The 72,089-nt window shown below is 34.9% G+C and overlaps 2 protein-coding genes and 1 long non-coding RNA gene across 3 annotated transcripts; 2 read left to right on the forward strand and 1 right to left on the reverse strand.

Annotated features, from left to right (window-relative positions):
* Positions 1–25,363: 25,363 nt before the first annotated feature.
* On the forward strand, positions 25,364–28,220 carry MBAC1 (Mitochondrial substrate carrier family protein). Its single transcript, XM_039039064.2, has 8 exons — positions 25,364–25,708; positions 26,285–26,374; positions 26,748–26,849; positions 27,034–27,138; positions 27,222–27,320; positions 27,392–27,586; positions 27,679–27,777; positions 27,910–28,220. The coding sequence occupies exons 1-8, from the start codon at positions 25,616–25,618 to the stop codon at positions 28,042–28,044; spliced, it is 918 nt and encodes a 305-aa protein (XP_038894992.1). The 5' UTR covers positions 25,364–25,615; the 3' UTR covers positions 28,045–28,220.
* Positions 28,221–28,282: 62 nt separating this feature from the next.
* Positions 28,283–33,215, reverse strand: LOC120083344 (squamosa promoter-binding protein 1-like). The gene is made up of 2 exons (XM_039039066.2): positions 32,515–33,215; positions 28,283–28,727 (listed from the first exon to the last, which is right to left on the reverse strand). Exons 1-2 carry the CDS (start codon positions 32,889–32,891, stop codon positions 28,610–28,612), a joined length of 495 nt encoding a protein of 164 aa, XP_038894994.2. The 5' UTR covers positions 32,892–33,215; the 3' UTR covers positions 28,283–28,609.
* A 2,174-nt stretch (positions 33,216–35,389) lies between these two features.
* Positions 35,390–36,181, forward strand: LOC150034817 (uncharacterized). The gene is made up of 2 exons (XR_016531591.1): positions 35,390–35,779; positions 35,888–36,181. It is a non-coding gene; the product is annotated as an uncharacterized LOC150034817 (long non-coding RNA).
* Positions 36,182–72,089: the final 35,908 nt, after the last annotated feature.

The raw sequence follows: 72,089 nt of genomic DNA on the forward strand, positions 1-72,089 counted from the left end.
CTACCCTCTTACCCCTTTGACTTTACTCGGAATCACACTATTTGAACTCCCATAGCGTCTCCAACTCCCGTTTTTCTCACCCCCTTACTTCGCCTCGAAAATATGATGAATGTATCGCTGAACCGGGCGTTGCACTTTCATTAGTTAGCCCGACCTCAGAAGACAAAACGGAATTGGATTTCCACTTATAAGGAAGGAAGGTTAGATTATAACTTGTAGAAATACAAGTTATTTATACTACCTTATCTAGATATTGTGGCCAAAAGATAGTGAATATGCGTCAATTGTATGAAAATTAGCTCAAAAATACAATGATTATAAATTATCGCAATTACACCCACTAACGTCTTTAAGATGGAAGCAAAGGAGATTTTACTCTATTTTGCAGGAAACCGAGTCATCGCTTGCACTCAAGGCTCAAGAAGAACTGATCAATGCATCTTTGTCACATTGCGCCTGTCAATCAACAATGATGAGACGATTAACGCAATGACGGCACAATGCGACAGTCGATCCAGAGCTGACTTTCAACCGCATGCGGGAATAAAAACAACACCGCATGCAAACTCACGATCGAAAGATGCAGCTGAGCAACGCAAAAGAGGAGGATTGAGACACGTGTACAACTAACGATTGTGTAGAATTGACGATCTAATTGCATAACAGAAGGAATAATATCCCTCCATCTTCGGAATTTTCATAACAACAAGTTGGGACCACAAGGCCGGAGTCAAAGATCCTCACCTATAAATACCCCATAGATTTCAAAGAAAACTTATGCTATTAGATACGGGGCTGATTGCTACTAAAGTGTTGAGAGAAAAGGCTGAGCTGAGTGCTTAACTGAAGAAATCTGGGAAGAAGATGAGACAAGGCCAAGAGGTGAGTCTCAGTTTCATTCTGCCAAATACCTGCCAAGAAGCTTTGTGCTGAGAACCCTGCTACTGGTTCAGTAAGCCTGAGAAGGAAGCTCATCCATCCATTTGATCCATCTAATCCGGCAAACAGATCTCCACCCTAATCGGTGCCAAGACATTGGCGCTTGTTTGTATCTGTTCTATCTCTTTTCATCATTGTATTTCACTTTCTTTATCCTTTCATTCACAAACCATGTATCAAACGCTTAATAGACATATTAAACGTTTCGATTGCTTTCATATTCCATTTTCTATCTACTTCCGTTCCTCCGCTAATCACTTTCTCCATGATGTCTTCTTAATCCCCTAGTAGTTAATATGAATTAAACAAGTACTTAACTTGTGTTAAAGAGATAATTGCGTTTAGCTAAAGCATACTAGATAGCATCTTCACCTGTGAGAGCAGAAGTGAAGATGTCATTCTGATCTGTCGAGAGAAGGTTAGAAGAATGTGTTAACTAAAGCGAGTAATACTTCCAGACATGGAAGCAACCTTGTGTTCATTACGTTCGTCTCTGATTCACCACAGACATGTGGGAGCGCGGTCGATCAATGAGAGGTGTACACCAAGAGAAAAGCGGAACCGTACTTATAATTTCAATGCAATTAAGAACTTGCGCTGTTTATATTAGTTATCTTTCTCTTTCTGTTTGTACATAAGACTTTTCGCCGCATTTCATGTTCTTTACATAACCTTCACAGCTAGCCTGGACCCCAACATCTTGTATCATGAAGATTGTATCTTGTATCATCTAGCTTAGGTTTACTGTACTTATTTTATTATCGCATTTTACTACTTTCCTTTACTTTACCATAAATTTTATATACTTGTACAAACACTCTTTAAAGATTGAAAAACCTGGTTGCATATACCACGAGATATAGACCGGAAGATGCATTTCTTTAAGGCAGGAATTCAATAAGACAGGAATTTAAAGAAAGCATTAAACATAGATGTGAGATATGGACTGGAAGATGCATTTCTTTGAATGAGCACAATCCACATCTCTGCAGGCGGTCCAGCTTACTTGCCTAATGTTCTAGGGACATTGCTCCTTTCCATTGGATCCCAGGGCTTCTGAGTTGCTGGGCAATGTTCTTGGTGCTCTATTTCTCAGCTCAGATGCCAGTTGGCCCACTTGAATCTCCAAGTTTCGAATTGAAGATGTCTGCGCTTGCATTACTACGTCATTTTTGTCCATATATTGTTTCAGCAAGGCCTCCAATGAGCTTCCAGAGGTGTTTGAAGATGAGGGTTGCTGGTTATGCGATTGCCTTGGTTGCCCCTTGTTCAAGTTATGGTGAAAAGAAGGATTTCCTCGACTGCCACTCTGATGGTTGATTGGCCCCCCTGGTTAGAATTTCCTCCCCAACCAAAGTTAGGATGGCTCCTCCAGCCAGGATTGTAGGTTTTACTAAAGGGGTTATTTTGGATGGCGCATACTTGTTGAAGATTTAATGGGCACGTTTTTGCTACATGAGCTCCTCTATAATTAACATAACTTATTGCGGCCACTTGAGCTGGCCTAGCAGGTTTAGCTGATTGTTGGGAGATGGCTCCTTGATTGATTGCCATCGATTGAAGGATCGAGGTCACCATGGCCATCTGAGCAGCCGGTGTAGTCATTATCTCCGTAGGGACAATGGTAGTTTCGTTCTTTCTTCGTTCGGTGCCTCGGCCTCCATAGCCATCATCAATCCAGTCATCCATGTTCTGCGATATGCGATCAAGGATGACTTTAGCCTCAATATACGTTTTGTCCATAAAACCTCCTGCTGCAGAGGCGTCAGCAACAACATGCATCGATCTATTCAGGCCATTATAAAAGGTCTCCATCAAAATGCAATCGGGTATCCCGATATGTGAACATTTTTTCACCAATCTTCTAAATCGCACCCAGGTAGTGCTCAGGGTCTCATTCTTCATTTGTTCAAAGTTCAGCACATTCTTTTGTTGCCATGCGTTGACGGCCGACGGGAAGAACTTCTTCATGAATCGCCCCACCAGTTAATCCCATGATGTGATCTCGTTTGGCTTTAGTGAGTGAGCCCACATCTTGGCTTCATCCCTTAAGGTGTAAGGGAACTAATACAGTCTAATACTCTCTGGGGTAACGACAGGTAGTGAGAAGTTGCCGCACATTTTGACAAAGCTGGTCAAGTGGGCATGCGGGTCTTTACCTTGCAAATCCTCAAATTGCCCTGCATTTTAGATCATTTGTAGCATGACCGACTTTATTTCGAACCTTGCATTCTTCTCAACAGTAGGCCTCGAAATCCCAGGCGAAAAATCATACATGTTGGGTACCGCATAATTCCTCATGGGGATGTTGCGATCAGCATCCAGGAAAACAGGATCCTGCACTGGCCTAACAGCCTCTTGATTTACTACGGGAACCGCATTGTCGTTATTATCTGTCATACTCGCTGCTTTCTTTTGCCTTATCTGATTCTGACGTGCCCATGCGCGAAAAGTACGCTCGATCTCAGGGTCAGCTTCGAATTCTGGTTCAGCACCAGTACTCATAAACCGTCAAGCTGCTCTCCGCATTGAACAGCCAGTACAACGAGATCTGTCCTGCAAAAGACCACAAACACACTCAAACAATAAACCGTTAACCAATCCCCGACAATGGCACCATAAACTTGTAACACAAATTTAGTATTATAATGCAAGTCCATGCCATAAACTTGATGACAGATTTTATATGATGATATGTGATACTACTTCTAGATATGTGTTATTAACGCATGTTCTTGTAGTATGTTGTGCATTGAAACCAAGTATAATTTTACTGCAAGTTTCTCGGTGTGATCCGAGGTCGAACACAGGGACTATTTGAGGTTATTGCATTATGTTTGTGATATATGCGACCAAGGGTTTTTCAATTTATAAAAGAGTTTTGTGTACAAGTAATTAAACATGCGATAAAGTAAAGTAAAGCGGTAAAAATGCGATAATAAAATAAATTGCGTTAAAGTAAATTGCGATAAAGTAAATCTAAACTAAGATGATACAAGATACAGGTTTCATGATACAAGATACTGAGGTCAAGGCTAGCTGTGAAGATTATGCAAAGATTTTGTAATGCGGTGACAAGTCTTATGTGCGAATCAAAAAGAGAAAAGATAACTAATATAAACAACGCAAGTTCCTTAATTGCGTTAAAGATATAAATACTGTTCCGCTTTTCCCTTCGTGTACACCTCTCGGTGATCGGCCGCATTCCCACATCTCTATGGTGAAATAGGGACGAATGTAATGAACGCAAGGTTTCTTCCATCTCTGGAAGTACTACTTACTTTAGTTAACGCATTCTTTTAACCTTCTCTCGATAGATCAAAATGACATCTTCACTTCTGCTCTCACAGGTAAATATGCCGTCTAGCATGCCTTAGCTAAACGCATTTATCTCTTTAACACAGATTAAGTTACTTGTTTAATCCATATTAATTACCAAGGTATTAAGAAAACTTCATGGAGAAAACGATTAATGGAGGAACGGAAATAGACAGAAAAGTGGAAATGAAAGTGATCAAGACATTCAATAAAACTATTTAACGTCTGATACATGATTGGTGAATGAAGAGATTAAGAGAATGAAATACAATTGATGAATAGAGTTAGAAACAAATACAAATAAATGCCAACGTCTTATCGCCGATCTGGATGGAGATTTGCTTGTCGGCCTGGATGGATCATGTGGAAGGATGAGCTTCCCTCTCAGGCTTGCTCAACTGATAATAGGGATCTAAGCACAGAGCTTCACGGCGGGGATCTGGCAAAATCGCACTGAGACTCACCTCTCGGCCTTGTCTCTTCTCTTCCTAGATTTCTTCCGATCAATACTCAGGTCAGCCTTTCTCTCCATAATCTAGCATCAATTAGCCCTCGTATCAATTATCCCCGTATCAAGTATATCTTCTCTGAATTCTATGGGGGTATTTATAGGTGAAAAGCTTTGACTCTTAGCTTATAGACCCCACTTCTTGTTATGGAAATTCCGAAGATGGAGGAATAAATATTCCTTCTATTATGCAATCAGACCATCAAATCTGTACAACAGTTAGTTGTACACGTGTAACAATCCTCCGCGTTTGCGTTGCTCAGCTGCATCTTTCGATCGGTTGCTCGAATGCGGTGTTGTTTTTATTACCGCATGTGGTTGACATTTAGCTTGGGATTGACTGTCGCATTGCACCATCATTGCATTAATCGTCTCTTCATTGTTGATTGACGGGTGCAATGTGATAGAGATGGGTTGTTCAGTTTCTCGCTGAGCCTTGATCGCAAGTGGTGACTTGGTTTCATGCAAAACATAATAGAAATATCCTCTTCTACTATCTTGATGATGTTAGTGGGTGTAATTGCAATAATTTATATTTATTGTATTTCTGAGCTAATTTTCATACAATCGACGCATATTCCTTCACTTTTGGCCGCAATATCTTAATAAGGCAGCATAAATAACTTGTATTTCTACAAGTTATCACATGCGGTGACTAATTTCTTGCAAAATAGAAATTGAAACATCTATTCTATCATTGCAATGGTGTTAGTGGGTGTATTGACGACAATTTATAATTCTCGCATTTCTTAGCCAATTTCTATACTATCGACACAGCCCTTCTTTCTTTTTGCCACAATATCTAAATAAAACAGTATAAAAAACTTGTATTTCTACAAGTTATCACCCAGCAGCCTAGATCATCTGCAACATTACCGGCTTCATTTCAAACCTCGATCCATCAAGCATCGGCCTCATGATTCCTGGAGAGAAATCGTAGAGATTAGGTGATGCATAGTCCCGGATGGGTCTATTGCGGTCATTCGCCAGAAGGATGGGGTTGGGCATGATATTATTTGCGTTAGCGACCCTTGCGTCCCGTTGTTCGGCCATTCTTGGTGTTTCTTCTTGTTGTTGTTGGCGGTTTCTTAATCTTCTTCTAAAAGTCCTCTCAATCTCCGGGTCGTAATTCACTAGAGATTGAGAGTTCTGCAAAGAAATCACAAAAAAAATTACTGTTAGCAAACTATCTTGCCGAAGTCCCCGACAACGACGCCAAAAACTTGATGCAGTATTTTATGTAGTGGAAATCTGGATGATATTCACTGATGGAATTGCGTTGTGCACTCAAGTTTCCCCAGCGGAATTCAAGTGTAAATTCCTCTGAGTTTCTTGGTAAGTCTAGGGTCGAACACAGGGACTTGTGAAAATAGATTGCGTTGGTAATTTTGATGAAAACTTTACGGTAACCGGGTAAATAAATAAAGTGTTGGTTTGTTGTTTGCATTGATGAAAAATAAATAACAAATGTGGCGAAGTTTGAAAAGAGTTGGTAAACGGGAAATGCGATGAATATGCAGTGAACGGGTTGAGAAGGGTTTCGGCTAACACTCTCTAGAATGCATTCATGCTTGCGATCATGCAACATGCATACAACAGTAAACCACCTCTCAATGTGAATACCACGGCTTCTAAGACTAGAACGCATGCGATATATATGCGATAAGTCTACAGGGTTTACACATAAACCTCTATTGCTATTTATGCGATGACGAAATGACATTCACACAAATATGGGACCACATAATATCATACCTATTCCTAGGGTGCATGCGATGCAGTGTTGACAAATAGAGCTTATCTCTAAGTCCCTATCTCTTGTTTATGCAAGCCTAATCTTGCTCTTTCGAGCCCAGATTCTAACCTAGCTCTCTCAAGATATTAGGTTCTTTCTTTAGACTTTCTCTCGAGTAACTCTAAAGGGTATTTTGCACAACATAAAACAAGACAATCGCAAGCAATGAACTTCTTAGGTCAGGTTAGCTTAATTCTTCTCAACCCATTCAACTAGTTTAGCTACTCATGCGTATTAAGAGAGTGAGTAGATGTAGAAATAGAACTTCCATTGAATAGATATGAAGATGAAGTACAAATAACAATGCAAGTATAATAAAGAGCCTGGTAGCAATTTCTTGCTGCCAGGTGTTTACACTATTTCTACTCGTGCTTTAAAGATATTCTCACTCTCGCGAGAGTCGGCCCGCTCTCTACTCTTATGCCCAAGGTTCTTTCTCGAGTTTCCCTGAGCAATCTCTGGCGCCACCACTCTTCTCTTGCTCCGCCTTAAAATGGAAAGGAAATTATGAACAGAAGCAACTGGTTGTAAAAATGGTGACCCCCCTTTCTGAAGAATGCACTTGGTATTTATAGAGCATCCATGGTGAAAGGCGGCCCCTCTCTCCCGGTTGTACAGATGGGACAACTTTAATTCCTGATTGACGCGTCGAATGATTGTTACCGATAAAGTTGAATGTACTTTGTGACCATTATCGGCTGTCAACTTAATTTGGATTCGACTGTCATCAGCTTTCTGTCCCATTGCTCTTAATTGGGCTTTCACCCAGATGCGCTCACCATGTTGCGTTGACCAAGTTGCGGCGATCTTTCTTGGGTGAATGTTTGCAAGCACGATCAACACAAAGCCTTGCGGTGAAGTTGCGCTCGACTAATGAATTCCTATGATCACAATTTTTCCATTGCGTTAATGCATAATTCTGCACAAAAATACAAAAATCAACTGTTCTAATGCGCTGAACACATGCGACCGCAATATTACAAAATTGATGCTTAATGGACACAAAGTAATATATTTCATCAACGCAATCCAACATTGTTTAAGAACTTAGCACTATGATAACGTGCATTTCTGCCCGTTATCAGCTACACTTACGGAAGGTTGTTAAGTAAGTTAATGATCTCTTGACCAAATCAATGATGGCTAGTCGTTATAGAAGCAAGAGTTGTACTAGTATTAATGAGTGGTTAAGAACTTCTCAATTCAAAGGAGGGATAATTGACCTCCCTTCAGCGACTTTTGTCCTAAACCTTTGAAGTGTCATTGCGAAACTAGATGTCACACGAGGTTCATGTTGTTGGGGTTAATGCCCTAAAGTCTCGTGTTCTATAGTTTGTAAACAGTATATACGAACACCTGTGATTGTTAATATATGATATTTACTTCACCTCTTTTTTTTTTTGCTCGGTTATTTGTTTTATTTGCTTTACCACAAACCAATAAACATAAAATCCCTGGTCATTTGTATGTGACTCAAGCATGTATGTGGTGACATACAAGGGGATCATGTCTTGAGTGATAACCAAAATGGTCTATAGTATATGGATATAGGAGGGAAACCTTATCCTGGTAATGCTACGGATGCGGCCCGCTTTGTGGAATGGCCCCAAGTGTTGTGACTTGCCACAGATGATCTGATCCTGATCATTCCTGTTGGGGACATGCGAGCGGGGCGTCCTATACAAAGAGTTTGTATAAGACCTGACCACGAAGTGTTAATGTCTCGTTATATAACATCGTTCATGACAAAGACTTCACTTCACTAGGATGACCATAGATAACATGACCTCAATCCTGAGTGAGTTGGGAACTCCTGCCATTGAGGGTGGTCCTTTGATTTGTATGGAAGCGAATGGCCAATTCGCCGAATCAAACCTACCAAATTGGGGATTCGTCCAATTTGGGAGTTGAGAACTCAACTACACAAGATGGAATTCACTTCTTCCCCGAGGCAGGAGTAAGTAGATAGATGGCTCCCTTGAGGGCTGATTCCGGGACTTGAACGATGTGGCGCCACATACCTTCTCTTGGCTCGAGAGGTGTTCACACATAGTTAGACTATATTGTATTGTTCATTAAAGAAATCAGTGGTACTTAAGGAGTGAGATGCAACTACAAGGGCAAAACGATAAATTGGCCCAGCTATACTTATGAGCAATTGTGAAGGGTCATCGTACTCATGATTGGTTATATCCAATGGACACAGAAATATATCAGTGGTAAGAAGAGTTCAGTTATTGCTCTTTAGTGGAATCACTGACAGTTAACGGATGGTGAATCTCGTGGCTAAAGAGTTTAGTCAACTATTCACGTACCGTTGGAGCTTCAAGCCACGGGTCCATTAGGTCACCTGGGTAGCTTGGATAAAGTCAAGAACCAGTGTTTGGGTTAATTTGAAATGTTCAAATTGACAAGAGGAAGTTCATTATATATGATATAATTGGACTGGTTATTATATATGATATAATTGGCTAAATATATGAGATACATTATTTTGGAGGAAATTAGATATAAATATGATTTATATCAAGTAGAGGAAAAATACTATAATAGATATATGATATTAAACTATAGGATATAAATATAATATGATTATATTTATTAATTAAATTAATTATTTAATAATTAACCAATTAATCCACGTTCGGACATGGGAAGATGGGGCCACGAAGGTTATGGTAACCGGCGGGTTAAAGTTTTGAAAATCGTTTTCATTTGAAGAATTAATTCAATCGTACATTCTCATTGCCTGCGCCCAAAAAGAATCCGTGAAAGAGCGATCGTGAGAGCCTATATAATAGAAGCTCATTCATCTAAACGATTGTCTAGTTCACGCGTTCTCCAAACGATCGTATACCTCTTTCCTAAATGATCGTTCAGTTTTTCCTAAATGATCGTGTAGCTCTAGTATACGATAAGCGTCTCCGTTATACGATAGTAGAGTTCTTCTCGCGCGCGCTTATTGTCTACACGATGTCTTCTCCTCCGTCCTCTACCAACTCACTAGAGCCCACTCTTTGGGTTTTTTACGCCGAGGATACCCAGGTTTCCTTTGTGGTGGTGTTGTCCCTGTGGCCTTCTTTGTGTACGTTCGGATCGTGCAATAACAGTCGACAGACTCACCAGGTGCTGGTAGATCGGTGGGAAGTTTTTCGTTGCTTTGGGTTCACACATACGAAGACAGTCTTCCTTTGGTATGAACCTCTTTTCCCTATGTTTTATTGTATTCTGAGCATGCCGTTGATGAGTTTAATATGATAACTGTTAGTATGGAATGTATATTGTTTATGTTTCGGTCACTATGAAATCAGAGCGATCTAAGCCCGCTCATGGAACTCTCAGAATGAGATCCTTCAATTGGTATCAGAGCCAGGTTTCTGATACTCTGATTTCATTTGTTACAACGAAATAAAATTTACATTCATGATGGGTGCATTTCTACGCTATTTTAAGTGTTAATACTGTTGTGGATGTGCTGGATTAATGGATGTTTTCGGGATGAATTGCCTCAGTCTGTATAATTCCTTTTACATTTGCGGTTGTATGTAAAGGCCCCTGCGCTTTTGGGCATATATAATTGTAATCGAGTCTGTATTCAAAGTGTTTGAAGTCTTGAGTCATTTGTCGAAGTTCTAGGCAAAGGTTGCGGCTCTTTGAGGAAAGAGATGATCTAGGGTTGATCGCATTGTGCAGAAAAAGGTTTTATGCGATCGCTATCCATCGCATCGTGAAGATGAAGGACTATGTGATCGTGGTTGAATGCATCGGTTGAACGATGGGTATGCGATCAAGAGTTGGTCGTATTGGGTTGACGATCGGGCACACGATCGCTGAGTATCATTTAATGCGCGCGCGAGCTAGATGATTGTTTAGGTCAGCAAGCTTCATCGCTTAGTAACTGACTAAACGATTGCTTAGCATCGCAAGGTAAATCATTTACCAAGTTGCACGCATCAATTAGACGATCAGACACTCGCGTATTATTTAAAGCGTGCTAGATGATCGTTTAGGTCAGCAAGCTTCATCGCTTAGTAACTAACTAAAAGATCGCTTAGTAACTCAAGGTAAATTGTTTACCTATCGTCGCGCTACGATTTCGAGGCTTTCACCCTGAAAACGAAACTAGACCTCGTTCCCTCTATGTCCATTCAATCTGAATCTTGCTGCATGAATGCAGGAAGGAAGAAAGAAATAACCCCGCTTACTTACTTTTTTCTCTCCATCTCCAGTCTTCATGAAATGACATTGGTAGACGGGTTGGGACCAGCCTTTTATCCCGGGTTTTTGCAATTTAACACATTCTGAAACTATCTTGATTTCATTTGACTTGGAATGTGAAATTTCTTCATCAATGCTTCAAATAACTTTCGAAGTCCCTCGTTTTAGAGGAGATGTAATATATGATATTATAGAATCTGTTTCGGAAGAAAGGTAACAGATGGATAAGGGGAAGACTTCCAGAGAGAATGAGAATGAGTGAAGGAGAAGAAAGAGAAAGAGTTCCGGAGCGATTTTCCATGTTTTTATCTTTTCTATGAGAAAGAAGTCATTCAATTCCCGAAGAAGAAATGGAAAGTCACGATTGCATGGACGATCAGGCTTCACAGCCTCGTCATCACCTACGTGATCGTTTGCTAATATTCCTATTGTCTAGTGTGCACTGAATGATCGTCTACGTGCTAAAGATTGCTACACGATGGAGACCTCCTTGTGGTTCAAGACTAGGTTCGCATGTGAACCGGTTTGCTTGATGAAAAATGTAATAGATAGGGTTATTCATTCCGGTTATTTTTTGTTTTAAAGGCTCATCCCGGTCCATTAATCTATTTGTTTAATATATGCGATGTATGTTTCATATGTCATATGGTATGCACATATAGTAAATCCCATCTTAGGTTATGCATTGATCATGCATCATCTCTTTATTGTAATTGTTATAATTTAGAGAAGCATGATTTTAATTATGTAAGAGCATACTCATGCATCATATAATATAAGAGTTATATTTATGCATGCATAACAAGCATTGACATGCATCAACTTTATATTATAATTGTTATAGTATAAGGGTGAATGATATCATGTTTGCTTGGTTATTACGCGTTATATAAAAGTTATATAGTAATGACCGGACATTGCATGAAGCATGGCACATAGGTTACTTTATAATTGTTATAAACGTCTCGTTATGCGCAAATTTTTTTTAGTTGTGTCCTTTTAAGAGTTAAAAAGAAATTAGAACTAAAAGAAATGAGAAATACATGCATGCTCACTTAGGTTTAATTCATGGTTTTAAAATGTTTAAAACTTGGATCACATAGACCTAAGATCACGGTTCTAATATGATTAGCAACCCTAAGGCTTTAATCTTTTAATCAGTTTAATAGGATTAAATTGGCTAATAAAAGGTTAAAGTGTAGCAAATCTATCTATAAGGGACCTTTTGTCTAAGGCGAGTTTTGTCTAGGTTGTGGTATTTAAGTTGACGGAAACGTAACACCCTTACCTGGGAATTTACTTGGAAAGGTGAATTAGACAGATTTGATGCATGCATGCAAGTTAAGGACGGTCCATTAAAGTGTTTAAATGTTGAACTTGTTTATATTTCATAAACAAACGTTGTTTATGAGCAGGCTTTAAAAAGACCACTTAGACTAAAATTAGTAGCCGAATTGTCTAGATTAATGAATCCCTAGGTAGAACATTCAGTGGGAGGTACTTGGGGCATAAGATGCTTCACTTAAACCTTTCACTTTTCTTCTAAAGTCCACACCGTGAGATCTATCCTTGGCCTCGCAGCACCTTTGGAGTGTCCCCATAACGGATGGTGTTTGGGTAGGTCAATATCAAGGTAGATGGAGAGAATGTTCATAGTAAGTGGAAGCGGGAAGTGCGACAGCATATCCCTCGGTCTCCCTCATTAGGTTGAATAATGTTACTGCACATCGCCTCGAGGCACCCTGGTAGCGTCCCCCTAAAGGATGGCAGTTTTGCACGTTTCTTTATTTGATTTCCTGTAAGAGGATAAGGTAACTTAGTCTCTTATCCTAATCTGACTTTTCCTTACAGTAAATGCATTAGGGTGGGACTCTGGCACTGAAAACGAGGGGTTGCACTTTTACACGGAATAGTTAAATGTTAACAATTCTGGACCAAAAAAAATGGTGGCTGTTAGATTCAGTTCCAAGAGTTGGTTATGCCTAATGCTTGAGAATGTCTCATCCTAGTGAAGGGGCAACTGATCACCCTACCGGTGGCGTTTGTTCTGACTCACTGGGGCATCATTGCAAAATAGAAGTCTATAACTTAGGGTACTTGAAACTGTTTTGCAAAACTAATTGGTTTAAAAGTGGTTTAGCGAAAACTAATCAAGATTTGTTCGTATTTTCAGCAACTTTTTTCAAATGGCTACAGCCACCTTATCATTGTTAAGCGCCGAAAAATTAATTGGCGACTTTTTTTCAACATGAAAACTATGATCACGATGATCCTAATCATCGAGGATCTCATGTTCGCTCTCACGGAGGCTTGTCCTCCTATTCCAGCTCCAAATGCCACTCGAAATGTTCGGGAGACATACGAGCAATGAACAAGGGCGAATGAGAAGGCCCGAGCCTATATCTTGGCAAGTCTTTCTGACGTCTTGGCCAAGAAGCATGAGCTTATGGTCTCAGCCCGTGAGATCATGGAGTCCCTGCGGGGAATGTTTGGACAACTATCTGAACAGCTTATGCATGAGGCTCTTAAATATATATATTCAACTCCAAAATACAAAAAGGCACCTCTATTTGTGAACATGTGCTAAACATGATGGTCCACTTCAATGTGGCGGAGTTGAATGGGTCTACCATCGATGAGGGCAGTCAAGTTAGCATAATCCTGCATTCTTTATTGGAGAGTTTCTTGCACTTTGTTAGCAATGTGATTCTTAACAAATTGAAATATAACCTTACAACTCTCCTCAACGAGTTGCAGACATACCAATCTTTACTAAAAAGTAAGGAGAGGCAGAAGGGTGAGGCAAATGTTGCTTCTTCCTCAAGGACGTTCCATAGAGGTTTGACCTCAGGAACAAAGTCTGCACCTTCTACTTCTAACTCTGCAAAGGGCAAGAAGAAGAAGGGTGGTAAGGGAAAAGGAAAGGCACCTACTAACCCACCGCCTGTAGCCCCAAGGAGGCATCCACTAGTTGCTAAGGGAAAGTGTTTCCATTGCAACCAAGATGGACATTGGAAGAGGAACTGTCCTCGGTATCTGAAGGAGAAGAAAGCAGCCAAGGCTAAGGCTAAGGCGGATAAAGGAAAATATGATTTACTTGTGCTTGAAACTTGTTTAGTGGAGAAAGCAGCCAACTTTTTTTTAGTTGTCTAGTTGACTTTACAGAATATGTTTCTAATTTTAAATGATGTATATATTGTTCCTGAACTAAAAAGAAACCTTATTTCTGTAAAGTGTTTATTGCAATGTAAATACACTGTTTCTTTCAATTTGAGTAAAGCGTTTATTCATAAAGATGGTGTTTTTACTTGCACAGCAAATCTGGAATCAAATTTATATGTGCTAAAGTCATTAGCCATTAATTCCTTTCATAATACTGAAATGTTCAAAACTGTCATAACTCAATCAAAACGTCAACGAATTTCTCCAAAAGAAAATGCCCAACTTTGGCATCTACGTTTAGGGCACATCAATCTCAATAGGATTGAGAGATTGGTGAAGAATGGACTTCTAAGTGAGTTAGAAGAAAATTCTTTACCTGTGTGAGAATATTGCCTTGAGGGTAAGATGACTAAACGACCTTTTACTGGAAAATGTTTTAAAGACAAAGAGCCTTTTGAGTTAGTACATTCTGACCTTTGTGGTCCTATGAATGTGCGGCCCGAGGTGGCTATGAGTATTTTATCAGTTTTACTGATGATTACTTCAGGTACGGGTATATTTATCTTTTGTAACGGAAGTCTGAATCCTTTGAAAAGTTCAAAGAGTTCAAGGCTGAAGTTGAAAACACATTGGATAGATGGATTAAAACACTTCGATAAGATCGAGGTGGAGAGTTTTTGGACTCTGCATTCTAGGACTATTTGATAGAACATGGAATCGTTTCTCAACTCTCAGCGTCGGGTACACCTCAACAGAATGGTGTAACAGAGAGGAGTAATAGGACCTTGTTAGACATGCTTCGTTCGATGATGAGTTATGCTTTCTTACCAGACTTGTTTTGGGGTTTCGCAGTGGAGACTACGGTGTACATACTCAACTATGTTCCCTCCAAGAGTGTTGTAAGAATACCTCTGGAGTTGTGGAATGGGCGTAAATCTAGTTTACGTCATTTTCGCATTTGAGGTTGCCCTGCACATGTGCTTGAGATAACCCCAAGAAGTTGGAACCACAGTCGAGGTTGTGCCTTTTTGTAGGCTACCCCAAAGGTACACGAGGGGGTTATTTTTATGATCCGACAGAAAATAGGGTGTTTTTTTCAATAAACGCTACTTTCCTGGAGGAGGATCATATAAGGGAGCACAGTCCACGAAGTAAAGTCGTGTTACGTGAGTTTTCCAATGAAACTACTAAAACTTCAACAAGAGTTGTTGAAGAGCCTGCTACATCAATAAGAGTTGTTGATGGGAGTTCATCCAGTAGGTTGGTTCCACCTTAAGAGTTGAAGGAACCTCGACGTAGTGGGAGGGTTGCGAACCCACCCGTTCGCTATTTGGGTTTCACGAAAATCCTTGTTATGATAGCAGATGGCGACGTTGAGGATCCGTTATCTTATAAGAAGGCAATGGAGGATGTTGACCAGAATGAATGGGTCAAAGCCATGGATCTCGAGATGGAGTCGATGTACTTCAACTCAGTATGGGATCTTATAGATCAGCCTGATGGGGTTCGCCCTATAGGTTGTAAATGGATCTACAAGCACAAACGGAGTGCTGATGGGAAGGTACAGACCTTCAAGGCTCGACTTGTGGCAAAGGGTTATACCCAGGTAGAGGGAGTCGACTATGAGAAGACTTTCTCGCCTATTGCCATGTTAAAGTCAATCTGCACCCTTCTGTCCATTGCAGCTTATTATAATTATGAGATCTGGCAAATGAACGTCAAGACGACCTTTCTATATGGCAATCTTGAGGAGACCATTTATATGGTGCAGCCCGAGGGATTCATAGCCCAAGGTTAAGAGCAAAAGGTTTGCAAACTGAATCGGTCCATTTATGGACTGAAACAGGCATCTCGATCTTGGAACATACGATGTGATGTTGCGATCAAGTCGTATGGCTTTGACCAAAACGTTGATGAACCTTGTGTCTACAAGAAGATCATCAAAACTTCAGTAGTCTTCTTAGTGTTTTATGTAGACAATATCCTACTCATTGGGAGTGATGTAGGTCTACTGACTGCAGTTAAGAACAGGCTAGCGACCTAATTCCAAATGAAAGATTTGGGAGAGGCTCGGTTTGTTCTAAGAATCCAGATCTTTTGAGATCGTAAGAACAAAGTGCTAGCACTGTTTCAGGCATCGTACATTGACAAGATGCTGCTCAAGTATTCGATGCAGGACTCCAAGAGGGGCCTACTGACGTTCAGGCATGGAGTCACTTTGTCTAAGGAAATGTATCCTAAGATGCCTCAAGAGGTTGAGGAGATGAGACGGATCCCATATGCATCTGCCGTTGACAGTTTGATGTACATGATGCTCTGTACTCGTTCAGACATCTGCTACGGTGTGGGCATAGTCAGTCGGTACTGGTGAGGTTGTTTCAGTTGTTGTTGTAGATAGGCTGAAGTTATTTTTGGACAAGAAAATTACTAGATAATGTTTTCATAGTTCCTCATATCAAGAGGAACTTAATCTCGATTTCTTGTCTCATTGAACAAGGGTATACCGTCTTCTTTTCTGAGAATAAAGTGTTTATTTTCAAGAATGAAATGGAGATTGGTTTTGGTTCGATGGAAAGTAACTTATATGTACTAAGGTCGTTAGTCATAAAAGCCTTGTTTAACACTGAAATGTTCAATACGACAACAACAGCTAAAAGACCAAAGGTTTCTTCTAAGGAAAACATCCATCTTTGGCATCTAAGGTTAGGTCACATCAACCTCAATAGGATTGAGTAGTTGGTGAAAAGTGGACTTCTAAAGAGTTTAGAAGAAAACTCCTTGCCGGTATGTGAATCATGCCTCGAAGGCAAGATGACCAAAGGACCTTTTACTGGAAAAGGTTACAAAGCCAAGGAAGCCTTGGAGCTTGTACATTTTGACCTCTATGGTCCGATGAGTGTTAAGGTTCGAGGTGGGTATGAATATTTTATCTCTTTCATAGATGATTATTCAAGGTATGGGTATCTCTACCTAATACAAAGTAAGTCTAAAGCCCTTGACAAGTTCAAGGAGTATAAAGCTGAAGTTGAAAACTTGTTGGGTAAGAAGATTTACCCATATCCAATAAACAAAGCTCTATGGTTATTGTATGTAAACTTAAGCATGTATATGAGATACAAGTGGATCATGCCTTAAGTGCTAACCTAAATAGGTTTGTAATATAAGGATTAAGGTGGGATACTTTATCCTAGGTCACACTACAGATACGACCTTAATCCTGAGTGTTTTGGTAACTCCTGCCTTTGAGGGTGGTCCTTTGATTAGTATGGGTGAGAGTAGCCAGATTGTCAACTCAACATGCCTACCTTTTTGGGGACTTGTCTAATTTGGGAGCTGGGAACTCAATTACATAAGATGGAATTCACTCCTTCCCAGAAGTAGGGGTAAGTAGATAGATTGCTTCCTTAAGGGCTGATTCTGGGGCTTGAATATAGTAGCCATAGTTTCTCTTTGGAAGAGAGGACTTAGTCATAACAGGACTATGATTTATGTTTATTAGAGGGATCAGTGGTACTTAAGGAGTTAGATGTAACTACAAGGGCATAATTGTTATTGGCCGAGTTGTACTTACGAGAGATCTGTGAAGGGTTATCACATTATTGCTTGGTTAAGATGGACACATAATATATCTATAGTAAGGAGAGTTTAGCTGTCGGTCTTTAGCTGAGTGCCTGGCAGTTAACAGATGGTGGATCCCGTGACTAAAGAGTTTAACAAGTTATTCACGTACCATTGGAGATTCGAGCTACAGGTTCATAAGTTCCCCTTGGTAGCTCAATGGATTCAAGTTCATAATCAATTCTTCGTGTTGATTTGAAATGTTCAACTTAACAAGAGGTAATTCGATTATATATGATATGATCAGTGTGGTGTATGAGATACACCAAGTGAAGGATTAATGTAAATGAGATTTACATTAAGTGTCATGAAATAGAAAAAGAGCTATGGTTTATATGTTTCATGAGATGAAATATTAAAACTATAGGTTATAAATATAGTATGGTAAGTTAGTTATCATTTATATTTATGATAATATTAATTATTGGATAATTATCTCTTTTTCTCTAATAACCAATTGAGTGGGAGGTTATTGGTGGTTTCATGGTAAAAGAAAAAAATGTTTTCCTAAATTTAGAAGGTTAATGAAAGAGTTTCCATTCTCGAAAATTACTCACGAAAAGGTTGTCAAGTAAATACGATTTATTAAATGACAGCTTGGAGAGACTAGACGATCGTGGAGTGTTTCTATACTATAGACACTCATCTGGTCGATGAGCTAAACAATTGCATGGCTTTTTCTAGATGATCGCATAGCTTTTGTTAAACGATTGGGCATCGTCTATACGATAGACCTTTGCCATCTACCACTTGCTCAATCATTTACACGATTGTTTTCCTTCGGTCTTTGCCTCTTACCCAATCCACATAGAGCCCACACGCTGCATTCTCACACCGAGAATACCAAGATAGCCATTGTGGTGGTGTCATACTCAGCTCGACACTTTCGAGGTTCTGTGGAGGCTGTTCGTTGCGTTCACTGTGTTCGTGATTCGGGTGATCGTTGTGTTCGAGATTGCTGTGGATCGTGCAGTGTAGCGGTCAAAGTGTTTGAGCATTCGTGGTTGTCGTCTTTCTGTGAACGAACGTTCGTGATCGAGGGATCTTGAAGATGAGTCTTCAAAGTTATGTTAATTCTATCCCTTGATCTGTAGAAAAGCAAGCTGTAATTTCGGTTTTGCACATAGCATTTTGTTTCCGTTTGTGACTGTAATTATGTATGTTCGAATACGATTGAAATTTGGAACGATCCTTCCGTTGCTTTCATGGAAACCTCATATTCAATTTCCTTCAATAACATATAATATAATTGTATTAAAGTTGGTTTAGTATAATTATATTAAGGTTGGATAGTTATATGTTAAATTTGGAATTTTGAATTTCAAAATTAAAAAAAGGGAGTTATTTTGATAACTCCCCTCTCTCTCCTTTAATCTCTTAAGAAGAACATGTAAGTGGTTACACGATGTAATAGATCACAGAGAGATCTTCATTGAGGCACTCCTGTGTTTTCTCTCCATTTTTGACTTTATGTGTTTTTCTCTCAAGAAAACCAAAAACTTTCTCTTCTCCCAAAATTAATCTACATTGAAGCCCACAACTCTCAATCGATTCTCGACCTTGATAATATCGAGAACTCGCTTGTGGTGGTGTTTAATTTTTGGGGTATGTCTTATCGTGTTCATGAATTTTGACGTTTAGGGGAGAAGAAAATTGTTCAAGTATTAGATTGGAGAGGATTCGCGACGAAATCGGTCTTCACAGGTAAGCTCATTAGTACATTAACTGTTGATCACTCTACTAAAGACCAACAATTGCACTTTTTGTACTACAAATATATTTATGTATCCATTGGATATAACCAGTCAATAATGTGATGACCTTTCACAAAATGCTCGTAAGTATAGTTGCGCCAAAATTATTGTTTTGCCCTTATAGTTACATCTAACTCCTTAAGTACCATTGATCCCTCTATTGAACAATAAGTCATAGTCCAACTATGACCAAATCCCTCTCGGACCAAGAAAGGGTGTGGTACCACATTGTTCAAGCCCTGAATCAGCCCTTAAGGGAGTAATTTATCTACTTACCCTAACATTAGGAGTGAATTCTGTCTTGTGTAGTTGTGTTCTCAACTCCCTAATCAGACGAATCCCCAAAATGGCAGGCTTATTGAGTCAGTAATCTAGGCACTCTCACCTATGAAAATCAAAGGACCGCCTTCATAGGCAGGAGTTCACAACTCACTCAAGATTCAGATCATGTCACCTTGGTATCAGAGCCAATTTTTGCAATTTTTTTTTTGTTTTTAGAAACAAAAAAAAAAGAACATGGTGGGTGCTTTTGTGCGCTGTTTTCATGAGATGAGTGTTGGAGTTGATTCCCTAAATCTCGTGGGTCCTGTAATTTTTAATTATAAAGTACAAATAATTTATTTATTTAATAAAATATGAGGTATTTTATTCAATATTTAGTAGCATTAACTCACAAAACCAATAAACTAACATCCAAGGTTATCTTCTGTAACTTAAACATGTATGTAGAGACATACAGGTGGATCATGTTTAAGTGATAATGTAAATGGTTTGTAGTCAATGGATAAAGCTAGGTACCTTATCCTGGTGACACTATGAATATAACCCACATTGTAGATGTTACAATTGTTGTAAAGTTCTATAAATGATCTGATCCTAATCATTCATGTAAAGACATGTGAGCGGGGGTGTTCTATATAAAAGGGTTTGTATAAGAACTGGACCATGAAATGAATAGTCTCATTATATAAAGTCGTTAATAATAAAGACTTACATTTCACTAGGATGACCACCTTCTTCCTCTCCACTTTTCTTTGAAAGCATGCTTAATTAGAGTACTAGTTCCTGTCTTTTTTGTGATTATTGTTCAGTAAAATTAAATATTGGGACACAATCTTTCTGCTGTGGGTATTCACATACTTCTTCACAAAGTAGTTGCTAAGGTAAAAGATAAAATCTCCAGCTTGGCAGCCGGTTTGAGGGAATGAGTCAAACCATTTGGAGAATTTGTCTTCTTTAAGAATAGGTGTTCAGAATTGAGAAGATATTAGTTGATACCACTTAGCTAAAGTGGGAGTACATGATTGTCCTTTATGTCTGTGGGGACAGTTTTACATAGCTTACTCATACCTTAGGGCAAGCACAGATGAGCTACAGTTATTTTTTGATGGTTTCTTGTTTTGTTACTTTATTGATTTTACAAGTTTTATGTTGAATATTGGAGTTTGCCAAGAAGATGAGAGATAACAGTTGTAGTAAGAGTTGAGTCTTGGAGTTTGTCAAGATACTATGTTTTGTTGTAGTGAAAGACAAGATCGTTGTTTTGTCTCCAAATAAAAAAACTTTAAGATTGTGGAGACAAAACTCCTATTGAAATCAACCCACCAAGATGCACTTGTGTGTAAAGATGAATGCCCAATTATCTTATTGATTGGCCAACAAGGAAACTTTTTTATTGGTTAATTTGGAGGATATTTTTAGAAAAGAATAAAACATGGGTGGTGGGCTTCATTTATTAAAAAGAAAGTGGACGGTGGAACATTTTATGGCCAATGGTCTTGCCCATTTTACTCATTTAGGTTTGCAACACATAATATATACGTGTGAAATTGCTGAAAAATGGCAAGTAGTTTTTTACCGAAAGAAGAAGACGGCAGACGGCAAAATTGTGAGAACTTGCGGCAGCATCAATTTGAAGTCCTACTTTCGTCCGTGCGCAATTCGTGTTGGCAGTGAGAAGAAAAATTATAGAGTAATATTCATTACGGTTTCCCCTAGTTATAAGAAGATTTATTATTTCAATTCCTATGATATAGAAAAGCCTTCATGAAATAAATATTAGTAGCCTGAAAACCCTCAGAAACTGTTGATTTTAAGATACCAAGTTGTGGTATAAGGAATCAAATAGTCCGTGTTAGGCTATCTGGGAGAGATTTGCAGCGTAAGTTTTGGTACCTTTTACAATCTTCATCATAGTAGAACTTGCAATTGCAGAATACTGAATGTAGTCCAGGCGAACCTGTATATATTTTTATTGTCATTCTCTTTTATCCTACTCTTTAATTATTTAGAAAATGTTATAATTGTTAATCTTCTTGGCTCTAACCGGTAGAAGTGAGAATTTTAGATATAATTTAGTTTCCACATTTATATATAAATATAAACTCCCAACAATCTTTAATTGTCTAGAAAATGATGAATTTTGAAACCCTAACGAATAAGCTCCAATACCAATTTGTTACGAAATCGAAAATTAAAGAATCTAAAAGAATGTAAAAAACTAGAAAATCGACACACAGATTTATGTGATCCACAAACAATATGTTATTTACATCCACGGGGTAAAAAGATAACAATTTTATTACAGAGAATGTTATAGAAAATATAGAATCTTATTCCAACGGTTGTTTTAAGGCTCTTGTCAAGGTAAGAACATTTCCTTTGAGCATGATGAATGTTTTATATTATATATTATGAGTGTTATATTTTGACTATGTGACATGAATGAGACTTTTGTTGGGTTGTTAGAAGATGAAAATGTAATGACATCAATATTTCGAACATTAAAGTTTTTTTTTTTTTTTTTTATGTTTAGTAAGTTGGGATGATTGTGAACATTAAAAGGGTATAACTTATGAATATTGTTATAATTGTTAACATTGAGTTGAGTTCTAAAATGAATTTTGTTTCTTTTTTACTAGGGATTGGACAAACACATTGAAGCAAGGAAACCACCAAACAAGTTTTTTTATATGTGTTTTTTGGTTGGAATAGTGCTGACACTTAATTGTATTTAATTTCTTTGTAAACAACTTAACCAAAGTTTGGTTACTAGTTTTGTCTTAAATAGTTTCCTTGTATTAACGTTATAAACTACATTATTATATATGAAAGTTCAAATTTATGTTTATGTACAATTTTTGTGTCAAAATTGGAGGAAACATAAGTGTAATAATATGTATGAAACAAATAGCTATCCATCATTAAAAGCATTTTTTGACATTCATAAATGTCACGAGATGTAATTATGACATTAAATAAGTGTCAATGTACAAAGTTCAATAATGTTTAGAAAGTGTCACAATTAAAGTATTATTGACATTGTAAACATGATATTATTAATGTTTTTTTGACAAATATTTAATGCAAGATAAATGTTTAATCACAGAAAAAATCAACTTTTTAATTATTTGTTGATTGAATTGAAAAGTCATTAATGACTGATTTTTCAGGAGTTATCTATATACTATCCTACATGTTATATCTGACTGTGTGCTTTGACTTGTTCATATTATTATTTAACTTGAATCAAGCTTCTCCGCCCAGCTATACGCTTGTTCTGGGTGTAAGTTTACAGGCTCATCACTACTCAAGACTCTTGAAATGTCTCTTAAGATTTTTTAGGCTTAACTTGAATAAATGACTTCATTTTCTTTGTGAGTTTAAGAGGTTATGAAAGGTTTTTCAGCAAAGAAACAAGGTTCTTTTATGCTATGAATTACCTTTATTTTATGCTATGTTTATATAAAATACCCATGATCTTTAATGTGAGTTTTAATAATGTTTTTAAACTTTCAAAAATTTCATTTTTATCCACTAACTTTGAATTTGTTTAAAAAAAGTCTCCCATCAAATTGAAAGTCCAAGAAAATTAGATACTACATTGGAAATTTAGAAAAAAAAAATATTTAGATACGTTCCGGAGAGCACTTATCTTTATGCATCCCATTGAATTATCTTATCATAATTTGACATGTGGTAAATCATTCTTATTTATTATTTGAAATATTTTAGTTATTTTTTTTATTTGAGTGATAAAAGTGGGAAGCATAAAGATAAGTACATCTTGAATGCACCCAAGTATTACCCAACTTAAAAATTTATGAGAAAATGTTTAAAGTTTGGAGATCCCTATTAGACACAAGATTCAAAAGTTTTGAAACTAAACTAGACCTATATTTAGCACAAATTAATTATTTAAAAGATAATTACAAACATTTATCCCCAATTTCACTACCATTTAATTTAGATTTAATTACAAGTTTAGTCCTTAAACTTATTAAGTTTGCGTCTATTCGATACTCAAATTTTAAAAGGTGTTTAGTATGTCTTGAAGCTTTAAATTTTGTGTCAAATAGATCTCTAACTTTAAAAAATATCTAATAAATTCTTGAACTTTAAATTTTGTGTTGAATAAACTCCTAATTTTTTAATTTAGGTTTGATAAGTTATTGACTATTCAACATTTTTTAAGACAATTGTGGGCATACAAGGCACACTAAAATGAAAGAGTCTCATTAAACATAAAATTCAATTTATTTGAGTTTTAAATTTTTTTTGAATACATCACATAACAAATTTACTTATGAGCTAGTTGAGATGTCCATGTGCGTCTATTGATCCACAATGTATCTTTCTATAAAAAAATAAATTTACTTATGAGAAAAATTTGGATGTTTGCTTATATGCAACTATCTTTATGTATTTCAAAATAAGATTTTTGCCATGTGGAACTTTTATAAATTAAATTGTTTTTTTTTTTAATTTTTTCTTTGTATCTAAAGAAAGGATGCATGTGGGTTAGTTGTAGCCTAGGCTGCATCTAATAATTAATCTTTACTTATATAAAATTGAAAGTTCAATGATATTAACTCCTTTTTCCCATGAGGCCTGTTTTAAATAAAGTTGAAATTGATAGACATGAACTTGAGAGTAAAGAAATTATGTTGACATACTATTTTGGTCCTTATACTTTAAGACTCGTTTAATTTTAGTCTTTGTTACTTTCAAATGTTTAATTTTAGTTCTTATCATACTTTTGATAAATCTTAAATTTAGTCCTTACTACAACCTTATTGTTATTTTTTTTAAAGAAAATTATTATCTATTAGCATTTTAACTCTAAAATTTGGAAACATATTCACATTTCTTTCTTTTTTTTTTTTTGCATGAAATTTTTTTTATTATCTTTATATTTAACAAATTTCAATAAAAATTAATTTCAGTGGACTGAATTTAAAATTTACTATAACTAACGTCACATGGACTAAAATTTTACATTTCTAAGTATAAGGGCTAAAATTAAAAAAAAAAAAATACTAGGGACAAATATCAATTTATACCCTTGAACTTTGGGGCTAGTATCAATTTAAGCACTAAAATAATAATTGTATAAATTTAAACCCTGAACTTTGGAATATGTGTCAATTTAAATCAAAACTAGTAATTGTTTCAATTTAAATCCTGAACTTTTTTAAGTGTATCAATTTAAACCCTGAACTTTAATAAATATATCAATTTAAATCTTGAACTTTATAGGTGTATCCAAATAAAACATAATTGAGAGTTTAAATTGATACAATAAGGAAAGTTCAGGGTTTAATTGATACACTTATTAGTTTGGGATTTAAATTGATACAATCCACAAAATTTATGGTTTAAATTGATATATTATGGTCATGTTTAGTAATCATTTTATTTTTTTAAAATTAAGTTTTAGACACTACTTTCACCTTCAAATTTATTCTTTTGTTATCTATTTTTTACCAATAGTTTAAAAAATCAAGCAAATATTTGATAATTTAGCTTTCAAAAATTGTTTTAATTTTTGAAATTTGGTTAAGAAATCAACTATTATACTTAAGAAAAATGCAAATCATTGTAAAAAAATGTGAATGAAATAGACTTAATTTTTAAAAACAAAAACAAAAAATCAATGTCACCGAGTAGGATGTATAAGTTTCGGGTTTAAATTATACAACTCCCAAATATATTTACCCATTTTAAAAAAAAAAATGACTTACAAAACACACACGTGTGACTGAACTAAGTAATTTAACCCTTCATTTGTAAAAAGGAAAATAAAGCAAGAAAGAGAGAAGAAGAAGGTAATGGATCCAGGCAAATACGCGGCGGCTGCGGCTGCTGCTGTAAAATGATCATCAATCATCATCCCCCAAAATGACACACCATTCGATGCTCTCATAGGTGGAGCCACATATTATCGACCTTCTTTATTAGGTTCCAATGGAGATTCGATGATACTCCCTGTTTTCCATTGACATCCTTTACACAGAGACACCAATGGGGGATAGTTCCAGTTACAAAGATTACGTCGCCGGTCTGATTGCCGGCGTTGCCACTGTCATTACCGGCCACCCTTTTGACACCGTTAAGGTAAGCTGAATCCTCTACTCGAACTGCAATTCCTTCGACCTTCCCTATGCTTCTAGCTTAATCTTATGGACTGGACTGGAATTTTTCTTCTTCGGTGTACTGTTTGTTTTTGGGGCTTTATGAAGTTAGGGGAAAATGGAATAGATAGCAAAGGCAATGGAGTTTACATTTTGGAATTTGACCTGGATGCTGTGTTTTGTGTTTCATTCACCTGTGGCGTTATAACTGATGTGAGGCTGAGATTTATCTGATATGTAAAGTAGATGCAAAACAATGATTCTTCTTGTACATTATTTAGATTAAGTTGTTGCAGAGTAATACTTATCATTTTGATTGTGTGTTAAGATACCTTTTCCATTACTGTTTTGTAGAGCAACAATTACCATGCATTATGCTGCCTTGTTTTTTTTAGCACATTCAGACTAGTTGATCATTTGTGCAAATAGGGTACTATACTCTCCAAATGACTTACATTTGAACTTAACTGCAGTTTAAGCTAGTTCTGCTAGTAAATAATTAGCGGCTGCCTGCTGGTGGGATAATTTCTCATATGCATTTTATCTGTTTACTTACCAGGTAAAGCTTCAAAAGCATAATACCGAGTCGCGGGGGATTACTTACCGAGGTGGTCTGCATTGCACTGCTAGGATACTGAAGACTGATGGTGTAAGGTTTCTGAACTCTTTAGAAACAAATATAGGAGGCTGTTGAATATGCTAAGATCAGATTGGTTGATTGGATGTGGATGTGAATTGAGTGTCTATCTTCTTCATCATCCAATGATGTATACCCTGCTTATCTTGGAAATCTGGTTTCTATTGGCTACTTGTTGCAATGTTGTTTGCTTCCTCATTTGTTGCAAGCATTGCTTCAAGAGTGCAAGTTGCTCAATATTGCTCTTACCGCCCTTTTTCTGCCTAAATTGTTATGTCTCAGCATTGATGCTCTCCAGAGAATCTCTGATATGTAAACTTTTCTATTTGCCGTCCTTTGCTTAATGATCATATTTTGAAGAATTGAGAAATGATGATTTTGACAGGTGAGAGGACTTTACCGAGGGGCGACATCATCTTTCGTTGGAGTGTCTTTTGAGAGTTCCCTTCTTTTTGGAATTTATTCCCGGACTAAACAGTCATTGCAGGTCTGTACTGATGAAATTGAAGCTTTCCTTTTGCTTAGGATTTTTGGCCCATTTGCAGGCTTCCTCAATATTGCCAAAAGCTCTTCACTTTATGCTCAATAGTCTTAAAATTTTTGGCCCATGTGCATTATGTGCACAATCGTGATATCGCCTTACTGGTCTCTCTCTTTCTCTGATTGTGAAGGGAGGCGACCAAAATGGTAGGCCACGACCACAAGTAGTAATTCCTTCTGCAGTTTATGGTGGAGCTATTATCAGCTTCATATTATGTCCTTCCGAGTTAGTGAAGGTAGGTAAATCATGATGTATGAGTTGCTTGTTTTCTTTTTTTTTTTGTTCCCATGTTAGGCTCATGACTCTAAGTTTTTCCAGTGTAGGATGCAAGTTCAAGGCACTGATTCTCTTGTTCCAGTGTCCAGTAGATACAGTGGTCCAGTCGATTGTGCCCTTAAAACTATAAAGACAGAAGGGGTAAGACAATCCTCTCGACTTTGGTATCTGCCATTTGTGATCTGGTTTTCAAATGACACTCTGTTTTGCAGGCTACTGGTCTTTTCCGTGGAGGTTTTACGACGTTTTTAAGGGAATCAATTGGAAATGCTGTATTCTTTAGCACCTACGAGAATGTTCGCTATTACATGCATTCACAAGTACATTCTACTTCAAATTTAAATGTCCATGGCAACTTAATGGATATGGGCATTGGGATTTTGACTGGTGGCCTTGGTGGTGTGGCTGTAAGTTGATTCTAATCTTTCTAGTTATTGTATATAAAAACTTTATTAAACTAATTGTTGTAAAGCTGAATAATGTTTCTAAATTTAACCAGTTCTGGTTAGCTGTTTTGCCACTGGATGTTGCAAAAACTATAATCCAGACTTCCCCAGATAAAAATGCCACTAGAAATCCGTTTCTAATTTTGAGCTCGGTAAGACGTTCTCCTTGCCATTGTTTCATTCAAGTTCTCTTTCCACTTTGCTATGATCTCTACATATATCATATATTTCTTGTTTACCATCAAAACTACAGAAGATGCTGACATGAAATATCATTCTTCTAGATATATCGAAATGCTGGAATTAGAGGATGCTATACAGGATTAGGTCCAACCATACTTCGTGCATTTCCTGCCAATGCAGCAGCAATTGTCTGCTGGGAGCTAGCAATGAAAGTTCTTGGTATCCCCCGAGATTAACACGACTATTTCGGTTTATCCCTCGACTCTTCAAATTTCACGTTATCTCTTTAGTACATTTAGTACATTTTGAGATCCTGCTATTGTTTCAGAAGAGGTTTATTGATTATAGACGCTCATTCATTTTGTTTAGTTCAATTAGAGTGAAAGGAAATCAAATGATGATATGTTCCAAATGTTTGAGTTGCATCTATTACAGATTCATTGATCTTATGAACCATGAATAATGAATGAAGAATTAATAAAAATCAGGTGCAACCCATAATCTTATTTGACATTGCAAAAGGATTAATCATATCCATAACTATAACAAATGGTTATGGATGCAAATGTTGGAGATACACGACCCTTCCTAATAAAAGCGCAACTAAATGGTCTCTAGTACAAAGCAAAGGCAAAAGCAAAAGCAAATGATGGGATTGACAGAAGAGAGAGAGCAAGCAAATCTGGTGGTAATAATGGAAGAGCATGACCAACAGTAAAAAAAAAAAATATTATTGGGAAAGGGCCTAAGTTACATGGAGAAAGCTAATGCAAAATTCCCCTTTCATTATTCTGCTAATTGCTAGGTTGGGCTTTCGCCATGGACGTCAGATGAGCTCTTCCGCCGCCGTTGGTTGTGTCCGGCCAACCGCTTCCGGCAACTCCTTTTTGCTTCATCAAACTCTTGAAGGCCATGAAATCTCCATATTTCACAACGAAGGAACACAAATGGCGAATATTTAGTGATGATCATTACTAGCAAACTAATCGTGAAATCTCCATCTTTCACAGAAGGAACACAAATGGTGCAAATGAAGAAGATGAAGACATTAAATCATTATGCTTATAAAATTAAGCAAGAAGCTTTACACATGATAGTAAAGTAACAGTCAAAGTGAGCTTGGTTTAGTTGTAATTGACATGTGTACTCAATTTCTTAACATATGAGATATAAATTTCTCTCTCGTACTAAAAAAATAAAATAGAAAACAAAATCAAAACCAAACATTTTTCATGTGGCTCACATACTAGTATTCCACAAGAGAAATTGTGTTTTCACACCAGACATGGGTTGCAAATTTGGGAGATTTAGACTCTAAATACATCCTTTATACCAATTGATCTTTGTCAATTGTGCAATAAAAGGATTTGTGTTTAAGTTAAGATGAAAATAATAATGCAGGTAAAAGAAGAAAAAAAACTTTCATGTAGTTTTATTTGTCGGGGGTGATTTTGGACCAAGAGGATAAATCTAATGAAAAAAGAAAGTTGGACTAGGACCAAAACACGATAATGACAGACAAAGGTCCAACTCCCAGTAAGCCTAACTTTGAAGCTGAGGAGCCTAGTTGGCCAATGGGCGATTCTCCCCAACCGAGCCCTTGAGTCCGAGGAGCCTAACTTTCATACAGGGTGTGTCCAAGCACGCCCCTAAGTCGAAGAATTCTACATATCAAATAATTAGGTTTCGAAAAGGAGCAACAGATAAATACATCATTATAGCTCCATGTAAGGTAATTTGAGTCCAATTCTCAAACTCTCTATCTTGCACATCCTTTCACTCTCTAGTGTGGCAAACACCACATAAGTGTGCAAACTATCTCTTTTGCAAGTCACATTTCTTTCTCCTTTCAAACAAATTCCTTGTTAGTGTCACATGCACGAACATCTGAATATTACAAGACTACAACTATTCCCAAACTTCACCATTTTTTTTTTAATTTATAAATTAAAATGGGTTCAAACCCCACTCCATATCTTGAAAAACCAACAAATTAAACAGTTATACCATTATTTTTGGTTAGGTATGAAGTATGGGGGTTTTAATTTATGATAGAAGAGAGTGTGATTTAACCCTATATTATCTTAAGCTTAAGTATGAATTATGGGGGTTTTAATTTTAGCTCAAGGGCATCAATCAGTAATGTTTGGCTTGTTTGAATGCTTCACTAAATGCCTTGCTGATTTAGTGTACAAATTGCCAATTTGGTTGATCCCTTTGTCTTTCTAGATTTGCTCAATTACCTAAATAAAAGAGATAAAAGTATAAGAAAAAAAAATTAATGTAACAGTGACGAAGAATGACAAAGATTTGATCTTACTTATAACACCGACAACAATTTTATTATTTGACACAAAGGTACTAACAACCAACTAAATTTCTTTATATATATATATATAAGAGCATTCCTATATTTAATTCAGAAAATATACAAATAATTTTGTTAAACTCGTATGAGTTTAAAGAATATGTACTCATAAATATTCGAAATAGAACTTTTTTAATCTTCAAATTTTAAAGGATATGTGCATTTGATCCTAAATTTTCAAGGTACATTTTTAGTACCTAAATTTTTAAAAATGGATTTAAAAGATCCATGCAATAATTTTTATAATAATTATTTTAATTAAAAAAATAATTTAAAAATTTATCTATCTCTATAAAATTATTTTTTAAATCTATTTTTAGAAACTCAGAAACTACAAAAATTACATTTTAAAAACTAAATAATTAAAGACTCCTAGACTAAAGTTTTTTATTTTAAAATTTTAAGAACCAAACACACATTATTCTATCTCTGGACTAATAAGACAGTTTTCAACTCTATTATTAATAGAAGTTTCTTCTTCTTTTTCCATTTTAATTTTAAATTTTTATAACTAGTATATATGATGTATTATGTATCTAAGGCTATAAATTATATATGGCAGGGGTTGTCATCTTTATTTAAATATAAATCTTGATTTTTACACACATGATTTTGAATATATCATATCTTATTAGATTTCTGTGCAATTAAATGATGGTTTTATTTCATTTTATTTTACAAAATTAATATTGGTTAAATAATTTTTTTTAGTCCTTGTAGTTGAATAGTTTACAACTCAATCTTGATATTATTCTATCCCATTTCTTTTTTTTTTTTTTCTTTTTTAAGGACAAATAAATAGCATTCAACTCACAATTAGTTGGCTTTTTAAACTCAACTAACATCCCTTGCACTTCATTAAATCTACGTACAAATTTTATAGGTAGATAATGTATGGGATAACTAAATGTATATAGACATTGTAATAAAATTTTGTGAAAAAGCAATCAATTTGCATTCCCAAACTTTGCAAGATAAATCATTTTTTCCCTTAAATTTTCAATATATCAAATTAAACTTCCAATAAGTGCAAGAACATTTGTCTTTATATACACTCTTACTTGAAGAATTGTTTAAAAAAAAAAAAAAATCACGAGCAGTCAATGAATAATAAATGTTAAATTGTAAATTTGGTCCTTATAATTTAGAGAATATTAAAATTTGGTCCATATAGTATATAATTAGAATTCAGTACTTATGGTTTGATTAAATCTTCATAAATAGTTCCTACGATAGAGACTGTGTATGTAAATTCAATCACACCACAAGAATTATCTATGAAATTTTATCAAACCATACACACTAAATTCTGACTTTTAAAATTATAGGGGACTAATTAAGTTCATTTTTTCAAATTATAAGGACCAAATTTATAACTGAACCAATAATAAAGCATAGTTCTAATACAAAATTGATGATATTTTAGAAAAACGCTAACCCTAGAGCTGGATTTTTGTAACTATTAAAAATTTATTCAACATAGCGATTTTGTGTATTGAATGAGCTTATTTTTGTACGAACTTGAACTTTAAATAGTGAGTGAGGTAGTGAAAACATAAATAAAAAGTAAAAAGTGAAAACATAAATAAAAAGTAAAAAGGTTAAAAGACAAATTTGGTAGAAAAAATTAGAAACTAATTTCTATGGTTTAAATAACTATAATTTAGTTCTTATGATTTGATAAATTATAGTAGAAACTATTTAGGAGAGTTTTATCAAAACATAAAAACTAAATTTAAACTAAATTTTTTTAAATTATATCGATCAAATTTGTAATTTAAGTAATTATCTAAATTTAGACTTCCATTGGAAAGGACTTGAATATTTTTAATACAAAAATTGAAAACACCCGGCCAAAAATTTAGGGGTGAAAAGACTGATTTTTTCCCCCAAAATTTTGAAGAAAGTACAAAGCTTAAATTGGGAAAAGCGTAAAAATAAAAAAAGTCAATCAAAACCATTTTTACATTATTATAATTTCTAATTTCTTTATTTCATTACTTCACAGTTGAACCCCTCAAAAAAAAATTCATAGTTGAAATATACTTTTCTAAGCACCAATCATAGTCTTAGTATGAATAGACAGTACAGTAATTTATTTTTTCTTAATCAACTAACCAAACTCCAAGGATTATATTATCCCATCAAAGAGATGAATAAATTTGCACTAATTAAGAGCTGGAGTTAATCTTAATTAATTCGACAACAGCTAAATATATTTATAAACAAATTCTCTACTAGATTAAGTTAATCTTCTTAAGTTAGGTTTGAAATAGCTTAAACCATATAATTAAAAAGCAGATCTAAGATTAGGGTTTTCTTTTTTGTCCCAAATTACCTGCTGCATTGTTGGCAGAAGCGCTGGTGGATTCCGGCCACCGCAACCGCCGGAGCTTTAGCATGAAACTCACAGACCTTATGACGACGGTGGTACCTCTTCGAACCCGACAGATCCGCATTGCAATTATCAGCCTGACACGAGGGCGCCGCCGCAGCTCCGCCATACCCAGATCCTGATTTTTTATTAGAAGAAGTCCCAGAAGTGAGAATTTTCTTCTTCTTATTAAAATCCCCTGCAAACCCTAATTCTCCATGAATTTGTTGTTCCTCATGATCTTCCTCTTCTTCTTCTTCTTCTTCTTCATCTTCTTCCTCCTCTTCCTCCATTTCGTAGTAATTTAGCCTCCTTTTTCCGTCAGCTTTTCCAGTCGCCATTATTAAAAAAAAAAAAAAAGCTGCCCCCAAGGTACAGAGAGACTAATTAAGAGGAAGAAAGGAGAAAAGAAGAAGCAAGAAGTTGGTTTCTTGCAGAGGAAAGAAAAGAAGAGAAGGACATAATTAGGAGTAGTAGAGAGGCTAGAGGTGAGAACTGAGGACCACAAACTCCATTTTCTTGGCCTTTTTTCCTCTCTTCTCTAAAGGGAAAAAGGGTAAAACAAAAAAAAGGGCAAATGGGGTTGGGGGAAAAACTGTTCTTTTTTTTAATAATTTCATAACACTATAACAGTAAGGTTTTTGCTCCAATAATGTTGCTTCCATAGAGAAGCCAAGTTGGAGTAAACAATTACTTTTTAAATATATGTTAAGAGTCCCCACTCAGTTATCAATCTTCTCTCTTTGGAAAAATTGTCTGCTCCTATTTGGAATCGTTAAAACATATATATTAATAAGAGTTTGATTTGTTTTTGTTTTGGTTGGTTTATCAAATTATAACTAAATAACTTTTTATGTTTGTGGCTAACAAGTAGCTATCTAATACGATTGTTTACGAATTCTATTCTATGTCGCACTATTTTCTTATCTAAATAGTACACATGAAACATAACGATCTAATAGTAAAAGATATATTTAAACAAATAAACACACATCCTTTATCACATTACAATTACTCGGGTAACAAACTATCTTTTCAAGTATGAATGTGATTTAGATCATAGATATGATATATCATGATCTGATCTATTACGAACATGTGTTTAATAGCTTTAAAAAGTCAAACAATGTAAAAAAGCTAGCTATTTCATTAATTAAAATCCTTTTAAAACCTTTTCTGTAGTACTAAAAGTAAAACTATCAATAAGTTTGTGAGTCCTAAAAAAAATGTAAGGACTTAAAGAATATAAAATAAAGTTTAGAGAAGTTTAATGTATTTACAATTTATTTGGTTTAGTTTACTATGTTGTAACAAAATTAGGTCATTTTTAAGATTAAAAAAGGGGAAAAAAGTAATATAAGGTGTGGAGTGGGAGTAGATATATATATTTAATAATAAAAAAGAGAGATGCATGAATTGGACCCATTTTATATCCCATCTCTCTCTCTATCTAGATTTAAATGACAGTAACTTTAATTGAAGCTGCTCTCTATAGGGAATGGTTCTTTCTGTTCATTTTCTGCTCTGAGTGAAATATGAATATAAGTGTACCCCCTATATTATTTTATCTTGTCCCTCTCCCCATCTTCTTCACTCTATTGCACAAAGGACAAAAAAAAAAAAAAAAAAAAAAAACCCTGAATTTGCTTTTTAACTTTACTTTTTAGCCTCACTCTTTATAATCAATGTTCTAATTCTAAATGTTATGTTTATTATAAAAACACTTGGACTAAATTTCAAAAGAAAACCCAGAAGTTTCAAAAGGGAAAAAAAATAAATAAATAAAAGAAAGAAACATAATGTAAGAACTCTGAAGAATAATTTTTAGGTCTAAGTTAGGCATAATGCATCTTGTATCTCATTGAATTAAAAAGCTTTCACTTGACTGAACGAGCTCATCTTTAGCTCTCCTTTGTACATATTGATTATGAATACATTGCTTTTGAAACTAGAGTGAGATGAGAGTGCTACGAATATATCAATCTAATTGAGATATCCGAATGCACCTATTGATATCCATCCACCTTGTTAAAAAGAAAAAGTTAGACATATAAAAATTATATTTAAGCGGATTTATTTTTTTTAAAAAAAAATTAATCATTTATTGTTGGGTCAAATTGACCTCATCAGGTCTAATTATTGTTAGAACTCCTTATATATTTTTTTAGAATTTAGGAAGTGCTTGAGGCACTAAGTTAGTTATTATAGTAGATTATTATAAGGTAGAATTATAATAATTTGTGTTTAAGGTACAGACTATTTTAGCCTGGATAAAAAAAAGAAACATTGTAATGAAGATGGATTTCAAATTTTAATGTATTTAATTATAAGTTATAATAGTTAAAATTACCTATAATTAAAATTGGATCTCTCAGTCAAGAAGTGATATATATGTATATACATTAGCAAGTTGGGATATGTTAATAATGTTGGTATCACCATGATTAGGTATGAAACTGAAGTTAAAAATAGATTATATATACCACTATGGTGAGATTTGTTGTTGTGTGTGTTTAACATGGAAAAAAAAAAAAGGAAAAGGAAAAGGAAAAGTCATTGAAACCCTAAAAACAACAATAATGTAAAAAGATAGGTAAAGTTGGTCCAAAAATTGTACTAGCTAGAGGGATAGCTCACTGTGCAACACATTAGAGAGCTTTATGTTGAGTGGGTCCAATTGATTTTAAGTTCATCTCAGAAGTGTACTTATTCACATTTTTGGAAGCAATATTATTAATTTCACTCTAATCTTACACAAGTGTACTAGACCACTGCTTTCATCTCATTTATTATTCTTTTTCATAGCATTTATAATCTTTCAATTTTGTTCAGTATAGTCAAACTGATATAAAATATATACTCTTAATCAAAAGGTTATTGGGTTGAATTCGCGTGTATGATGTTTGTACATGGAGAGATACTTGATACCTATGAAATATGTCTGTATACTACTGAAAATTATAGGATGAAAAATGCGTAGAAAGTTGATATGTACCCTCTAGTTCTTAGCTTGAATTTCTCCTTCTATTTAGGTTTGTTTGGTTATTCTGATGTTTGCATGCCCAAAAACAAAGGTTTTCATCACTGAGACCCAAAACTACTATATAAGATCAGTTGAGGTTGGTGGAAAATATGGTTGTAGTTGAGCCACGAGTATTAGAGGATCGAGCAACGCGAGTCATCAACCGGCTAAATTGATTAGTGAACTCGGGAAGATAAACTCGATCAGGTAAAACAATTTCTTTCTTCCTTACTCGATGTTCTCTCTCTTTTACTCGATGCTACTCGATAATCAAAATTTGTTGTCGTGTGAATGATATTTGTATTGTTTTTCCAGAGAAATAGATAAAGATTTGCAAGGAGATAAGGAGAAGAAGAAGAAGACTCATTACCTGGTTCGGTCAAGATGGTCTACTTCCATGTGAATATTTCTTTTCTTTTACTTCTTTCAAGATTACTTTTACAGTAGTTTAGTGTTTATAAGAGAAAAGATGATGAATGCATATTGTAGATCTGATCATTAGATATTTATATTACATATCTCTTGTCAGTTATATGATGTAAAATTTATTATGTAAAACTAAACTAGTTGGAATATGTATTTGAGTCAACGTTTTTACAGGTTTCAAATCCCACAGTAGTTTAAATGCTCGATAACTACAAAATAAATAGATATATTTGTGAAAATCATCCTTACAACCTTGAACTAAAAAAGAATTTAAGTTCCAAAACTAGTTTACTTTATGTTTGATAAGAGGTTCAAATCTTCCACTCATATATTGTTGAGCTAATAAAATGAATTTGTCAATCTTGATTACATATTTTATTATTGTTTTTTCTAAAGAAAAAAAAATCTAGAACCAAGTGACGTTGGTTTGAGAATTTGAATTTTCTTTCAAACAGAAATATTTCCTAAAAACTAAGTTGGAAAAAATATCGCATCTTTCTTTCCAAACGAAAATTTCTATAATCCTAAATAAAATTAAACCATCTGCTTCAATTTGACATTTTGTAACATTTTGTTAAGTATATATTTTTTTTTATCACATCAATGCCATGTTTGGAAGTAATTTTAAAAGAGTTAAAATCACTTTTATCATATTTAAATAACATTGATTTTAAATGAGTAAAAATATTTTTTGAGTGATCTTAAAAATTAGGAAAAAAATTATTTAAACAATGTTGAAATCAGTCTCAAACAAACATGTTGTTAATTTCTAATTTCTCGTATGTCTATAAAATCTATACCTTTTAATTACCTAAAATTTTGATTTCCTAATTTTAATTGACGACAGATCTTAGTCAGCTACTATTTATTTATTTTTTTTTATTTTTTTTTTTTGTCTTTTACTGTCTATTTCATCTCTTCAAGTCAGATGTTGAATCATGCAGACTTGATGTATCTAAAAGGAAAACTATACCACTCAATTAAATGCATATATTTCTGTAGAAATTTGTCCTAATTAAAGGATGGAATCATCACCAAATCATGGTTAATAAGATTTAAATATGGCCTTATATTTCCGTAGAAGATTGTATTTGATCTTGTAATTTTGACGCCCATTTTCTGATGTATACTCCTATATAAACCTTTCTGATCTTTAAGATCCTTCCTCGTGCTTGTTAGAATGATGTTTATCATAATTGGGTGTCCTCTATTCTTAACGAAGACTTCTCTTGTAGTCAATTTCTAGTTTTAATGAAATTTATTTTAAAAAAGATATATATGGTTTTTGGTTTCTTAATTTCAATTCTTTTTTTTTTGGGTTGCTCTCAGAAACGTACTATTTTGCTTAGATTAAATTACAAGCATAGTCAAAGTCAACTGTGACATTTGTGTCTATTTGATCCTTTGAACTTAAATTCCTAAACTTTCAATTTTATGTCTAATAGATTATTGAAAAATTAAAAATTTTTAAAAACGAATTGTTCTATTATTATTATTATGTATAATGGAACCTTAAAATTTAAACTATATATCTAGTATATTCTTGGTTTTTATAAAAAATTTAAAAATCTAAAGATTAAGATTTATAATTAATCAAATAAACTAAACCATCAAATTTATAATCACTTTTCGGTGATTAAACTTTATATATCTCTGTTAGCTTGGTCTTTGCCATGAAGTTATACAATCTTACAGGCTAAATATGTTGTGGCTATATATGTGTACTAAGTTTATTGTTTTGATCTACTTTTTACTTCATATAACGTTAAAATTTTTGTGCTAAGGGTCAAACTTGAGGTTTTAAATAAGTGCCAATATATATATATATTTATATAAAAGTTATCAGTACAAGTAGAAGATGGATAAGAATGGCAAGAAGCACTATACTTTAACTCATAAATGACCCTTCGGGATAACACCTATTGATTATCATATGTTAAATTATAATAGTTCGCATTTGGGATAGGTAGAAAATAGTAAATGTTGTAACAAAAAGAGAGAAAGAGAAGATGGGTAGGAAAATAGTAAATATTATAACAAAGAGAGAAAGAAATGATGAATAAAAAAAATAGTAAACACAGTAACAAAGAAAATTTTGAAATAATAAATTATTGTACTTAATTGTAGGTTATAATAATTGAAAACAAAAACTATTATAATTAAAGCCCAAACATAGGATGGGTTATATCCACTTGAAGTTAGGGCCCAAATACTTCTTTATTAATTATTAGGAAAGCTGCAATAGTAAATTTAGAAGTATAATTGCAGTCACATCTTTGAAATATGAAAATTTGAAGATATTGCAAAATTCTACCTTTTTTTATTTTTTTATTTCGTATTCCCATTTTGCCTTTTAAAAAACTCATGCTTTTAGCTGGAATAGATAGAAATAAAGAAAGTTAGTGGGAGAAAATGGGGAGAGAAACAGGTGAAATGGGCTTACTAGCGAAGATTCACGTTGTGGCGATCGTACCTATAGTGAGGCTACTACAGTTGATGGAGGAAGACGACATAGAAGGCGGAGTGGTGGGAAGTGACATATGGTGTGGACAGTAATATTAGTTGATGAAAGAGAGATGTTAGGAGGGATAATCTGTTGCGTGCGAAGAAGTTTGGTGATTTTTTTCTTTTTCATAATCTAAAATTAGGATATTTTATATCAAGTATATCAATAGTATAGATTAACGTAAAAGTAAACCAACAATATAAATCAATGTATCATTATCAAGTCTATCAACCATATATTAGCAAAGTAAACAAGTGCATCATTATAAGTTTATCATAATATATCAGTCAAGCGTATCAACGATATAAACAATTACATCATTATCAAGTTTACAAATAATATATCAATCACATGCATCAATAGTATAAATGATTATATCATTATCAAGAGTATTTAGTCAAGTGTATTAGCCGTATAATAGAGTATATCATTATCAAGTTTATCAGTAGTATATCATTCAGGTGTATTATGTATATCAGTCGTATAAATGAGCTTATGCTGAAAATTTTATCAACTGTTGATAAATGCCAAAAAGTGTATGTTTTTACTATATATTTTATCACTTTTCTCTGGTAAAAAAAAGGACTTCATATGATATTTTGACCTTAGGATGGCCTAAAATGAGTAAACACATGTTTAGGAACTACTTTAAGTTAGTTTTTACCGTTTTAAGCAATTTCATGAAGTTTTGTAGATGCTTTTATGTTTTTACAAAAAAAAAAAAAAAAAATGAAAAATGAAAAAAAAGAATAGTGATGCGTTGATTGAGGATTTGATGCACTTGCTCAAAACCCTCATTTTGTCAGATCACTTCTAGTCGTTCAAACTTGTTGATTTTTCGGTCCACAACCATTTTTCTGCTCCAAAATTGACTGGAGGACATTTAGGGCATGATATTCAGCCACTCTTCACCCTCCATGGCCTATATAAAGGGTTGGAAGTCTCTTAAATTAACAATCTTCATTCCTTTGAAGAAAACTCACCAAATTATCTATAATCTCTTTCAAGAACCAAAGTTTTTTTAAAGAGATGGATTCTTTAAGTCAACCCTACTCGTGAGAACGTATTGTAGAATGAGATTCACATCGAGAAATGATCAAATCCATTCTAGAGGGCTCCTTAGATTGTTGGCTTGATTCAAAGGCTTTATTTATGGTTTTCCATATTTTCTTCCTTTAGTACTTTGCTATTTTTGTTTCATGTTTTTGCTATTTCATTATTTTCTATATTGTAACCCATAAAATTAGATTTAATGAATTTGATTCATTCTTATCTAATTATGGCTAAGTTTTCTGAGGGATTCGATCTTGTAGATATCCTAAAGATAACATATGGCTTAAGCCAATGCAACCGCATCGAATTACATAACTCTAATTTTTTTTTTTTTTTTGTTGAAACTTATGTTATCTCGTTAATTTGAATTGCACTTAAATTAACATGCTAGTTTGGTTTTAATATTGAGAAGGTTAAGATATATTATATCTCACAAAAGAATACAGGATTAAAAGCCTAGACATAGAACATCATGTGACCTTAAGCTTAAGGCACATTGTAGAACCTAGGGATTATATAAAACTATCTAAGATCTAATTAACTATAGAAATATAAAATTAGTTACTTAGCTTCTAAGGGTACTTGTAAAAAAAGACTGAATAGGAGTTGTTCTCCTTTCATAGTTGGTTGATAACAACATGATGCGACTGCATAGCTTAAGGGAGTTTATCTGTGGGTTGAAACTTGACTTAAGTTCCTTGCTTTCTTTTTTTATTATCGTTTATCTTTATTATTCGCCACAACCTCAAAACCACTCATTTTATTTGGTTACCAATTGCTTTACATAAAAAAGATCTTACTTGAAAAGGTCGAGAATTTCATAAATAATCTTGTGGGAAACGTTATTTTGAATACTTCCAAATTACTGCTTTTTAAGAGTGTATGCTTGCACTTGATCCTTAATATTCTTAGTTATTTTTTCATTCATAAAAATTTTGGTCGATCAACAATACATCAGTTAAGTGCATCATTATCAAGTATATAAGTCAAGTGTATCAAGTTTATCGACAATATAAATGAGTACGTGATTAACAAGTATATCAAATATATAAACCAAGCGCACCATTATCAAGTATATATCAAGTATATCACTCAAGTGTATCATCGTATGAAGTATATATCCAATTGTGTTATATGAATAATTTTACCAAAAATGTGAGAAAATACATAATCTTGTATACATAAGAGAATTTGAGCCCAACAATTTCATGTTGTCTCCTTGAGACAATTTTACTCATCTAATGTTTGAGTTCTCGAGTAAATTGTCTCCCATCAATAGAACATATTAACTTTCGTATAGAAGTAGCACCTCGTCCACAAGATCCAACGAACTATACTTTGTGGAAATAAACCAAACTTGAACCAATTTACAAAAAAAAGGGAGAAATATTTTTCATGGGAAAAAAGTAATGGTGAAAAAACTCTCTTTTGCAATTTGAAGAAGATACATATTTATAGACTATTCATGGTTGTTTTAATAATCATGTTTCTTCTTTAAGTTGGTTAATTATGAAAAGCCATATTCATTTATGAAACGATACAACTCTACACTAACGATCACTACCAATTATTCCAACAATTTCCCCCATAAATGGTAATTAAGTTGTCAATTTAAGATAAAAGAAAAAGAAAACGTTCGGTATTTTCCAATAATAATTTACATCGAGATAAGTAGTAAACACTTTGAACTTTCCGTAGTGAACATCAATCGAGTTTACTTAGCTAATTAGGGGTAAGTTCAAGAATAGTGTATTTTTTTAAAGTAATAATAAAAATAGGGTATATAGTAAAGAAATTACAAAAGTAAGGTGGAGGAAAAAAGTATTGACAAAAATAGGATAGGAAAATCGTGTACCCGGTACACGATTTTTATGTCAGCCCGTCCACGAGTTCCATATGTTTATTATTTTTTATTGCTTTTATATTTTTTTATTATTTTTGATTTAAGTGGATACAGATGGGAACAAATCTATTTGAATTTCACGATAAAACAAATCTATGTGAAAAAAATCTACTGTAAAACAAATCTAGGTGAAAAAATAGATTTAGCCCTCATTCGTGGCTAGAAATTTTTTTCAATTTTTATTGTAAAAAATTCTCCAAAAAATAAAAAAAAAACACTAAAAAAAATAAAAGAAGACAGAAGTTGGGGAAAATGTGAAAAAAAAATAAATTTAACTTAATTGTGGCTAGAAATTTGATTCAATTTTTATTTTACCGTAGGCCTTTAAGAATTTGAATTTCACAGTAAAAGATTCTTAAAAAATGTAAAAAACACTAAAAAATAAAAGAAGACGGAAGTTGTGGGAAAATGTGAAAAAAATAGATTTAGTCTTAATTCATGACTATAAATTTGATTCAATTTTTATTTTACCTTAGGCCTCTCAGAATTTGAATTTCACAGTAAAAGATTCTCCAGAAAATAGATTTAACCTTAATTCGTTGCTAGAAATTTGATTCAATTTTTATTTTACCGTAGACCTTTAAAAATTTGAATTTCACAGTAAAAAATTCTTTGAAGATGTAAAAACGCTAAAAAATATAAGAAGAAACCGAAGTTGGGAGAAAATGTGAAAAAAAATTTAGTGGTTGGTCTTAAATCGTGGACGTGTACACTGCTGACTCAATAATCGTGGACTCCGTCCATGATTTCACACCCTATTTTTGTCAATAGTTTCAAACCAACCATATTTTTGTCAATAAATATTAAAATAACATTATTTTTTTAAAAAATTCGCTAATTAGTGGACTTGATACTTTGGGGTCGTTTAGATTTAGAGTAAACTAAGACAATTGAAGTCATACAGTTTCTCGTTATAACAAAGTTCATTCTCATAGCTATGTTCATTTTGGCCTTGAACACCGTCTGGTCTATGAGTGTTTTAGATAATTCACCTTAAAATTCTCATAGAAACAACTCATTCAAACTCACATAGGTGATTCCTATAAAGAGCATCGTATATGCTCTTTTCATAAATAATTATTCAACAACTTATAAAAATCACTAAAAGCACAATGCTTACCTAAAACCACACTTGCACTATCTCATCATCCTTAGAATGAATAAGAAGAAAAAAAAAATTCAACGCAACGTTCACTAAGTTATCCAAAGGTCGGTTTGCCCGTTGAACCTAGACCTTGGGATCTCTAGTCACCTAGGTTAAGTTGCCTCTCTGCTTAATTTTTTAAAGTTAAAGGCTTTAACCTTATTCTCCATGATGATCTTTCAACAAACTCTCTAATTAGGTCTTTTACAAGTGGATCAGTAATATTATCTTTTGATCTTACAAAGCCAATTTTGATAATTCCTCTAGAAAGTAGTTGTTTGATTGTATTAAGTCTTCATCATATATGTACTTATTATTATTATTCACTAAAGAGGTATAGGTTGTATTCACACTTTAGTAATACCATACCAAAATTTTGTAGCCAACTCAAACATATCCCAACCACTTTTTAAATTGTTATACAATATTCTCAAACTTGGATTATCAATTGGGAATAGTCACTTTTCCCAAACACCCACAATAACATAGGATTTTAAGAAGGCTTCAATCTTTCCATAATTCACAAGAAATTTTCTATGTTTCCATACATAAAATGTCATATAAATTTATAGTTAACCTTCAAATGGTGAGACATACTCACAGAATGTGTCTTATCCCGATTTCAGAATCAATCATTTCTAATTATAAACTTCATTGTTATGACATATTCAATCTTTTATATATATATATATATATATAATTTTTCTCTAATGATTCTCATAAGCTTTCACTAAATCCATCACTATAATTATTATATAGTGTGTTATATAGTTCATTCAAAATGTACTTCTTCCATAAATATTTTGCAAGTTTTTTTTCTAAGCCTCAAATGCAAGTAACTTTACTTTGTTGGCTTCTCCTTCAACATTATAATGACATTTTTTTTCAAAAAAAAAAAAAAAATTATATATTTCAAGTTGTGAGGGAGAATGGAATTTCTCTTGTCATCATTTGAAATCGTTACCATTAAATGTCTCATAATTTTCTCAATGATTTCTACCAAAATGTGGTATAATAATTTTATATTGTTGATGACATTTATGTGATATCAATCACCAAATATTTGTGAAACAAAGTAAATAACTTTACCAAACAAGTTCTCACAAAATAAATTCAGTAAGACATCAAATAAATTTGGGACATTATTCATTAGGCTAGAAACGTAAAACGCTATAAAACATTATGCTTTATACTCATATGCATAATAGTAACCATGGACTGAAATAAACTATTTAAAAAAATTACATAAATATTGCAATACTTCACGACATAAATTATTGTTGTCATACATATTACTTTATATATATATATATATATTATCCTTTATCAATTCGGTTTTACACACAACAAAATTCACTTCCAACAAAATTTCATTTCCTTGCCCAACACCATTTAAATCCAACACTAAATAATTGGTGGAAAATCTCCTTAATTACTCAGTAAAATTCAAATACCTAACCAACTTCCATAAGCACTTTTCTCTCATAACAAAGTAGTTATATATCTTAGCATAATTACTTTATATCTATATTGAATAGATAAATCCTAGGATCATTCATGTCAAATTGTCAAGAATATATACGTACTAGATTCCATTGACAAATAGATAATGACTCCAAATTGACTTTGAATTGATAATGGCTCTAAATGGATAGTCTTCCTCAACTAAAACTCCGAATGCCCTAAGTAGGATCTTTCTCTAGATGGGATTTAAGAAAGATTGATTGCTTATTGTTTTGGTATATTGGGGACCATAGCCTAAGGTCTCTTTATATACTAGTTCAATTAAGGTTCCCATTAAACCCTAATTAACTAGGAATGAGCTTCTACCCATTAAGTCTATACTCAATTAGGAATCTAAGGCCTTAATTAATTAGATTATATAATATGGCCCAATCTAAAAAAATAACCGAATGTGATAAATTATTCATCCACATACATAGCTCATACTTTAATTAAACATATCATTATTTAAATATATCTAACAATCTCCCACTTAGGCTATGTCTTTGTGCCTAATATAACTAAATCACATAAACCTTAAGCGCGCATAAACTGGTTATTTCAATAATAGAATTCTCCTTTAGTTTAATCTGGTCCATCTCCTATACTAGCATAGAATCAAGGTGACTTTTGTCACTCCCTCGTAACTAAACCTTCCTTCATCACCAATTACAATACATTTAGTGACATAGATCAAGTATGGATGGATAGCATGGAAACTACATGCAAAGTGATCTAGATCATGCCTATTTCCAACTGGTCCAAATTCCTTAGTGAGATCATTCTTAAAACTTTATGCTAAACTGCATTTGCAAAACCGCATGCATGATAAAAAAGTTCAGATAATAAAACTTAAACCATCAACTTTATTCTATATAGAAAATAAACAAATTAAGGTCAAAGAACATCTTTAATAACAAACTCCCACTAAACCATTGAATCAGAATAGTGACTGACACCCATGCGAGCAACATGCTCATGAAAAACTTTAGGTGGTAATCCTTTTTGTCAATAGATCTACCACCATAAAGTTTGTTCCTGTATGTTCTATCAAAATTTGACCATTCTAAACTCTTTCTTTAATAACCAGAAACTTTACGTCTACATGCTTTGACTTTGTATTACTTCTGTTGTTGTTAGAATACATTACTGCTAACCTATTTTCATAAAATAATTTTATTCGTCTTTCTATGCCAACCATTATTCGCAGCCTAGTGAAAAAAATTCGCAATCATGTTCTATGATTGGATGCCTCATAACATGCTATAAACTCTGCAACCATGCTATCAGAAGCCATAAGTGTTGTTTAACACTTTTCCAGGATAAAGCTCATATAGCCAACATAAAGATATAGTCTGAAGTGAAGCACAAAATGTCTTGGTATCCTGCAAAATCGAAATCAGAATACCCGATGATCTCCAAAACTTATGATCTCCGATAAGTGAGCATATAATCTTTGTTCTCTGCAAATACCTCAAAACCTGTTTGGCTGCTTTCCAATGATCCATCCCCAGGTTGCTCAAATATCTGCCCAACACTCCAACTATGAACACAATATTTGGATGCGTACACACTTGAGCGTATATTAGACTTCCAATAACCGAAGGGAACCTTTTGCATCTCCTTAGTCTCGAGTGTGGTCTTGGGAAATTTTCCTAAATGAAATTTATCACCTTTAGCGACCGGGCTATCTCCTGGTGCACAATCTTTCATGCCAGATCTACTCAAAATCTTTTTAATATAATTCTTTTGTGACAATCTCAAAATACCTTGAGAACGATCTCGTAGTATTTCAATTCCTAATACAAAAAAAGTATCACCAAGATCCTTCATCTCAAAATTTCTTTTTGAGAAATCTCTTAGTGTCATGTAATAAACCTATATCATTACTTGCTATGAGTATATCATAAATATATAACACCAAAAAGATTGATTTACTCCTAATAAACTTGTGATATACAAAATCTTCCACTATATTCACCTCAAAACCAAAGGAGGTTATGACTATAGAATTTTTTATACTATTGACGAGAGGCTAGCTTGAGACTGTAGATAGATTTCTTCAATTTGCACACCATAGACTTTGAATTACCAGACACAAAGTTTTCTGGTTGTACCATATAAATCGTCTCAACAATGTTCCCATTGAGAAATGCAGTTTTTACATTCTGGTGTAGCTCCAAATCAAAATGTGCTACCAATGCCATGATTACCTTAAAAGAGTCTTTCGATGAAACTAGAGAGAAGGTCTTTTTGTAATCAATGCCTTCCTTTTGAGTAAAACCCTTTGCAACAAGACGAGCCTCATATCTTTCGATATTGCCATGTGAATCCCTTTTGGTGTTAAATATCCATTTACAACCTATGAGTTTCACTCCTGATGGCAATTCGGCAAGTTCCCAAATGTCATTATCTTTCATGGATTTTATTTCCTCTTCCATAGTATTTATACACTTTTGATTGTTAGAACTTTGTAAAGCTTGTTGGAAGTTGATTGGATCTTCTTCCATTATGCCCACATCATCCTGATGTTTTTGAAAAAACACAATATAATCATCTAGAATTGAACTTCTTCTCTCTCTAGTAGATTTCCTTGATGGCACTTCTTGAGGCTGTTGAGTTTGAATCCCAGGTTCAACAATGGGGACTTCAATGTTGTCTTGATCTATAATTGGTTCAATGGTGATGTCAGGAATTGGAGCCTAAACATCATCTATAACCACATTAGAAAAAGAAACTAATTCCTCTTCAAAGACAATTTTCCTTATGTTACCTTCCCCTCCAAATTCAACATCCTCAAGGAATCTAGCATTTCCTATCTCAAACAATGATCTAGAAGTTGGATCATAAAAGTTGAAACCTCGAGAACGCTTAGAATATCCAACAAAATAGCAGCTAATAGTTTTTGAGTCAGATTTTCTATCATTAGATCTGTAAGGCCTAGCCTCAATTGGACAACCCTATATGTGAAGATACCTAATACTAGGCTTCTTTCATGTCCATGGTTCATAAGGGGTTTTAACTATTTCTTTACTAGGTACCCTATTGAGGATATATGCTGCAGTCTTTAGTGCCTCATCCTAGAGAGATTCTGATAAAGAAGAATCACTAATCATATTTCTTACCATATTAAGTGTTCTATTTCGTCTTTTTGCCACACCATTCATGTTGGGTTTGCCCTGCATAGTGTATTGTGGGATGATTCCACATTTCTCTAGGTATTTGGAAAAATTTCCTTGGACGTTATTCACTTGATCCATCATATTTATCGTAGTATTCACCACCACAATCAAATTTGACAACCTTAATTTTCTTTCCAAGTTGAAGTTTAACTTCAGCTTTGAAAGATTTGGAAACGTCCAAAGATTGTTACCCATGTTTTGAATAGTTGTCCATGAATGTAATAAAATATTGTTGTCCATTCCAAGAGGCTATAGAGAATGGACCACAAATATGTTAGGTTTTATGCCTTAAAACTCGTGGTTTGTAAATAATAGAACTTACTCTAAAAATTCAATAAAGTGTTATTGAATAGATATTTTGCTTAATAGAAATCCAATAAACCTAAAAGTCCCTTGCCTATTGCACGAGTATTTGAACTTTATGTGGAGACATAAAGTTGGATCAGATTCGAGTAAATAGTCCAAATGATCTATAATACATGAATAAGGTTGGGTACCTTATTCTGGTAACACTATTGGATGCGGCCTGCTCTGTAGTTGTTACAAAGAGTTGTAAAGTGCTATAAATGAAGTGATTCTAATTCGTTCATGTTGGGACATGAGGAGTGGGGGTGTCCTTGTGCAAAAGGGTTTGTACAAGATTGGACCACGAAATTAGTCACTCTTACTTTATAATGTTGTTTACTGTTTAAGACTGACTATTTCAAAGTGATGCCCTAGGTAACTTGACCTTAATTCTAAGCTAACTATGAACTCCTGTTTATTTAGAATTATTCTTAGATTGCATAGGTGAGGGTTGGCTCAACAGCACCGACTCAATAACCTCCCATTTCAGGGGTAAGACCGGATAAATAGTTGGGGACATAGGGTGCAAGATGGAATTCACTCCTACCCACTTTTAGGATAGTAGAAAGGTTGTTCCTTAATTCTTGATTTTGGTCACTGGCCCGAGAGGGACTCGGTTTTTTTGATTGGATCACAAAAAAATTGTTCATTAGGGGATCAGTGGGACTTAAGGAATAAGAGGTAATTTTAGGGGTAGAACAGATATTCAATCCAGCCGTTATTACGAATAACCTGTGAAGGGTTAACTTATTAATCATGGTTATGTCAAGTGGATATAATATATCTATAGTGAGGGGAGTTCAACTATAGGCTTTATTGGAGTGATCCATTAGTTAACAAATGGGGGTTAGTTCGGTCTAATGAGTTTAGCCAAATAATCTCGGATCGTTGGAGCCCATGATCTGTAGGTCCATGAGGTCCCCCTACTAGCTCAGAAATGCATTAGCTCTAGAGTAGTGTGATAAGTTAATTTGAAACGTTCAAATTAGAATCAAATAGAATTGGAGAATATATATTTAAATACGATTTAAATATATGAAGATGGATTTGTATAAAAATTAATTTAATATTGGATATTAAATTAATTAGAATTATTTAAATTATTTAAATAATTATTTATTAATTTTATTAGAAAATTAATTTATGAAATTAATTTGTAAAATTAACGAATGTTGATTGTTAAATCAAATATGATTTTAAAATCAAGTATGGATTTTGGAAATAGAAAAATTACACAAATGGAAAATTGAGATTTTCCAACTCCATCTTCAAGTAGCTCACTAATAACCCACCATCTTCAAGCTTCAATTACTCCGAGCATGAGCTGCATCTCATACTTTTTGCATGATGGTCTGCAATATATTGAAGAGATTGGAGTGATTTTGAGGCAATGCAATCAAAAGAATTTTGCTGAAAATTCGGTTAAAGAAGGAGTTCTTCATTAGGTCACTGCTGTGAGCATTCTCCAAGTTTCCTTTGATTCCAAGCTTATTTTGAGTCGCACGACTCAATCTAGAGCACCAAGAGAATAGTAGAGAAGATCTTGTGGTGGTCTGCACAAAGATTTGGAGGAATTTACAACTGGAAATCAAGATTTTAAAGGTTCTTCAAAGGTATGTCTTGAAACCCATTAAATTCTGCTATAGCATGTTTTCATTTCTGCCAAAATTAATGAAAAGTGCTTAACGATCCTTGTTGCTTCCGTTGCGTGCTAGTACGATCCAACAATTGGTATTAGAGCATCATATAAGCATTCAATTCGGTTTAATTATGGTTTGGTGGGTGTTTTATATGAGTTATATAAAACTGTTGTACTGATATGGTTTTCTCAGTTTTGGTTTTTAATTTCTCTTTGATTTCTCGCTTAAATTTGTAATTGACTCTTACTTGACGAGCTTATATGTGTTCCCAAGTGTCTGTAATTTATTTGGAGTCAAGTTGAAATTAAACTGTAAATTGAAGAAACAAGCCAAAAGGCCGAGTTGCAGATTCCAGATTTTCAGCCTTTGTTCATATCGTCATTGAGCTTTAGTAGCTAAACGATCATTTAGCTTCATGCGTTAGATGAGGTGAAGAAAAGCTAGACGATCGTGTAGCTTCGAGCATTGATCATTGAAGTATGTGCGCTAGACGATCGTGTATCTCTGGGACCTAAACGATGCGTTGTTTTGCTATATGATGGCACTATACGACCGTGTAGCTTCGCGTGGGAGCTAAACAATGTGTTGAAGAGCTATGCGATAGCACTACACGATAATTTACTTATGTGCGGAAGCTGAGCGATGTGTCGAGAGCTATGCGATAGCACTACACGATCGCTTACCTTTGTGCACGCGCTAAACGATCAAGACAAGGTGCTAAACGATGGCGCTAAGCGATCGTGTAGTATTTGTCCACAATAAACGATGGAGCTGCACGATAGTGTGAGACACTAAGCGATCGTGTAACGTCTTTCGACACTAGACGTGAAACTATGCGATAGAAGGAAGACACTACACGATCATATAGCTTGGTCAGGCGCCATGCATTGGTGCTACACGATTACGCAAACACTAAACGATCAGGCAAATGCATAACGATGGTCATCAATGCTAAACGAGCAACCTTAGCGAGATATTGAGCATGAAGCGAGAGCAACCAGTTTGACTGGTTCTCTTGAGGTCCGGTCCGGTTTAGCCTTAAATGGTTTTTGGTTGGACCGATTCAGACGGTTCGGGTCCGGTTCAAGCGGTTTAGAGCGGTTCGAGCGGTTTTGAAGCTGCTTTGTAATAATTAGGCTTTTGTTTGCTTGTTTTTGCCAAAACTAAAAACCATATCAGTCCATGTTTAATTATTTATGCATTGGATTTATGTTATAATTAAGTAAATCTTGTATGTGCATCTAGTATGCCATTTAGATTTAAAATCCCACCATAGGAAGCATGCTACATGCATTGAAAGTATATTATAAGTTGTTATAATATATAGTATGCATGTTAGGGTTTCTTGTATTTAATATAAGTGTTATATTAAATGCCTTTATGTATGTTGTGGATGTTTAGCATGTCTAAAGTTTCATAAGTTGTTATAAAATTGGGTTAGACATTTAAAATCCATAACAAAGAATAGCTGCATGCTTACGTAGGTTCACCATTTATTTTAATAGTTAAAATAGGTCGTTAAACTTGTAAAACTAGGGTTACAAACTCAACTGGTAAATAATCCTGTCGAAGGCTGGGGGTAGTTAAGTTGACGGTCTACGGAACACCTCCTACCTGGGGATTATGGTCGGATTATTGAGCGTTGGTAACCGGTTTTATGAGTATACGTGAGCGAGGTAATAAAACAGTTTATCACCTAGACATCGTAGGTTAAAATCCAATTATAAGCATTATACTTGGATAAACCACATAGACTTAAGGTTGTTTTTATCAGTCGGAAAAGAACCTAAGTATAAAATTTACCCTTGTTATAATAGAACACTTTAGTGGTAGTCTAATAACTTCTATATGATAGAGTTATTAGAAAAATTCAGTGGGAGATTAATAACATATACGATACGTTATTTATAGCTCTCACGTCTCTAAGAGTTCACAGTCTGAATTTAAGCGGTACTTCGTGTCACCCTAGAAGTGACCTCAATTCGGAAAGTATTTTTTAGCTTAAATCTAGATTTTGGTGAATAAGGGGAAGTTGTTTGAACATAAATCAAGTGTATGATTTCAACTACCACGTCTCCACATAGTTCACACCGTGAGATTCATATGACGCTTCGTGTCATCCTGGAAGTGACCTCCATTTAGAAAGTGGATGTATGAGTAAATATCAAGGTGAACGGGGAAGTAGTTCATAGTAAGTGGGTGAAGGAAATATGTCAACATATCCTGCAGTCTCTTCCGTTAGTTTGGACCGTGAGATTCCTATGTTGCGCCTGCTGGTTAGCTTTAAGTGGCCCTTTTCTAGTCGTTTAACGACGACTATCCCCACGGAGAATTGTAACATAGAATTCAGAAAAACTTAAGCTCCAGAAATGGATAAGATTTCTTAGATCCATTCCCAACCTTGACTCTCCACTTCGGTAGCATAGTTGGGGCTAACCTCTGATGTTTGAAAATGAAGGGTTGTGCTTATAGAATTATTAAGTGTTAATAATTTCTTACCAAAAATGGTACCTAAATGACTATTAGAATATGGGTTATTCTGGAGATAGTATTAAGTCAATAATGTCTTGATGTAGTATCGTTGCAAAAGAACAATCTTGGACACATTATTAAAATTGCTAAAACTTTATTGGATTTAAAAGTAATTCACTTATAGAATTTGTTTATAATTTCAGAATGACGAGTTCAATAATACAATTATTGGCATCGGATAAACTCATCGGGGATACTTACGTGACTTGGAAATCAAATTTGAACACGATACTTGTGATAGACGATTTACGGTTTATCTTAATGAAGAATTGTCCTCCCATTCCTAGCTCTAATGCAACCCGAAATGTTCGAGATGCGTATGACAGATGAGTCAGGGCAAATGATAAAGCCCGTGTTTATATCTTTGCCAGCCTATTTGATGTCTTGGCACAGAAACATGAGGATATGGGTACTGCCAAAGAGATTATAGAATCTCTGCGAGGGATGTTTGGACAACCGTCCCTCACCCTGAGGCATGATGCCATTAAGTACATTTACAATAGCGCATGAAAGAGGGGACCAATGTCCGTGAAGATGTCCTGGACATGATGGTCCACTTTAATGTGGCAGAAGTAAACGGTGCTATCATGGATGAGAGAAGTCAAGTTGGTTTTATTCTAGAATATCTTCTGAAGAGTTTTCTGCAATTCTGTACGTATGCACTGATGAATAAAATTGAATACAGCTTGATTACTCTACTGAATGAGCTACAGGCATACTAGACTATGTTGAGAACAAAGGGTCTAGAATCAGAAGTAAATGTTACCACTGCTGAAAAGAGAGGAACGTCCTCCAAGCCTAATGTTGCCTTCTCTTCAAAGAGTAAGAGTATTCTTGTGAAGAAGGGCAAAGGGAAAGGGAAAAAGAAACCTGCTGAAAAGAAAGGCAAAGAGAACACTGTAGATAACGGGAAGTGTTTCCACTGCAACGAAGAAGGGCACTGGAAGAGAAACTGCCCTCAGTATCTTGCCGAGAAGAGAGCAGAGAAAGGTAAATAGGCTAACTAGTTCCTGGGGACTGTTTGCTCAGCTCAATCAGTGGAAGAAGTTGCTGCTTGATGTTACTGCTTCTGTAAATCTTGTAAAGAACAAATTGTATATAATTTTGTGATAAATGAAATGTTCATTTTCAGAAATTATGTTTGTTCTAGCAACTTCTATTAAGAATCAAATTGTTAAAAGCCATTTGTAAATATACAGATATTTAAATGGCTAGATCAAAGTATAGTAAAAGATTTCTAGATTTGACTGTTAACAAGAGTTGTTAAGATAGGTCAGATGCGTCTTACTCAAAGAGTTGAGAGTACCTCAATATAGTGGGAGGAAAGTATGCTTTCTGGCCATTATTGAGAATAAAATGCATCACCATATAGTTTAATTAAAGCCTATTGTATATTGACATGTTTACAATGATTCTCTCGGCTAAAGTGTTTGAGAATCACCTAGCAGGACTAGATATACCAGATTAATAACCTAGGGTAAGTGGGAGAAATATCAGGCATGGGATACCGAATGGTAAACCATGGGTATGGGATGTCCTAGTTTATTGTGTTTCTCTATAAAGCTTAGAAACTCAGTCTTATATATTGGATATATAAGCTACCACTGGAGTTTTAGTCCAAGTGGGAGTTTGTTGGATTTTATGTCCTAAAACTCATGGTTTGTAAACAATAGAACTTACTTTGAAAATTCTTTGAGTAGATATTTTGCTTAATAGAAATCCAATAAACCTAAAAGGCCCATGACTATTGGATGAGTACTTGAACTTTATGTGGAGACATAAAGGTAGATCAGGTTCGAGTAAATAGTCAAAATGATCTATAGTATATGAATAAGGTTGGGTACCTTATTCTGGTAACACTATTGGATGCGACCTGCTCTATAGTTGTTACAAAGAGTTGTAAAGTGCTACAAATGAAGTGATCCTAATTCGTTCATGTTGAGACATGAGGAGCGGGGGTGTCCTTATGCAAAAGGGTTTGTACAAGATTGGACCACGAAATTAGTCACTCTTACTTTATAACGTTGTTTATTGTTTAAGATTGACTATTTCAATGTAACGACCCGACTCCCTAGGACTTAAGTTATGCCTTTACTAAATACATGCATGCATGGAACTTAAAACGACACTCTTTTATGGTGAAATAAATGCTAAATAAATAAGGTAAGTGTAAAAGGCTTTCATTAAATTCAAATATTAAAAACAACAATAGGGTACCCATAAACATAAATGATAATAAATAAGTCTGAAAACGATTCTTAATAGTGAGTTTCAAACATCAAAACTGAAAGTTAAGAAAAACATAAAAAAAAATCTAAATCTCATGAGCGGAAGCATAAAACTAGTCCCAGTGGCTCGATCACGAATTTCGCTTGTCCATCATCGGTGCATCTCTACCTTTACCTGAAACAACAACATGAGAAAGAATGAGTATAAAATACTCAGTAAGTAACCCCACTGCTGGGGTCAGGTTAGGCATCTATGTCCTCTAGATGCCTACCTCAGGTGGAACGTATAAACTGTACTAGTCTTCATGGGACACATACATACATGAAAAACTGAGTTCTATCCTACTGTAGCTAAATATGCCCACTACCTTTGGTGAATCCTGAAGAAAACATAATCTGGTGAATCCTGAAGGAAACACAAACTTGTGAATCCCAAAGGAAACACAAACTGGTGAATCTTGAAGGAAACACAAACTGGTGAATTTCGAAGGAAACACAAACTGGTGAATCTCGAAGGAAACACAATATCTGGTGAATCCTGAAGGAAACACAAATAGGTGAATCCCGAAGGAAACACAATATCTAGTGGATCCTAAAAGAAACACAATATCTGGTGAATCCCGAAGGAAACACAAACTGGTGAATCCCAAAGGAAACACAAACTGGTGAATCCCGAAGGAAACACAAACTGGTGGACATTCTAACTAATCAGAAAAATCACTATCACAATCTCGACATCACAATCTCAACATGGTTCTATAACATACATATACATCTTAAATTTCTTCATCATAGTTTTACAACATATGTATGCATATCATCCTCCTCAGATTCAGCAAGATCTCTAATAAAAATAATATACTCAAATCATACTAGTATTCAAACATCTCTATGCGCAACTAGCCTTTTAAACTCTCATATCAGCAAGACATACATAAACATCAAACTATCAATATATCCTCAGTAAATCATATTTGTCAATTCCTGACTCCAGTCATTTCAAACCTCAGTAAATGAAGGCAGACATAAATATCATGTTAACTAATAATCCTTAATAAATCATAATTATCATTGTCGAGCACTAGGGTAGTTCTAGTAGTAAGATTACTTATCTCAACTTGGTAAAAAACACAAAACAAAATCTCCTTAGAACTTCTTTAGCACACTTGAATCAACCTAAAGTTGTGGCTTGATCCAAGACAAATTCCAATACTCGATTTAATTAGCCAATCTGATCATGAATTAAATCCAAAATAAATAACTTAATTTTTCCACTATTACTCTCAATCCAAAATAATAAACATCCAACAATTTACAAAACGTACCGATCTTCACCAATTTTCTGCAAAACAAAATGGTATCTAGCTTGATGGTCAATGCCTAGTAGTGAGGGTCTTGCATAAGGAGGGTTTGCGAGAGTAGGAAAGAAGAGGAATTTCTAGTTTACAGATTTTATTCAACAGCGTTTACGAAAAAACAAAGCTTCAAACAATAATCCAACCGTTCAAAATAAAACTCTATATGTCTCGCATAGACTGACCAAATTTGAGCACGATCCAACGATTCAAACTCTAACAACCAACAATTTTGTGGAAGCTGTCGCTGAAAAATTGAATTGCTTTCTCCCCAATTTTTTTAACTCTTTTCACTTTCATTTAATTTCGAAAAAATCTCAATTCTTTTATTTTTTTCCAAATTTTGAAAATATAAATAAAATATTTTATCACAATATCTCCAAAATCTCCAAAGATTCTATTAAATTTAGAGATCAATTAACTTTTCAAATTATCTTAATTTAGGCTTCAAAAACCAAAATTAAAGGGCATAAGATCCATCAATTTGATACAAATTAAATCCTTCCAAATATTTAAATCAATTCAAAACCACAAGAAATTAATTATCTCTTTTATTTATTTAATTATTTTTTTTAAGTTGGCCCTAAAATCCAAAATCAAAGGGAAGCAAAATTCAATATTTTCAAGATAATCAGTTCGAATATCTAATAAATTAAATTAAATTTAATCAATAAAAGTTTTTCAATTATTTCAATTTAACCCAATTTTCCAAATGAAAGGGAAATTGAAACTCAATAATTTTAGATAATTACCTTAAATTTTCCTGAAATTCGGGATGTTACATTCTTCCCTCCTTAAGAAACTTTCGCCCTTAAAAGTTCAAGTCTTTAAAGGCTCGTGATACTTAATTCTTATCAAATCCTCATGTTTTCCAAATTGCTTTTTCAGACCGATAATTCTACCAAATAACTTTTAATTAGCACTAACTCCACGTTTCAAAAAGTCTTCACCTCCTAACTTATCTGAGATAATACCATGTTACTCTTTAATCTTAAAATAAACACATAACACCATTTAGACCCTCCTATGCATGAGTCTGAAAATCTCACTTAAATGAGGCTCTTGAAGTCCCCATAAAAATACATCACCATAACCTCATAATAGCTGTAACCATTACCTAATGTCAGTTTCTAAGATAAAGGCCTTCATGATTGCATACATCTATATTGAAAATGTTCACACTCCATAGAGTGGGTCACCTCATTGTCCATGCAACAGAAAATATATCTCTCGTGGCATCTCAAGTCCAGGATTCAGAATTCGGATTCGACACCTAATTGCCCTGACAATCCCCTGCAACCAAAATATGCTCACATTCAATTCGTAATAGTTGATACAAAGTCGCGTGAACCATCTTTCTTTCCTAATAAACAATGCTGGTGTGCTCCAAGGCAAAACATTAAGGCACATATGAAACACTTTGCTAAATGGTTCTTGTATAAGTGACTTAGGCTATTTCAACTCTGCTAGAGTCCTTCTATGAGGAGCCTTAAGGATAGAAGTTGCTCTCAACTCAAGTTCATCTCTAGTGCTAGGGATCATTCTGGGAGATCAAATTTACTCGACTTTAATACTCATATAGCTTGTTTCTTACTTGGAGCTAGATTACTTTCACCTTCAAATAAAACCGATGGCTTCAAGCCTTGTTCTAGATATTCGTGTCCACAATCAAAACCTCTAGACCTTGCTAATACCTTTCAACGTCTTCCCCCTCTTTAACGAGGCCTTATCCCTCCCATTTCCATAGTTTCTAGCAATTATTGCTACTAAACATCCTTTCATAAAACGTTATTTCCTCCGATTCCACTATAATTTGAAGAAGATTGCTAAGCACTCTTCTAACGCGTGATAGTCTAGCTTAATCAAATTCTCATACTAAAATTGAGTTCCATGACCGATAGTTTAGGCAATATATCCATTCAACCGATAACTACTAAGATCCATAGTTCCAAATAGAATGAGATTGTTCATACCAACTCTAAAGGTTCGTAAACACATATTTCCTATCTTGGACACCAAACCAAACCTTTGTTCTTAATCTCAAAACATCAATTCCCCTTACCTTCTTAATCTCAAAATATTTCTCAAATCCTTTCATCTTCCCTTACCTTTTCCAAGACCAATAAATCCAAGATACTCTATTTCACTTTCCTAGTGAAATATATCTGTACCAAAACATGTGACTATTCGAATCCCTTTTCACAATCTACAATTCAACAACCTAAGCAAGCTATATATTTATATATATATATTTTCGAATAATGCCTACTGCAGTCTAAAGTTCCAAATAGTAATAAGAGATTCCTCCTTTACACTAAAACTAACGCCTCTTTTACACTAAAATCAACGTCTTATATCCACCCATATCATGTTTTAAAATCCAAACTATACTTAACTATTTGGGAGTCTTGAACAAATTAATTTCCATTTATCTCCCCAAATAAATAAAACTTTTCCTTATATACTTTTATTTTTCTTCATATTTATCCTTGCTTAACCCAACAACTTGAAGGTGCACTTTTCACTTCCAGAGTGAAACATAATCCCTAAACCAAGACATATGACCTTTTATACCCTTTTCCATAAATCTAAAATTTCATTCCAAACTTGGAACCATAGTAGAGTATCTCCACAAGATCACATTGCTTTTAAACTTCAAAACGTTTATCCTTCCTCTTGGTATGGTTAATTAAACTTGAACATTTTCATTACAACCAACACATAGTTCAAACCCAAGTACCTTAAGAATTTTCAATCCAATAACTCGTTTTCTCCCATCTAAAGGCAACTATAAATTCAACCATCTTGGCATTCCTTGACCAATTCATCTTACCTAGGTCTTTTAAAGAGTTCCTCATACTATCGCTTTATGCTCCATCTAGTATTTCTTCTTCCTTTTAGGCACGTTACATAAAGAACCAAAACACCATACATTACTCGCTCCGCCAACTTCGATACCATGAAAGTGATCATGACCTATTAATTCTTTCAATTTTTTTTCTTGGAACATTTTGACTTTAATATTTAGTAATCCTTAATAAAATTTAGTCTCTTCTTCACCTCTTTCTTATCTTATAAAGAAACTTTAATTTCGTAACTAAGAACGCGTGCCTTGTGATAAAGTTCCTTGTAGCACCACTAGTTTTATTCTCGTACTGCAAAACTTGATATTATTCCCCAGTGAATTTCCAATTCACCTACCTTATTTTGTAGCTTAACCAAATACATCCATTTTTTTCTTTCATGTCATAAGTGCATAACAGTTCATAGTTCTATCAGGTTTCAATATCCCTGAACAGAAATATATGTCAGTTTCTAACAGTCCTTCTATGAATTAAACTAACGTCAAATGGCCTTATTATGATTCTTCTTTCTTTCTATAATACCAAAACAAAATAGCCATCTCATACTAACTTCTTTCAGATCGTTAAACTAGCAATAACAATCAGTCAATACATAAAGCTTAGATATGAAGGCAACACATCTTCCATAAAACATTTAATGAAAGAAAATACCTGGTGAGGACGAAGGATCCGTGAATGGCCATAAGGGACACAAAATCAAGACTTACATCATAAGTTAGTCTACAGAACCTAAAACTTAGGCTTTGATACCAATTGTAACGACCCGACCCCTTAGGACTTAAGTTAGGCCGTTACTAAATACATGCATGCATGGAACTTAAAACAACACTCTTTTATGGTGAAATAAATGCTAAATAAATAAGGTAAGTGCAAAAGGCTTTCATTAAATTCAAATATTAAAAACAACAATAGGGTACCCATAAATCATAAATGATAATAAATAAGTCTGAAAACGATTCTTAATAGTAAGTTTCAAACATCAAAACTGAAAGTTAAGAAAAACATAAAAAGAAATCTAAATCTCATGACCAGAAGCATAAAACTAGTCCCAATGGCTCAATCACGAATTCTGCTTGTCCATCGCCGGTGCATCTCTACCCTTACCTGAAACAACAACATGAGAAAGAATGAGTATAAAATACTCAATAAGTAACCCTACTACTGGGGTCAGGTTAGGCATCTATGTCCTCTAGATGCCTACCTCAGGTGGAACATATAAACTGTACTAGTCCTCATGGGACACATACATACATGAAAAATTGAGTTCTATCATACTGTAGCTAAATATGCCCATTACCTTTGGTGAATCCCGAAGAAAACACAATCTGGTGAATCCCGAAGGAAACACAAACTAGTGAATCCCGAAGGAAACATAATATTTGGTGAATCCCGGAGGAAATGCAAACTGGTGAATCCCGAAGGAAACACAATATCTAGTGAATCTTGAAGAAAACACAATATCTGGTGAATCCCGAAGGAAATACAAACTGGTGAATCCCGAAGGAAACACAAACTGGTGAATTCCGAAGGAAACACAAACTGGTGAATTCCGAAGGAAACACAATATCTAGTGAATCCCGAAGAAAACACAAACTGGTGAATCCTTAAGAAAACACAATATCTGATGAATCCCGAAGGAAACACAAACTGGTGGGCATTCTAACTAATCAGTAAAATCACTATCACAATCTCGACATCACAATCTCAACATGGTTCTATAACATACATATACATCTTTTCATCATGATTCTACAATATACATATAAATTTTTTCATTATAGCTTTACAACATATGTATGCATCTCATCCTCCTTAGATTCAGCAAGATCTCCAATAAAAATAATATACTCAAATCATACTAGTATTCAAACATCTCTATGCGCAACTAGCCTTTTAAACTCTCGTATCAGCAAGGCATACATAAACATCAACCTATCAATATATTTGTCAAATTTGAGCACGATCCAACGGTTCAAACTCTGGCAATCGGCAATTTTGTAGAAGCTATCGTTGAAAAATCGAATTGCTTTCTCCCCAATTTTTGACCTCTTTTCACTCTCATTTAATTTCGAAAAAATCTCAATTCTTTTATTTTTTTCCAAATTTTGAAAAGATAAATAAAATATTTTATCACAATATCTCCAAAATCTCTAAAGATTCTATTAAATTTAGAAATCAATTAACTTTTCAAATTATCTTAATTTAGGCTTCAAAAACCAAAATTAAATGGCATAAGATCCATCAATTTGATACAAATTAAATCTTTCCAAATATTTAAATCAATTCAAAACCATATGAAATTAATTATCTCTTTTATTTATTTATTTATTTTTTTAAGTTGGCCCTAAAATCCAAAATCAAAGGGAAGCAAAATTCAATATTTTCAAGATAATCAGTTCAAATATCTAATAAATTAACTTCAACTTAACCAATAAAAGTTTTTCAATTATTTCAATTTAACCCCAATTTTTCAAATGAAATGGAAACTTAATCTCAATAATTTTAGATAATTAACTTAAATTTTCCTGAAATTCGGGATGTTACATTCAAAGCGATGACCTAGGTAACTTGACCTTAATCCTGAGCTAATTATGAACTCCTATTTATTTGGAATTATTCTTTGTTTTGTATAGGTGAGAGTTGGCTCAACAACGTTGGCTCAATAACCTCTCACTTCAGGGGTAAGACTGGATAGATAGCTGGGGACATAGGGTGCAAGACGGAATTCACTTCTACCCGCTTTTAGGGATAGTAGAGAGGTTGTTTCCTTAAGTGCTTATTCTGGGTCTTGAACAAGGGGCCCCACCCTTTCACTGGCCCGAGAGGGACTCAGTTTTGTTGATTGGATCACAAAGAAATTGTTCATTAGGGGATCAGTGGGACTTAAGGAACAAGAGGTAATTTTGGGGATAAATAGAGATTCGACCCAGCCGTTATTATGAATAACCTGTGAAGGGTTAACTTACTAATCATGGTTATATCGAGTGGATATAATATATCTATAGTAAGGGGAGTTCAACTATGGGCTTTAGTGGAGTGACTCATTAGTTAACGAATGGGAGTTAGTTCGGTCTAATGAGTTTAGACAAATAATCTCGGATCGTTGGAGCCCATGATCTGTAGGTCCACGAGGTCCCCCTACTAGCTCGGAAATGCATTAGCTCTAGAGTAGTGTGATAAGTTAATTTGAAATGTTCAAATTAGAATCAAACAGAATTGGAGAATATATATTTAAATACGATTTAAATATATGAAGATGGATTTGTATAAAAATTAATTTAATATTGGATATTAAATTAATTAGAATTATTTAAATTATTTAAATAATTATTTATTAATTTTATTAGAAAATTAATTTATGAAATTAATTTGTAAAATTAATGAATGTTTATTTTTAAATCAAATATGATTTTAAAATCAAATATGGATTTTGGAAATAGAAAAATTACACAAATGGAAAATTGAGATTTTCCAACTCCATCATCAAGTAGCTCACTAATAACCCACCATCTTCAAGCTTCAATTACTCCAAGCATGAGTTACATCTCATGCAGCTATTCTTTTTGTATGATGGTCTACAATATATTGAAGAGATAGGAGTGATTTTGAGGCAATGCAATCAAAAGAATTTTGCTGAAAACTCGGTTGAAGAAGGAGTTCTTCATTGGGTTGCTACTGTAAGCATTCTCCAAGTTCCATTTGATTCCAGCTTATTTTGAGTCCCAAAACTCAATCTAGAGCACCATGAGAATAGTAGGGAAGATCTTGTGGTGGTCTGAACAAAGATTTGAAGGAATTTGTCGTTGGAAATCAAGATTTCAAAGGTTCTTCAGAGGTATATCTTGAAACACATTAAATTCTACTATAGCATGTTTTCATTTATGCCAAAATTAATGAATTAGAGTGCTTATTAATCCTCATCGCTTCCGCTGCATGCTCGTACCATCTAACAAAATATCTGTATGTATTAGTTCTAAGACGTTTGAGTATCTTTTGGCATCTAAATTTATCTCGATATCAAATACCTTTAATTTCCCTATGAGATTGGACATTTCCGTAATATACTCCCTTATGTTCTCATTGCCCTTATACCTCATAGAAGTTAAAGAAGTAAAAACACTACTTGCTACCCCTTTTTCATTTTTAGAAAAATATTTCTCAATTTGAGCTAGGAACTTATTAGCATTTTCACTTTTCGTGATAGAGCCCCAAAAAGCTCTGAAATGGAGTGCCTAACGATCATCAGACACATGTAATTTGACCGTTCCCACTTTTCTATATGAGCCATTTTGGTTGTTCTTTAGTAGAAGTAGGTTTATTGGTCTTTAATGCAAGGTCCAAATCCATACACCCGAGAAGTATCTCTAGGCTTTCCTTTCAAATCTTGAAGTTCGATCCATTCAACTTAGGGATTGAACTCAGATATTTAGATATTTGAGTAAGACAAATTGAAACAATAAACAACAAAACATTTGCTCACAATTAAAATATAACAAAATAATTTCGCATATATGGTGTAGGGGTGAGCATGTTAGACCGAAAAATCGACACGACTGAACCACACCGGCCGAAATAGAGTTGGATGATCAAAAATCTAAATAAACTTATTGGGGTCGATTTTCGATTTTTCGAACCGAAGGTATAGGCGGTCGGAGTGTGTAAGGGGTCGGGTGACCGAATTATTAAAAAAAAATATAAAATGTTATTAGATAGATTTAGGGTAAATTTAGTGTCTTTCTTCTTTCTTCCACACCCGCAGGCCGCCACACACAACACCTGTTCCGCACGCCAGCTGACTTCGTTCTTCCAGCCGCAGACTTCATTCTCCCAGCCGAACTTTATTCTAACTTTCTTCTTTCTTCTTTTCTTCGTTGTCTTGTCCCCGATCTTCTTTTCTTCGTTCCACTTCCAGCTGCAGCCTTCGTTCTTCTAGCCACTCCGCATCAACGCCAGTTGATCTTATTTTCTTCGTTATGCCAGCCACTCCGCCAATCTTCTTTTTTTCGTTACGCCAGCCGCTCTGCACGAACGTTGTCATTTCATTCCGCACGCAAATGATCTAGCCGATAAACTTCCAGTCCAACTTTCTTCTTTCTTTCACAGATCTGCATCTTCATCTTGATATCTTCCATTCCAGCCGTTTCAATGTATTGTAGATTGTAGATTCCAACCGTTTCAATGTATTGTAGATTGTAGATTTCATCCGATTCAATGGAAATTAGTTTGATTTATGGATGCGTGGGTAGTGATTGACTGATTGTAATGTATTGTAGATTGTACACAGTGACTAAAAAAATGGAAATTAGTTTGAAAACAAAAATGGAAATTAGTTTTTCAAAACAATTGTTCAAGCCATTCTTAGTGTGCATGAACATAACAATCTTGCTGAGTTTATGTAAAGTTGAAATACTTTGAGTTTTTGTGAATTGTGTGATACTGACGTCTGACATGTTGTGGTTAAGCAACATGGATTCAACGGATATGGAGTTTGATGGAACTGCAACTGATGCTTCAAAAAATGAACGAGATGCAGAAGAAACGGATGCTAATACAAATATGGTTGATGTTGATTCAGCAAATGAGACATCAGATGTTCCAAATCCACTAAAAAGAAGGAAGGCGGTGAAAAAGTCCATGGTTTGGAATCATTTTGAGAGGTTAAAAGGTGATTCTAAAGACCCTCATGCTCAATATTGGAGTTGTCTATGCATGTCATTCCAAACGTAATGGTACTGGGACTATGAAGAATCATTTGGAAAATTGTAAAAAATACCCTTACCAGAAAAAGAGAGATCCAACCCAAATGACATTAGCTTTCAAAACTAAAGCCAAAGACAATGTTGGGGATAATACGTCACAACTTGTGTGTGAGTCATATAGTTCAGAGAGTTGTCGGGAACCGTTGGTTGAAATGGTAATTGTTCATGAATTGCCATTCAAGTTTGTGGAGGGTAAAGGATTTAAGAAATTTGTCGATAGATTAACATGTGTAAGTCAACCTAGATTTGTTGTTCCATCTCGATTTACTGTGGCTAGAGATGTGCTTAAGTTGTATGTTAATGAGAAAAATCGTTTGAAAGACATGTTTGTGAATAAGAAGTATAGAGTTTCTCTCACTACAGATTGTTGGACATCGGGACAAAATATAAATTACATGGTACTAACTGCCCATTTCATAGATTCTGATTGAAAATTACATAAAAGGATACTTAGTTGTTGTCCAATTGAGAATCATAAAGGTGATACTATTGGTAAAACCATTGAAAATAATTTGAAGGATTGGGGCATTGAAAGGTTAATGACTTTGACTGTTGATAATGCAAGTTCGAATAACACTGCCATTGCTTATCTTCTGAAAAGATTCAAGAAGGGATTATTGTTTAGTGGAGAATTTCTGCATGTTCATTGTTGTGCTCATATATTAAATCTCATAGTATGTGATGCTTTTAAGGAACATAATGATTGCATTGAAAGGATTTGATATGTTGTACGATTTATAAGATCTTCTCCTGCACATTTTTTTAAAATTTAAAAAGTGCATTGAAATTGAAAAAATTTCTTGTAAGAGTTATGTGTGTCTTGATATTCCCACTAGATGGTGTTGGGGTTGATGCCCTAAAGTCTCGTGTCCTGTAGTTTGTAAACAGTTTGTACGAACGCTTGTGTTGTATAATATATGATATTTACTTTATATCTTGTATTTTGCTAAGTGGATCATGTCTTAAAATCCCTAGTTATCTATATGTAACTCAAGCATGTATGTGGTGACATACAAGTGGATCATGTCTTGAGTGATAACCAGAATGGTTTGTAGTATATGGATATAGGAAGAAAACCTTATTTGATAACGCTATGGATGCGGCCCGCTTTGTGTAATTATCACAAGTGTTGTGACTTGTCATAGATGGTCTGATCCCGATCATTCGTGTTGGGGACATGCGAGCGGGGGCGTCCTATACAAAGAGTTTTTATAAGACCTGACCACGAAGTGTTAACGTCTCATTATGTAACACCGTACATGACAGAGACTTCACTTCACTAGGATGACCATAGGTAACATGACCTCAATCTTGAGTGAGTTGGGAACTCCTACCATTAAGGGCGGTCCTTTGATTTGTATGGGTGCGAGTGGCCAGGTCGTCGATTCAAACCTACCATTTTGGGGATTCGCCTGATTTGGGAGCTGGGAACTCAACTATACAAGATGGAATTCACTCCTTCCCAGAGGCAGGGGTAAGTAGATATATAGCTCCCTTAAGGGCTAATTTCGGGGCTTGAACGATGTAGCGCCACACACCTTCTCTTGGCCCGAGAGGTGTTCACACATAGTTGGACTATGTTGTGTTGTTCATTAAAGGAATCAGTGGTACTTAAGGAGTGAGATGTAGCTACAGGGGTAAAATGGTAATTTGGCCAGCTATACTTACGAGCATTTTTGAAGGGTCGTCGTACTCATGATTGGTTATATCCGATGGGCACAGAAATATATCTGTGGTAAGAAGAGTTCAACTGTTGGTCTTTAGTAGATTGCCTGACAATTAATGGATGACGGATCTCGTGGCTAAAGAGTTTAGTCAGCTATTCACGGACTATTGGAGCTTCGAGCCACAGGTTTTAGGTCCTCTGGGTAGCTTGGATAAAGTCGAGAATCAGTGTTTGGGTTAATTTGAAATGTTCAAATTGACAAGAGGAAGTTTGATTGTATATGATAAAATTGAACTAGTTAATTATATATGATATAATTGGCTAAATGTATGAGATACATTATTATGGAGGAAATTAGATATAAATATGATTTATATCAAGTAGAGGAGAAATTACTATAGTAGATATGTGATATCAAACTATAGGGTAAAAAATATAATATGATTATATTTATTAATATTTTAATTGGTTAATTATATGATAATTAACCCAAAAATCACGTTTGGACGTGCGTTAGTGGGAATGCGTCGGTTATTGTAATTGATGAATCAAAATGAAATTGGTTTTCATTTTGAATCGTTCGTCCAAAAAGAAATTGAAGAAACACATTGGTGAAAATGTAATTGATCGCTTAATTTTGAGAGCCTATATGATAATCGCTCTGCGCCTAAACGATCATCCACCTCGTGTCTAAACGATCGCATGTTAGTTCCTAAACGATCGGATAGCTTCCCTAAACGATCGTATAGTGTGTCCAGTTTTCTAAACGATCATATACCATTTTCTAAACTATCATTCAGTAAGATCTACATGATTGTGTAGTTTCTTCTAAACGATAAGCATCTTGCTATACGATAACATCTTTTCCCTTTCCACTTGTTTATCACCTAAACGATATAATCTTATTCCTTCCTCTACCAAATTCATCGAAGACCACGCTTTAGGTTCTCACTCCGAGAATACCTGGGACTTTTTTCTGGTGGTGTCGTCCTCGTTGCATTCGTGAGTTTACAGTTGTTCGTGCTACTGTAATCTCGCATCTACTAGGCATTGGTAGATCGGGTAGAGGTTTTCGCTGCGTTGAGTTTCGAAGTGTAAAGACCGTCTTTAACTCGTATGGCAACTCTCTCCCTTGTAATTTATTGTTCAAAGCATGCCTTTAATTGACCGTTTGTTTACATAACTGTGCGTTTGAATGTATATTGTGTATTTCGGTCACTGTGAAATCGGAGCGATCCGAACTCACTCATGGAACTCTTGGGTTAGAAATCCTTCAATTGGTATCAGAGCCAAGTTCTGATACTCCGATTTCATGTGTTGCAACGTAATGACATTTACATTCATGGTGGGTGCATTTCTACACTATTTAATGGATAAATTATTGTGTATGTTCAGATTAATGGATGTTTTTGTGGATGATTAGCCTTGGTTTGATTTAAATCTTTTACATTTGTGGTTGTTTGTAAACACCCCTACGTTTTTGGGCATTAATAATCGTTATCGAGTATGTATTCAAAGTTTGTTTGAAGTTTTGAGTCGTTCGAAGAAGAAGATCGGTGCAAGCGTTGCGGTTCTTCAAGGAAGGAGGCGATCTAGGGTTGATCTCATAGTGCAGAAGATGTGGTACGAGATCGCGATTGATCGCATCGTAAAGACGATGGAGTACGTGATTGCTGTTGAACGCATGGATTAAACGATGGGGTATGCGATCAAAAGTTGATCGTATCGTATTGACGATCGGGTATGCGATCACAGAGTATCGGGTCGTGTAGACGATGAGATGCTCACCTATCATTTAACGCGCGCACGTACTGGATGATCATTTAGGTCAGCAAGCTTCATCGCTTAGTAACTGACTAAACGATTGCTTAGTAATGCAAGGTAAATCGTTTACCTGTCGTCGCGCTAAGCGATTACATAGACGATCAGGCTTCGCAGCTTCGTTGTTGTCTACATGATCATTTAATTATGTTTATATCGTCTAGTGTGCACTGGACGATTGTCTACCTACGACGTTTACTACACGATGAAGTCCTCCTGGCAGTTCAAGACCCGGTTTGCCTGTGAATCGGTTTGATCGATGAAAAATGTAATAGATAGGGTTATTTCATTCCGATTTTTTGTAAAGGCTTATCTCGGTCCATTAACCTTTATTTATTACATGCGATATATGTTTTTACATGTCATATGGTATGCACATATAGTAAAGCTCACCTTAACTTATGCAATGATCATGCATCATCTCTTTATTGTAATTGTTATAATTTAGAAAAGCATGATTTAAATTATGTAAGAGCATGCTCATGCATCATATAATATAAGAGTTATATTTATGCATGCAAAAAGCATTGACATGCATAATCTTTATATTATTAGTATAAGGGTGAATGATAGCATAGACCTAAGATCACGGTTTTAATACGATTAGCAACCCTAAGGCTTTAATCTTTTAATCAGTTTAATAGGATTAAATTTGCTAGTAAAAGGTTGAAGTGTAGCAAATCTATCTATAAGGGACCTTTTGTCTAATGCGGGTTCTGTCTAGGTTGGGGTATTTAAGTTAATGGAAACGTAACACCCCTACCTGAGAATTTACCTGGAAAGATGAATTAGATAGATTTGATGCATGCATGCAAGTTAAGGATAGTCCATTAAAGTGTTTAAATGTGACTACTTGAACTTGTTCATTTTTCATAGACAAACGTTGTTTATGAGCAGAGTTTAAAAAGACGACTTAGACTAAAATCATAAGCCGGATTGTCTAGGTTAATGAACCCTAGGTAGAAGATTCAGTGGAAGGTACTTGGGGCATGAGATGCTTCATTTAAACCTTTCACGTTTCTCCTAAATAGTCCACACCGTGAGATCTAACCTCAACCTCGCGGCACCTTTGGCGTGTCCCCATAACTGATGGTGTTTGGGTAGGTCAATATCAAGGTGGATGGAGAGAGTGTTCATTGTAAGTGGGAGCGGGAAGTGTGGCAACATATCCCTTGGTCTCCCTCGTTAGGTTGAATAAAGTTACTGCGCATCGCCTTGAGGCACCTTGGGAGTGTCCCCCTAAAGGGTTGTAGTTTTGCACGTTTATTTATTTGATCTCCTGTAAGAGGATAAGGTAACTTAGTCTCTTGTCCTAATCTACTTCTTCTCTACGGTGGGCTCATTAGGGTGGGACTTTGGCACCGAAAGTGAGGGGTTACACTTACACGAAATTGTTAAAGGTTAACAGTTCTGGACCAAAAAATGGTGGCTATTAGGTTCAGTTCCAAGAGTTGCTTCTACCTAATGGTTGAGAATGTCTCATCCTAGAGAAAGGGCAACTGATCACCCCATCGGTGACGTTTTTCCTACCTCACTGGGGCATCATTGCAAAATAGAAGTCTATATCTTAGGGTACTTGAAACTATTTTGCAAACTGATTGGTTTAAAAGTGGTTTAGCAAAATCTAATAAAGTTTTGTTCATATTTTTAGCAACGTTTTCAAAATGGCAACAACACTGTTGGCATTACTAAGCGTCGAAAAACTTACTAGCCATAATTTCGCAACATGAAAACACATGATCATGACGATTCTGATTATCGAGGATCTCATGTTTGCTCTTACGGAGGCTTGTCCTCCTATTCCAGCTTCTAATGCAGCTCAAAATGTGCGAGAGGCATACGAGCGATGGACACAGGCGAATGAGATGTCCATAGCCTACATCTTTGAAAGTCTTTCTAAAGTCTTGGCAAGGAAACATGAGCCTATGGTCTCAGCGCATGAGATCATGGAGTCCCTGCAGGGGATGTTTGGACAACCGTTTGAACAACTTATGCATGAGGCTCTTAAATACATATTCAACTCCAAAATGGAAGAAGGCACCTCTGTTCGTGAACATATGCTTAACATGATGGTCCACTTTAATATGGCGGAGTTGAATGAGTCTACCATCGATAAGGGCAGCCAGGTTAGCATAATCCTGCAATCATTGTTGGAGAGCTTTTTGCACTTTGTTAGCAATGTGATTCTTAACAAAGTGAAATATGACCTTACAACTCTTCTCAATGAGTTACAGAGCTACCAATATTTACTGAAAGTTAAGGAGAGGAACAAGGGTGAGGCAAATGTTGCTTCATCCTCCAAGATGTTCGACCTCAGGAACGAAGTCTGCACCTTCTACTTCTAACTCTGCAAGGGGAAGAAGAAGAAGAGTGGTAAGGGAAAAGGGAAGGCACCTACTAACCCACCGCCTGTCGCCCCAAGGAGGCGTCCACAGGTTGCTAAGGGAAAGTGTTTCCACTACAACCAAGATGGACACTGGAAGAGGAATTGTCCTCGGTATCTGAAAGAGAAGAAAGCAGCCAAGGCTAAGGCCAAGGCCGATAAAGGTAAATGTGATTTAATTGTTCTTGAAACTTGTTTAGTGGAAAATGATGATTCTACCTGGATAATTGATTCGAGCGCCACTAACCTGTTTGTTCTTCTTTTCAGGGGATTAGATCTTGGCGATAGTTGAAGGTTGGTGAGATGATGATGCGAGTAGGCACCAGGCACGTCGTCTCAGCTGTGGCAGTGAGAGGACTCCAGTTAGCTTTACAGAATAGGTTTCGTATTTTAAATGATGTATATATTGTTCCCGAACTAAAGAGGAACCTCATTTCTGTAAAGTGTTTATTGCAATGTAAATATATTATCTCTTTCAATGTGGATAAAGTGTTTATTCATAAAGATGGTGTTTTTATTTGCAACAAATCTGGAATTGAATTTATATGTGCTAAGGTCGTTGGCCATTAATTCCCTCAATAATACTGAATTGTTTAGAACTGTCATAACTCAATTAAAATGTTGACAAATTTCTCCAAAAGAAAATGCCCAAATTTGGCATCTTTGTTTAGGGCACATCAATCTCAATAGGATTGAGAGATTGGTGAAGAATAGACTTCCTAAGTGATTAGAAGAAAATTCTTTACCAGTGTACGAATCTTGCATTGAGGGTAAGATGACTAAACGACCTTTTTCCGGAAAAGGTTATAGAGCCAAGGAGCCTCTTGAGTTAGTACATTCTGACCTTTGTGGTCCTATCGTTCAGGCCCTGGAATCAGCCTTTAAAGGATCTATCTATCTACTTGCCCCTGTCGGGGAAGGAGTGAATTCCATCTTGTGTAGCTGAGTTCCCAGCTCCCAAACTAGACGAATCCCCAAAATGGTAGGTTTGAGTCGATGACCTAGCCATTCGCACCCATACAAATCAAAGGACCGCCCTCAATGACAGGAGTTCCCAACTCACTCAGGATTGAGGTCATGTTACCTATGGTCATCCTAGTGAAGTGAAGTCTCTGTCATGAACGGTGTTATATAACGAGACATTGACACTTCGTGGTCAGGTTATATACAAACTCTTTGTATAGGACGCCCCCGCTCGCATGTCCCCAACATGAATGATCAGGACCATTATTGGCATGCTTTTAAAAGAAAAACAAAAGACCGAGAGAACGTACTTGTTGAAGACTTTCTTCAATCGAACTCGGTCCAAAGTGAACGCACTCCTGTCGTTCCTACTCGTCCAACAAGAAGTCACCTAGCAGCACCACAGTCGAACTCAGGGATTTGGAAAAACAATATGCGGTGGTAATTTCTCAGAAGACTTTGCGGTAACCAAATAAATAAATAGTTGTTTGGGTTGTTGTTTACGGTGATAAAATAAATAAATGTGGCGGATTTGATAAAAGTTTGATTATGTGGTAGATACATTGAGTATGCAGAGGAATGGGTTAAGAAGTTCTTTAGCTAGCATTTCCTGGGAATGTGTCAAACTATGCGATCATGCTACACTCATGCAACAACAATTCGTTTTCCAATGCAAATGCGGTGCTCCTAAGTCTAAGGCGCATGTGTTGAATGCAACAATGTCCATAGAGCTTATTCCTAAGTCTCTACTATTTTCCTATGCGATGATGCAAGCTGCATACAAAGACAAGGTGACTGCACACAATCATATCCTATCTCTAGGATGCATGCAATGCGTTAATAGCAAATAGTGCTTATTCCTAAGCTTCTATCTCTTAATTATGCGTTCTAATCTGACTCTCTTGAGCCCAGATTCTAACCTGACTTTTCCAAACCTTGATCCTGTCCTTAGACTACCCTCCCGAGTCTCTCTAATGGACGAATGAAGCATACATAATACAAGATAATCACATAGAATGAAGATCCCCAATTATGCTAGCTAAGTGTTTCTCAACCCATTCAACAGATTTAGCTACTCATGCGTAATAAACAGAGAGTGAACAAATATAGAGAAGTAAATTCCATTTCTATAAATAAGTTTGAGTACAAAATGACAATGGAAGTTAAGGATAGAGAGCTTGGTAGCAATCCCTTGCTTCCTAAGGCCTTTACACTGTCAACTCTATTCTGTTCAAAAGATATTC

The sequence above is a fragment of the Benincasa hispida genome, chromosome 8, assembly GCF_027475165.1.
Source record: "Benincasa hispida cultivar pf3 chromosome 8, pf3_genome.v1.1, whole genome shotgun sequence".
NCBI classification, from domain to species: Eukaryota; Viridiplantae; Streptophyta; class Magnoliopsida; order Cucurbitales; family Cucurbitaceae; genus Benincasa; species Benincasa hispida.

What these genes read in the sequence shown, in the direction of transcription:
- MBAC1 (XM_039039064.2), top strand. Translation starts at nt 25,616, where the DNA reads ATGGGGGATAGTTCCAGTTACAAAGATTACGTCGCCGGTCTGATTGCC. An exon ending in GGACTAAACAGTCATTGCAG is followed by an intron (nt 26,850 to 27,033) that starts GTCTGTACTGAT and finishes CTGATTGTGAAG; the next exon opens with GGAGGCGACCAAAATGGTAG. An exon ending in CGTTTCTAATTTTGAGCTCG is followed by an intron (nt 27,778 to 27,909) that starts GTAAGACGTTCT and finishes TCATTCTTCTAG; the next exon opens with ATATATCGAAATGCTGGAAT.
- LOC120083344 (XM_039039066.2), bottom strand. Translation starts at nt 32,891, where the DNA reads ATGGCGACTGGAAAAGCTGACGGAAAAAGGAGGCTAAATTACTACGAA. An exon ending in TTCTGCCAACAATGCAGCAG is followed by an intron (nt 28,728 to 32,514) that starts GTAATTTGGGAC and finishes TGAAATATGGAG; the next exon opens with ATTTCATGGCCTTCAAGAGT.